The sequence below is a fragment of the Triticum aestivum genome, chromosome 7B (assembly GCF_018294505.1).
Source record: "Triticum aestivum cultivar Chinese Spring chromosome 7B, IWGSC CS RefSeq v2.1, whole genome shotgun sequence".
Lineage (NCBI taxonomy): Eukaryota > Viridiplantae > Streptophyta > Magnoliopsida > Poales > Poaceae > Triticum > Triticum aestivum.
The window spans coordinates 635,605,655-635,677,743 of NC_057813.1; the positions used below are offsets into that span (position 1 = coordinate 635,605,655).

General features: G+C 44.1%; 1 protein-coding gene, 1 long non-coding RNA gene and 1 pseudogene across 2 annotated transcripts; 2 read left to right on the forward strand and 1 right to left on the reverse strand.

Moving 5' to 3' along the window:
• Positions 1-5,663: 5,663 nt before the first annotated feature.
• On the reverse strand, positions 5,664-24,036 carry LOC123156802 (uncharacterized). Its single transcript, XR_006478422.1, has 3 exons — positions 23,867-24,036; positions 22,745-22,839; positions 5,664-5,913 (listed from the first exon to the last, which is right to left on the reverse strand). It is a non-coding gene; the product is annotated as an uncharacterized lncRNA (long non-coding RNA).
• A 1,244-nt stretch (positions 24,037-25,280) lies between these two features.
• LOC123156799 (glycine-rich domain-containing protein 1) lies at positions 25,281-30,664 on the forward strand. The gene is made up of 9 exons (XM_044574986.1): positions 25,281-25,410; positions 25,505-25,688; positions 26,379-26,496; positions 26,695-26,943; positions 27,254-27,709; positions 27,956-28,500; positions 28,965-29,160; positions 29,307-29,462; positions 29,640-30,664. The coding sequence occupies exons 2-9, from the start codon at positions 25,531-25,533 to the stop codon at positions 30,480-30,482; spliced, it is 2,721 nt and encodes a 906-aa protein (XP_044430921.1). The 5' UTR covers positions 25,281-25,410; positions 25,505-25,530; the 3' UTR covers positions 30,483-30,664.
• Positions 30,665-30,859: 195 nt separating this feature from the next.
• Positions 30,860-31,624, forward strand: LOC123156800 (polyubiquitin-like; annotated as a pseudogene).
• The last annotated feature ends 40,465 nt before the right edge of the window (positions 31,625-72,089 follow it).

Consider the following 72,089-nt stretch of genomic DNA (forward strand, 5'->3'; position numbering starts at 1 on the left):
CATCATCTTTGATGACTGTTCAAGTAGCTCCTGATCGATCTTCTATGTGGAATGAAACATCTACATTAACTTTCAGAAAGCCGTGCAACGGTTTGCACCACTTTTTCGGTCCCCTCTTCCTTTCGTTATTCTTTTCAGTTACTTCCGGAATTTTGTGGCAATTGCTCTGATGGATGTTGTTGTTCTACCCACTGGCAGTACTGATACACCCATTGTTAGTTGTCAGCGTTGCCACCACAAGTACCAAGATGACACAACCACAAGCTCAAGTATTTGTAGACCTCCAATACTCTTCTCTGAGTTCTCATCTATAATTTGGTTCAAGTTAACAAAAACCGACCTGTCTCGACATATGGCCTTCCTGTTCGTCTTTGTTAGATCCAACTCTTCCTAAATTTTTCTAACCCTCTTAGAGTGGATACGATAGTGTTGAATATCCTCGGCCCCCTCAAGCAGATTGGACATTGTGCTTGTGTTAAAACATGTCTTTTTGTTAGTATGCCCTTACAGGGAAGGATGTAATACTTTCCAGAGGAAATATTTAACCTTAGTCGACACCTTAGGTTTCCAGATGTCACCCCAAATGGGGTTTGGATTTGCTCGACCTTGAGCATCCTCCGCATGCACACGTTGTCCACACTTATGATCCCATTCCCTATGATAAGCAGATCGAACAAAGAATGTACCGGACTTAGTATAATGCCATGCAACAAAGTGTCATTCCCTAAACATTCAAAGGGATTTGTAATATGTGATGCACATCAACATGGTAGAACGTATCATGGATTAAATCTTCATCCCAATTTCCAGTATGTGGGTCAATAAGGGCGTGTTTTGTTACCTGCACCATGTTTTGCCACTTTGCATGTGGGTCCCAAATGGGCCTGGCTGAGGTAAAACAAGCCAAAAACTAGCATCCACACATACTTTGGTTGCCCACATCTAGGCTTTCTGCATGAGAGAACCAATATTGACCCGCAATTTGGTTGCCTGCGCTGCACTGGGAGCACAAAACTACACGGTGTTTGGTTGCAAACTGCATAAAGTGTTATCACCACTTCTCCCTAGTGGTGACCTTACCACACATGATCTGAACATAGTTTTAGTCCTAGTTAGGAAACAGATCGTAATTCATCCTAGCTACTAACATCAGTACAAATATAATAGTCAAATGGCTCAATAGGGTAAAGTTCATCGATGCCAAACTAGTTGGAAGTCCATCCTTGTCTTCTTTTTATTTTGTTGATGTTGATCCTTGTCTGGCCTCTGTTTTCCCACATTGCCTGTGCCCACCCCATCCTTTTTTCTTCCAGGCTTCGTTGTCAAATGCCTCCACACCATGGCCAGAGCTGACAACATCATCAAGCGTCACCTCTTCCTCCTCCAGCACCAGTTCATCACAACCCCATTACAAGATCCAGTTATGCAGAATGCAACAAGTAAGAACAAGCTTAAACTGGGTGGGGAAAGTGTGGAATGGCTTCTGATCCAGGGTCATAAACCTATTCTTCAGATCTGTGAATGCCCTCTCAATCGTAACTCTAAGGTCGGAGTGTCAGTTCCTGTGGAGTCCTAAGCTAGTTCCTACCAGCAAACTGTTGGGAAACATAGCATGCAATTTCAAAAAAAATCCTATGCTCATGCAAGATCTATCTAGGAGATGCATACCAATGAGGGGGAGAGTGTGTCTACGTACCCTCGTAGACCGTAAGCGGAAGCGTTTCACAACACGGTTGATGTAGTCGAATTTACTTCGCGATCCACGGATCGAGTACCGAACGTAAACACCTCCGAGTTCTGCACACGTTTAGTTTGGTGACGTCCCTCGCCTTCTTGATCCAGCAAGTCATCGAGGTAGTAGATGAGTTCCGTCAGCACAATGGCGTGGTGACGATGATGGTGAAGTGATCCTCGTAGGGGTTCGCCTAAGCACTACGAGAATATGGCCGGAGTGTAAATGGTGGGGGGGGGGGGGGCGCCGCACACGGCTAACAATTGATGTGGTGTGTGCTAGGCGCCCCCTCCTCATATATATAGGTGGGAGGGAGAGGGGAGAGGCCAAGGTGCGCCCCAAGTGGGGCCGAATCCTACTTGGGCTCCTGCCCTAGTTTGGCCCTGCCCCTTCCTTGTATAGGCGCCAAGGAAAGGAAGGGGGAGGTGCCCCCCCATTCCTTTCTCCCTTGAGGAGGGGAAGGAAGGAGGGACTCGCCCTTCCCTTTTTCCTTTCCTTAGGGATGGATGACCTAGTGGAGGGGCGCACCAGCCCCTTGTGGGATGGTCTGTCCCTTCCCTTGGCCCATTAAGCCCATATCTGTTGTCGGGGGTGCCCGGAACCCCTCCCGGCGACCCGATATGTATCCGGTAACTTCCGGAACACTTTCAGTGTCTGAATACTATCATCCTATATATCAAACTTTACCTCTTGACCATTTCGGGACTCCTCGTCATGTCCGTGATCTCATTCGGGACTCCAAACAATATCCAGTCACCAAATCACATAACTCATATAATACTAAATCGTCATCGAACGTTAAGTGTGCGGACCCTACGGGTTCGAGAACTATGTAGACATGACCGAGACACCTATCCAGTCAATAACCAATAGTGGAACCTGTATGCTCATATTGGGTCCCACATATTCTACAAAGATCTTTATCGGTCGAATCGTTATGACAACATACGTTATTTCCTTTATCATAGGTATGTTACTTGCTCGAGATTCGATCGTCGGTATCTTCATACCTAGTTCAATCTCGTTACTGGCAAGTCCCTTTACTCATTCCATAATACATCATCCTACAACTAACTCATTAGTCACTTTGCTTGCAAGGCTTCTTATGATGTGTATTACCGAGAGGGCCTAGAGATACCTCTCCGATACTCAGAGTGACAAATCCTAATCTCGATCAATGCCAACCCAACAAACACCTTCAGAGATACCTGTAGAGCATCTTTATAATCACCCAATTACGTTGTGACGTTTGATAGCACATAAGGCATTCCTACGGTATCCGGGAGTTGCATAATCTCATAGTCGAAGGAATATGTATTTGACATGAAGAAAGCAATAGCAATAAAACTGAATGATCAATATGCTATGCTAACGGATGGGTCTTGTCCATCACATCATTGTCCTAATGTTGTGATCCCGTTCATCAAATGACAACACATGTCTATGGTTAGGAAACTTAACCATCTTTGGTTAACGAGCTAGTCTAGTAGAGGCTTACTAGGGACATGGTGTTTTGTCTATGTATCCACACATGTATCAAGTTTCCGGTTAATACAACTCTAGCATGAATAATAAACATTTATCATGAAATAAGGAAATATAAAATAACAACTTTATTATTGCCTCTAGGGCATATTTCCTTCACAAACTCGTTCAGATGGTACCCGATTTTCCTGAAGGGTGGAAGAGCACCTAGTCGACATGCATAGCCAGCATCTTCTAGGTATAACTTGCCATGATTATATTGGTGCCATTAGGTCAGCTCATGCTATCACTTAGAGTGTTAGCATCATGTCTTGATCCTTTCCAGCCAGCCAACACGATGGTACCTAATTTTTCTGAAGGGTGGAAGAGCACCCGGTCGACATGCATAGCCAGGATCTCCTAGGTAGAACTTGCCATGAGTATATTGATGCCATTAGGTTAACTCATGCTATCACTTAGAGTATTAGCATCATGTCTTGATCCTTTCTAGCCAGCCAACACATATGTGAACTTCAGATCGAAGTCAACAACAACAAGAACATTCTTGCTTTGTGTAGTGCTTTCTACCCTTGTATGTTGCAAATTGTGGCCTTGGCACTCTGGCAGTGATATGTCTATTGCCCCAATGCAATCCTGAAATGGCATTACAAGATGGTGTTATGGCTATAGCAGAACAATACAAGCATATCATGACATGAACTACATTCTGTCAGTGCTCACCTTGAAGTATGGATACCATCTTGGACTAGTGCGAATCTTGTTAGAAGTCCGGTCGGTTGGTGACCTGATCATTTCTCCGCTGAGTTCCCCAACGTCATACATCACTTGCCTGAACTACCTGGAAATGGTCTCCATTGATCTCCTGAACGTGTTGTTCATAGTCCTGAATCTCTGGTTATGACCAAAAACATGGAGGAACATGGTTACTTGCTCTTCCACACTGGTGTGGATGCTATCTTGTAGCAGCCCCTTGCTCTTGAAGGTCTGCATATGCCTGGCAAAAGATGCTCTTTTAATTTCATTCGATGCATCCACATAGCCTCATTGCAGTTGTAGATGTAGTTCAGATTCAATATCCTCTCCTGATCCTGGATTAATATTGGACCATAACGTATGACAGGCTTATCACCATGACGAATAGCTCTCTTGTGAGCCACGCCTGAATCATAGCTATCAGTGTTGCTGCCTAAACTACCAGGTTCGTCTGCTCGTCCATAACCTGGGCGACATCAAGGGTGCGGTGAGCAATGGAGAAATTGATCTTAAACCTTGCCTAAAAACCTAGCAACCGACCTAACATAGGGGGGGGTTCTATGTTGATTACCGGCTTTGGAGATAACGACGAGGAAGGAGGGCCCTTGATTGAGTCGAGGAGGACCAGACAGTGACCAAGAGGAAGGGGATAAGCAGCTCCTCCTGCCGGAGAGTGCTACTGTTGCGTCCGTCGCGCGCCGCTTGCGCATATTTGAGTCGCCGCCGCCGTCGGTGCTAAGAGTAGAGGAAGTGCTTGTCCTAGAGCTAGCGGTGACCGAGTAAATGGGGCGGTGAGGCTAGATTGCGCGCCATCCCGCCTAGACCGATTTCCATCTCTAGCCATCTCCAGTTAATTTCCCCTTGCACTGTCGCAAGCGTGCTGCTTCCCTTTTGCGCCGCACTCAGCCTGGCTTGTTGAAAACTGCCGATTCGAGAGTTTCCAGTGAGCTAGGCTCTGTGCTACCTGAAGGTTCGTGCCGATGCGAGTTAGGCCTTTTGCAACCAAACACATTTTTATTGGCCCAACTCGGCCTGGTTAGAGGTAATGCATGCAACCAAACACGTCCTAAGGTCTTCTACTTTGGATAATATATTTTGCCCGCTCGGAGTGATAATCTTTCTGTTGTTACTTGTTGAAATCATGAATCTCTCCATATATTGAAAGGGCTGTGTTTCTCCACTATTTTATTTATTTTTTATTTACTAATAAAAGAGCAAACATTATCTTTGCTAAACGCATCCCACAAAACATACACAGACCCAATACTACCGCATGATTATCCTCACTAATCTAAATCCAACGGCTAGCCTTCACCTGATATGTTTTCTTGTGTGCACTTACTAATTTATGTTGACTGACCATACTCCACCGCGGAGGAAAACTTCCATGCGAAAGCAAACACAATCCCTACAATCACGTAGGTCTTCCAAACAAATTCGTTACTAATAAAAGATTACTAATAAAAGAGCAAACATTATCTTTGCTAAACGCACCCCACAAAACATACACGGACCCAATACTACCGCATGATTATCCTCACTAATCTAAATCCAACAGCTAGCCTGATATGTTTTCTTGTGTGCACTTACTAATTTATGTTGACTGACCATACTCCACCGCGGAGGAAAACTTCCATGCGAAAGCAAACACAATCCCTACAATCACGTAGGTCTTCCAAACAAATTCAAACACGTATCCTCCATTCCCACAAATAATAATTGACCTTGCAAATCCAAAAACAAGAAACATATCCCACGGATATCCCCTCGCCGCTCAGAAACATCATCGCCTTCGCCTTCCTGGACGGCGACCTCGCCGCACGAAAACACCGCCACCGCCTTCCCTAGCCGCCCTCCACTGGCCATTACATGCGCGGCTGCTCACGCCTCACCTTCTTCGCTGCAAACAGGCCGTCGGTTCCTTGCATCACCTGTGCCATCCTCTGAAAACATCAGGCAAGATTTTAATATTAGACATTTCTTCTTGTTCTTGCAAATTATCTTCTAACTTCCTTGTGCTTTAAGAAAATGAAATCTACAGATTTATGACAACATAACTTGAATCTAATTCTGAGTAATCTTCTTGTTCTTGCAAATTATCTTCTAACTTCCTTGTGCTTTAAGAAAATGAAATCTACAGATTTATGACAACATAACTTGAATCTAATTCTGACTAATATATGCTTCCAGTCAACCCTCTTGACAGATTTTTGACTGGAGTATTCAGTCTACGAAGTCGATGTTATGACTTCTCCAAATCACTCGGGGGCACGCACCCCATTTCAGGATATAAGCAACATCCATTCCTCAGGTAACTATCAGCCAACTGAGCGCTTCTTTTTTTTGGGTTGATGAACACTTCTATAATGAATGTGCTAATTTCCATTGTATATTTAAACGGACCCTAAAGAAATTAAGAGGCAGAGGGACAGAGAATATTATGCACGAAACAGAGAGGACATTCTGAAAAGACGTCGTGAGGCACGTTTAAAGAAGCAGACTGATAAACCTCTGCCGAATGATGAGCAAAATGTGCCACACACACCCCTAGCCATGTCCCATGGTAAGTATGGCCATATACTGCATGCTTATGTATTATTCAGGTAACTTATCATACTCTAAATCATACATGTAGACCCTACGGAGCTGAAGAGGCGACTTGATAGGGAACGGTATTCACAAAATAGAGACGAAATATTAAAGAGACAACGTCAGGCCTACAGAAACAAAAAAATGGCTGACGCTTCCGCTGATATCAGTGTCCATGAAAATGAAACACAAACACCGATGTACATACCCATTGGTAATGACGATCAACCAACTACATACAACCCTATTTCTTGATACTAACTAGCTTTCTCATCTATGTAGACCCTAAAGACATACAGAGGCAAAGGGACAGGGAGCGGTATGCACAAAATAGGGATGAAATATTAAAACGACAACGCCTATCACGTGAGCAGAGAAAGGCTACTACGACCCTACTCACCAACGATAGCACCGTGTTACACACACCAGCTACAGGACAATCCGGTGTCACCCAGCTACAACAAATATCGTCTGCAGGTTCTGTGCTACCATAACATATTGATTGCATGGTGTTATCTTATCGAATATAACAAAAAAAGTTTTACTGATGTTATCTACAATTTTCTTGCAGTATTATCAAATATACCAAATTCATCTCTATCACCTGAACATGCCCCCTACGACAAGGAGAATACTTTAACATACGACGAGGAGTCCGATTGGTTGCACCGGAATGATGCATATCAGATACAACAAATTGGTGGACGCATTAGAGCTGTTGCTATGCCTCTTGGTCATAACATGCAATCAATCGCCACCGTCGTAAGAGATATTGCACAAGGTATGCTTTAATGGCTTTGGTTTGTACTCTTCTAAACAATAATAAACTATAATCAGCTTCTGAATGATAGTTACTGTCAATTGAACACAATGCAGGGCCTCTCACACAACTTTCAGGGGTTCAGGCACCCCAACTTAGCAGAATATGTAACCCAGATTTCTCAATTCAAGGTGTGGTTTAGTTCGTCCATTTAGTTATGGTGGAAGTGTGTCCACAGTGTTTATTTGATCGCAATTCCTGCTTCTCTTTCGTTTATTCAGGTATAGAGCCTTTTAATGGCTCCAGTCAACCAATGAAGACGCCAACTAATGATAAGAGACGCCCTGCGGAACCGTCTCCGGATGATACTCAAAGCACTCAACATCTACAAAGTAATTTTGATGACCCTAGACTACTATAGTACCTGATTTTGTATGCTCTACTTATCTTGTGGTTTTCCATAGTGGGCAACGACCAGATAGAAGATCCATATGGAATATTTGAGCCTGTTGTTCAACAACCCAATTTTGAAGGTACATTATATATTTTGTCGTTCACATATCAGGTTCTTCGTTGACAATTTTGTGGCATTTATGTTTGACCAATATATTGCCTACTAGACTGTTTGGCGCCATTGCAAAATGGAGAAGCTGTATACCATGAGCCTGATGAGGAAGCTAGAATATTTATGGCCGAAGGTATGTCCATTGTCTATTTCCGAATTTACCATGAGCCTCATAGGTCTTCATTCATAATTTAATACATATTGTTCTTCAATGCTAGGTCTTGCTTATGAATCATACCAACTTGGACGCCCACCAATTGCACCAGTATCAAATACCGATGAATTCATTTACCGAAACCTACCTACAAAGCACCATGTCCTAAGAAAGGTTCCCGACTGTCGCCACTGTGGGGCATTGCGGTTTCCATTTGAGGGCCCAGCATTTTGTTGCAGAAAAGGAAAAGTCGATATTATTACTCCAGACGTTCCAGAAGAGCTGAAACGGTTGTTTACAAGTCAAGATGATGAGGATGCTAAATATTTCAGAGAGCATATACGGTATTTCAACTCGCACTTCTCATTCACAACTCTAGGAGTCACTCTTGATCGTCGAGTAAGCATAGCGGCAGGAACTGGAGTATATACATTTTGTGCATGTGGTGGCTTATACCACGCTCTTGATGGTCTGGTGCCGGCTGATAATGGACCTCGGCATTTGCAGCTTTATATTTATTATACAGATCAAGACTTGGTTCACAGGGCTATGAGGTCTCCAGATCTTAATATAGACCTCATACGAAAGATTCTGCGAATACTTGAGCGTAACCCTTATGCACAAGTTTTAAAGAGCCTTGGGTCTGTTCCAAATCTAGATGAGTATAGGATCTCACTAAACACGGATATCAACTTGGATCAACGAAGGTACAATGACCCAACGACCTCTCAGGTGGCAGCGATATGGGTTGAAGGGAGCGACCCAAAGAATTGCTTTGACAGAAGTGTTGTCGTACATGGAAAAAAGGAGACCGGCCCCTATATATTAGAGCATACTATGGGTGCTACGACCCATTGTCATATCCACTATTCTTCCCACGTGGGGAGACTGGTTGGAATCGTAGGATGCCATATGTTGGCCCCCTCGATGACACCACACAATGTTCGTCGGGTAACCCTGCACCCCAAGTAAACCAAACCTCTGATTTATATACAGGTATGAGGTTCATTATTCATTTATATACTTGCTATTATGAATGAAGACTTATGTTCTCATTTTTCTATTATATGAAAACTTGATTACAAAAGGTGAACAAGTTGGGAATTTTGAACCACATGAAGACCATGCCACGGATTTACCTGCAGGTATCGGACATCATTGCTTATTCTTCAATTCTTATGTGGTCAAGTATTATGGGTGCAAACAACGTATTAAATTTGAAATATTGTGAATCTTGTAGATGACACGACCCAATATTCAGCGCATAATACTGCACCACGAGTAAACCAAACCTCTGATTTATCTACAGGTATGATGTGCACTATTAATTTATATACTTGCTATTTACGAATGAAGACTTATGTTCTCATTTTTCTATCACATGAAAACTTCATTACAGAAAGTGAACAAGTTGGGAATTTTGAACCACATGAAGACCATGCCACGGATTTACCTGCGGGTATCGGTCATCATTGCTTAATCTTCAATTCTTATATAGTCAACTATTATGCCTGCAAACAACATATTGAATTTGAAATGGTGTGAATCTTGTAGATGACAATGAATATAACCCAGATGAGGATTTTGGTGACAATGAGGTGAATGCAACAAAATCTAGGAAATTTGTTAGTGCGAGGGAGTACTACTGCTTCAAACTGCAGGTCAGGAAGAAGCTTTTTAACATCATCTTGTTCGGGGCGCGCCTTTTCCAACAGTGGGCTGTTGACATGTATATCAAGATGGAGACTATGAGGCTTGACTGGTACTCAAAGCCGGAAAATCAGAAGGTTATACGCGCTGACCTCTACCAGGTAACATGCTTGTGTATATTCTAATAGATCATAATACAACGACTTTATGGACATTCCATGCTTTTCTATAACCTTGTATACTATTATAGGGTCTTGTTGACACTGTCGTTGTCAGCGAGTCACGCGGTGATCGGGTTGGCAAGAGAATCGTGCTCCCACGTACATTTCCGGGTGGTGACCGTGACATGCAACGGAGGTTTCTAGATGCGATGGCAATAGTCCAGCGGTGGGGTAAACCGGATTATTTTATCACAATGACTTGCAATCCTTATTGGGAGGAGATAACTGAGAAATTGTTGCCTGGACAACTGCCACAAGACCGTCCAGACCTGGTGGCAAGAGTATACAAAGCTAAACAACGAGATATGATGGACTTACTGACTAAGGGTAAGCATTTCGGAGAAGTTGCGGCTTATGTACATGTCATGGAGTTTCATAAACGAGGTCTCCCGCATGAGCATATACTTCTAATCATGAAAGCAAAAAGCAAGTTAGCGACCTCGGATGACTATGATCGGGTGATATCTGCAGAGATACCTGACAAAGAAAAATACCCCATTCTACATGATCTGGTCATCAAACACATGATGCATGGACCCTGTGGTGAGTTGAAAAAAAGTTGTCCGTGCATGATTGATGGACAGTGCCGATTTCATTACCCGCGAGATTTTTGCAATGCCACACAACAAGGGAAAGACTCATATCCCATCTATAGGAGGAGGGACGATGGGCGTGGAGTTAGGATCAGAGGAGCAAATTTGGACAATAGATGGGTGGTCCCTTACAACCCTTTTCTGCTTATGCGATACAACTGCCACATTAATGTCGAAGCATGCTCAAGCATCAAGGCAGTCAAGTACTTGTTCAAGTACATCTACAAAGGGCATGATCGGACATCCTTTGCATTCGAGCAGGATATCATCAATGATGGTGGAATCATCAATGAAATCCGACAATATAGGGATGCACGCTATGTATCTCCTCCAGAGGCTATTTACAGGATTTTTGGTTTTAAAATGTTTGGTGTTAGTCCATCTGTGTTGCAGCTCCAACTTCATTTGCCAAACATGCATACAGTTGCATTTAAATCTTGTGAAAATCTGGAAGATGTTCTTTCTCGACCATCTTCTTCCAAGTCCATGCTTACCCAGTACTTTGAGATGAACCGAAGGTTTCCGGAGGCACGAAAATGGTTGTACAGAGAGTTTCCAGAACATTATAGATGGATAGCTGGAAACAAGGAGTGGCAGAATAGAAGAAATAAGAGATCACAGATTGGAAGGCTTGTGTATGCACACCCCGCTGAAGGAGAGAGGTACTACTTGCGTGTCCTACTAAGTCATGTCCGAGGTGCCACTTCATTTGATGATTTAAAAACAGTAAATGGCAAGGCATGCAGTTCCTTCAGGGAGGCATGTGAGCACTTAGGCCTCATTGAGCACGACAGGACTCTTGATGATTGCATGACGGAGGCAGCCACATTTCAGATGCCTTGTGCCCTAAGACGGTTGTTTGCGACTATACTGGTATTTTGCGAGGCAACAGAAATCCGAGAAATGTGGGACAAGCATCTAGCATCAATGTCTGAGGATTACCGTCGTAACCAATCCAATGAGGCAACACTTGAACAGATGGTGCTAAGAGATATCAGGGATATGTTGCAATCCATGGGAAAGGATATTACAAGCTATGGACTTCCAGATCTGGTTGAGACCAATGGTTCTTATGATGGTGAGCACAGAGAGGTAACAAAGGAGAGGCAAGTCACCGTGGACAAAGAACATCTAGATCTATTTAGCAGTTTGAACAGTGAGCAGCTGGCTGGTTTCAATGACATAATGGATCATGTGATGAACCAAAAAAGTTAGGTGTTCTTTGTTGATGGTCCAGGAGGCACTGGGAAGACGTACTTATACAAGGCATTGCTTGCAAAGGTGCGTTCCATGGGCCAAATAGCAATTGCAACTGCTACATCAGGTATAGCAGCATCGATAATGCCTGGAGGACGGACTGCACACTCTAGGTTCAAAATTCCAATAAAGCTCACTGACAACAGCATGTGTAGTTTCACAAAGCAAAGCGGTACAGCGGAGTTGCTTAAAACAGGCGTCCTTAATAATTTGGGACGAAGTCGCTATGACAAAACGTCAAGCTGTTGAGACGCTTGATAGATCTTTGTAGGATATAATGGAATGTCCATTGCCGTTTGGGGGAAAGGTTGTCGTCTTTGGTGGGGATTTCAGGCAGGTCCTTCCCGTTGTGGCACGTGGGACAAGAGCACAGATCATAGATGCTACACTTCTGAGATCATATCTGTGGGAGAAGACCCGCAAGATACGTCTCACGCACAATATGCGTGCACAGGCTGATCCTTGGTTCTCCAAATACCTCCTAAGGATCGGCAATGGAACAGAAGAGACAATTGGCGACGACTATGTGCGTCTCCCTGACGACATTGTGATCGGCTATACTAAGGATGAAAAAGCTATTAACACACTCATTGAAGATGTCTTCCCATCGCTGCATGCCAATGCTAGATCGAGAGAGTACATGAGCGCACGTGCAATTCTTTCGACCAAGAATGATCATGTGAATGACCTGAATGATAAGATGATCTCCAGGTTTCCAGGCGAAGAAAATTTATACCATAGCTTCGACTCAATCGAGGATGACTTGCAGAATAATTACACAATTGATTTTTTGAACTCGATCACACCAAATGGCTTGCCACCGCATGTTTTGAGATTAAAGGTCAACTGCCCAGTCATTCTGCTTCGGAACCTCGACCCTCATAATGGCCTATGCAATGGAACACGACTTATGATCAGAGCCTTCCAGGATAATGCAATCGACGCGGAGATTGTTGCAGGTCAGCATGCTGGAAAGAGGGTGTTCATACCTAGGATCCCTATGTCGCCCTCGGAGGACATCTCACTTCCCTTCAAACTTAAGAGAAAACAGTTCCCCATCCGCCTAAGTTTTGCGATGACAATTAATAAGGCACAGGGTTAGACCATCCCAAACGTTGGTATTTACCTCCCTGAGCCTGTATTCTCACATGGTCAGCTATATGTTGCATTGTCAAGGGGAGTGTCAAGAGAGACGACACGGATTTTGGCCAAGCCAAACAAGGAGGTTGATAAATCCGGGAAAAGCACCAAGAACATTGTCTACAGAGATGTTTTAGAGAGATGAGGCAGGTGTGTCATTCCATTACTTCTTTGCAGCTACTATGTTGTTGCATCTATAACTATTTTTGGCACTAACATTATTTGTTTTTCATTCGCAGGTTTAGCCTACCATGATACGGTTACATGTATATTTTATGGATACATGCACATGATATTTTATTGTACCACACAACACACTTTTGGAAGACAAATTTAGTTTCAGGGGCGAATTGGGGTGCCGCTGAGTAGCAACAAACTGCAAGTCCAGAAACATTACAGTGCTTGGGGGCGCTTCTAATTTTGGTTACAACAGCGAGGCCCAGATTGAGTGCCTGATGGAAGGCTTACTCTTGTGAGATATCCATTTTGTATTAACAGAATTACTACATGCATTTTGCAATTACTTCCATTGTGTATGCCTCATTTTGTAATATACAATGGTACAATTTCTCAGTGCAGAAAAGCGAGTAAACATATGTATGTTCCACAAGATCTCTTTATGCTGTTTTGAGTGCAGAACATTACTGCATTTAAATATGTCAAAGGCTGTGAAACTCGCCTTCGTGGAAATCTACCAAAGGTAATTTGTCCCAAGAACCCATTTGTAGGAAATACTTTTTACTTGGAACTGGGAAGAAGCTACATTCCAGACACCCATTTGTCCCAGGCATGAAGTTGTGGACACCAACCAAACTGGCCCTTTATACATGCATGATTTGATGTGGTATGATTGAGACGTGAACCTTGACCACAAATTCTAATGCTAAAATGTTATAAATTGTTTTTTCAGTCTTCTACATACTAATATCATTTACATAAGTTTAGTCTCAAATTTCCAATAGTCATGTAGATACAGATATATAAGTTTAAAAGTTTGAGTACGCACACACCCAACTGATAATATCTCTTGACCGGAGCAAGAAGCACGTGCAGGTAGCAATTAATATGTAATAATTAGTGCTAAGGAGTGACAACATGCTGAAACTGTTGGAAATATGCCCTAGAGGCAATAATAAATTGATTATTATTATATTTCCTTGTTCATGATAATCGTTTATTATCCATGCTAGAATTGTATTGATAGGAAACTCAGATACATGTGTGGATACATAGACAACACCATGTCCCTAGTAAGCCTCTAGTTGACTAGCTCGTTAATCAATAGATGGTTACGGTTTCCTGACCATGGACATTGGATGTCGTTGATAACGGGATCACATCATTAGGAGAATGATGTGATGGACAAGACCCAATCCTAAGCCTAGCACAAGATCATGTAGTTCGTATGCTAAAGCTTTTCTAATGTCAAGTATCATTTCCTTAGACCATGAGATTGTGCAACTCCCGGATACCGTAGGAGTGCTTTGGGTGTGCCAAACGTCACAACGTAACTGGGTGGCTATAAAGGTACACTACGGGTATCTCCGAAAGTGTCTGTTGGGTTGGCACGAATCGAGACTGGGATTTGTCACTCCGTGTGACGGAGAGGTATCTCTGGGCCCACTCGGTAGGACATCATCATAATGTGCACAATGTGATCAAGGAGTTGATCACGGGATGATGTGTTACGGAACGAGTAAAGAGACTTGCCGGTAACGAGATTGAACAAGGTATCGGTATACCGACGATCGAATCTCGGGCAAGTACCATACCGCTAGACAAAGGGAATTGTATACGGGATCGATTGAGTCCTTGACATCGTGGTTCATCCGATGAGATCATCGTGGAACATGTGGGAGCCAACATGGGTATCCAGATCCCACTGTTGGTTATTGACCGGAGAACATCTCGGTCATGACTACATGTCTCCCGAACCCGTAGGGTCTACACACTTAAGGTTCGATGACGCTAGGGTTATAAAGGAAGTTTGTATGTGGTTACCGAATGTTGTTCGGAGTCCCGGATGAGATCCCGGACGTCACGAGGAGTTCCGGAATGGTCCGGAGGTAAAGATTTATATATAGGAAGTCCTGTTTCGGCCATCGGGACAAGTTTCGGGGTCATCGGTATTGTACCGGGACCACCGGAAGGGTCCCGGGGGCCCACCGGGTGGGGCCACCTGCCCCGGGGGGCCACATGGGCTGTAGGGGGTGCGCCTTGGCCTACATGGGCCAAGGGCACCAGCCCCTAGAGGCCCATGCGCCAAGATAAAGGAAAAAGGGGAGAGTCCTAAAGGGGGAAGGCACCTCCAAGGTGCCTTGGGGAGGATGGACTCCTCCCCATCCTTAGCCGCACCCCTTCCTTGGAGGAGGGGGCAAGGCTGCGCCTCCCCCCTCTCCCCTGCCCCTATATATAGTGGGGAAAAGGAGGAGCAATCACACCTAAGGCCTTTGGTTGCCTCCCTCTCCCTCCCGTGACACATCTCCTCTCCCGTAGGTGCTCGGCGAAGCCCTGCAGGATTGCCACGCTCCTCCATCACCACCACGCCGTTGTGCTGCTGCTGGATGGAGTCTTCCTCAACCTCTCCCTCTCTCCTTGCTGGAACAAGGCGTGGGAGACATCGTCGAGCTGTACGTGTGTTGAACGCGGAGGTGCTGTCCGTTCGGCACTAGGATCATCGGTGATCTGAATCACGACGAGTACGACTCCATCAACCCCGTTCACTTGAACGCTTCCGCTTAGCGATCTACAAGGGTATGTAGATGCACTCTCTTTCTACTCGTTGCTGGTCTCTCCATAGATAGATCTTGGTGATACGTAGGAAAATTTTTGAATTTCTGCTACGTTCCCCAACAGTGGCATCATGAGCTAGGTCTATTGCGTAGATTCTTTGCACGAGTAGAACACAAAGTAGTTGTGGGCGTCGATATTGTTCAATATGCTTGCCGTTACTAGTCTTATCTTGATTCGGCGGCATCGTGGGATGAAGCGGCCCGGACCAACCTTACACGTACGCTTACGTGAGACCGGTTCCACCGACAAACATGCACTAGTTGCATAAGGTGGCTGGCGGGTGTCTGTCTCTCCCACTTTAGTCGGATCGGATTCGATGAAAAGGGTCCTTATGAAGGGTAAATAGCAATTGGCATATCACGTTGTGGTTCATGCGTAGGTAAGAAACGTTCTTGCTAGAAACCCATAGCAGCCACGTAAAACATGCAAACAACAATTAGAGGACGTCTAAGTTGTTTTTGCAGGGTATGCTATGTGATGTGATATGGCCAAAAAGGATGTGATGAATGATATATGTGATGTATGAGATTGATCATGTTCTTGTAATAGGAATCACGACTTGCATGTCGATGAGTATGACAACCGGCAGGAGCCATAGGAGTTGTCTTTATTTATTTGTGACCTGCGTGTCAACTTAAACGTCATGTAATTACTTTACTTTATTGCTAACCGTTAGCCATAGTAGTAGAAGTAATAGTTGGCGAGGCAACTTCATGAAGACACGATGATGGAGATCATGATGATGGAGATCATGGTGTCATGCCGGTGACGATGATGATCATGGAGCCCCGAAGATGGAGATCAAAAGGAGCAAAGTGATGATGGCCATATCATGTCACTATTTGATTGCATGTGATGTTTATCATGTTTATGCATCTTATTTGCTTAGAACGACGGTAGTAAATAAGATGATCCCTTACAACAATTTCAAGAAGTGTTCTCCCCTAACTGTGCACCGTTGCGACAGTTCGCTGTTTCAAAACATCACGTGATGATCGGGTGTTTTATTCAGACGTTCAAATACAACGGGTGTTGACGAGCCTAGCATGTACAGACATGGCCTCGGAACACACGCAAAACACTTAGGGTTAACTTGACGAGCCTAGCATGTACAGACATGGCCTCGGAACACGGAGACCGAAAGGTCGAACATGAGTCGTATAGAAGATACGATCAACATGAAGATGTTCACCGATGATGACTAGTCTGTCTCACGTGATGATCGGACACGGCCTAGTTTGACTCGGATCATGTAATCACTTAGATGACTAGAGGGATGTCTATCTGAGTGGGAGTTCATAAGATGAACTTAATTATCCTGAACATAGTCAAAAGGTTTTTGCAAATTATGTCGTAGCTCACGCTATAGTTCTACTGTTTAGATATGTTCCTAGAGAAAATTAGTTGAAAGTTGATAGTAGCAATTATGCGGACTAGATCCGTAAACTGAGGATTGTCCTCATTGCTTCATAGAAGGCTTATGTCCTTAATGCACCGCTCAGTGTGCTGAACCTCGAACGTTGTCTGTGGTTGTTGCGAACATCTGACATACACGTTTTGATAACTACGTGATAGTTCAGTTAAATGGTTTAGAGTTGAGGCACCAAAGACATTTTTTGAAACGTCGTGAAACATATGAGATGTTTTGAGGGCTGAAATTGGGATTTCAGGCTCGTGCCTATGTCAAGAGGTATAAGACCTCCGATGACTTTCTTAACCTGCAAACTAAGGAGAAAAGCTCAATTGTTGAGCTTGTGCTCAGATTGTCTGAGTACAACAATCATTTGAATCGAGTGGGAGTTGATCTTCCAGATAAGACGGTGATGGTTCTCCAAAGTCATTGCCACCAAGCTGTTAGAGCTTCGTGATGAACTATAACATATCAGGGATAGATATGATGATCCTTGAGGTATTCGCGATGTTTGACACCGCGAAAGTAGAAATCAAGAAGGAGCATCAATTGTTGATGGTTGGTGAAACCACTAGTTTCAAGAAGGGCAAGGGCAAGAAGGGATACTTCATGAAACGGCAAATCAGCTGCTGCTCTAGTGAAGAAACCCAAGGTAAAACCCAAACCCGAGACTAAGTGCTTCTGTAATAAGGGGAACAACCACTAGAGCAGAATTACCCTAGATACTTGGTAGATAAGAAGGCTGGCAAGGTCGATAGAAGTATATTGGATATACATTGTGTTAATGTGTACTTTGCTAGTACTCCTAGTAGCACCAGGGTATTAGATACCGGTTCGGTTGCTAAGTGTTAGTAACTCGAAACGAAAGGCTACGGAATAAACGGAGACTAGCTAAAGGTGAGCTAACGATATTGTTGGAAGTTTTTCCAAGCTTGATATGATCAAGCATCGCACGCTCCCTCTACCAAAGAGATTGGTGTTAAACCTAAATAATTGTTATTTGGTGTTTGCGTTGAGCATAGACATGATTGGATTACGTCTATCGCAATACGGTTATTCATTTAAGGAGAATAATGGTTACTCTGTTTATTTGAATAATACCTTCAATGGTCTTACACCTAAAATGAATGGTTTATTAAATCTCGATCGTAGTGATACACATGTTCATGCCAAAAGATAGTAATGATAGTACCACCTACTTGTGGCACTGCCACGTAAGTCATATCAGTATAAAACGCATGAAGAAGCTCCATATTGATGGATCTTTGGGCTCACTCGTTTTTGAAAAGTTTGAGACATGCGAACCATGTCTATTGGTGTATATGCATGAAGAAACTCCATGCAAATGGACCGTTTTGACTCACTTGATTTTGAATCACTTGAGATATGCAAATCATACCACATGGGCAAGATGACTGAAAAGCCTCATTTTCAGTAAGATGGAACAAGATAGCAACTTGTTGGAAGTAACACATTTTGATGTGTCCAAACCAATGAGTGCTGAGGCATGCAGTGAATATCGTTATGATCTTACTTCACAGATGATTCGAGTAGATGTTGAGTATATTTACTTGATGAATCACGAGTCTGAATTATTGAAAGGTTCAAGTAATTTCAGTGTGAAGTTGAAAGATCGTCGTGACAAGAGGATAAAAGATCTATGATATGATCATAGAGATGAATATCTGAATCACGAGTTTGGCACAGAATTAAGACATTGTGGAAATTGTTTCACAACTGATACAGCCTGGAACACCATAGTGGGATGGTGTGTCCGAACATCATAGTTGCACCCTATTGGATATGGTGCGTACCATGATGTCTCTTATCGAATTACCACTATCATTCATGGGTTAGGCATTAGAGACAACCACATTCACTTTAAATAGGGCACCACGTAATTCCGATGAGATGACACCGTATGAATTATGGTTTAGAGAAACCTAAGTTGTCGTTTCTTAAAAGTTTGGGGCTGCGACGCTTATATGAAAATGTTTCAGGTTGATAAGCTCGAACCCAAAGCGGATAAAATGCATCTTCATAGGAAACCCAAAACAGTTGGGTATACCTCCTAATTCAGATCCGAAAGCAATATGGATTGTTTCTAGAATCGGGTCCTTTCTCGAGGAAAAGTTTCTATCGAAAGAATTGAGTGGGAGGATGGTGGAGACTTGATGAGGTTATTGAACCGTCTCTTCAACTAGTGTGTGACAGGGCACAGGAAGTTGTTCCTGTGGCACCTACACCAATTGAAGTGGAAGCTTATGATAGTGATCATGAAGTTTCGGATCAAGTCACTACCGAACCTCGTAGGGTGACAAGGATACGTACTACTTCAGAGTGGTACAGTAATCCTGTCTTGAAGGTCATGTTGCTAGACAACAATGAACCTACAAGCTATGGAGAAGCGATGGTGGGCCTGGATTCTGACAAATGGTTAGAAGCCATAAAATCCGAGATAGGATCCATGTATGAAAACAAAGTGTAGACTTTGGAAGAACTACTTGATGGTCGTAAGGCTGTTAGGTACATATGGATTTTGAAAGGAAGACAGACAATGATGGTAAGTGTCACCATTGAGAAAGCTCGACTTGTCGTTAAGATGTTTTTCGACAAGTTCAAGGAGTTGACTACGATGAGACTTTCTCACTCGTAGCGATGCTAAGAGTCTGTTGGAATTATATTAGCAATTACTGCATTATTTATGAAATCTTGCAGATAGGATGTCAAAACATTGTTTCCTCGACAATTCTTGAGGAAAGGTTGTATGTGATACAACCGGAAGGTTTTGTCTATCCTGAAATATGCTAATAAGTATGCAAAGCTCCAGCAATCCTTCTGAGGACTGGAGTGAGCATCTCGGAGTTGGAATGTATGCTTTGATGATGATCAAAGATTTTGGGTGTATACAAAGTTTATGAGAAACTTGTATTTCCAAAGAAGTGAGTGGGAGCACTATAGAATTTCTGATGAGTATATGTTCTTGACATATTGTTGATCAGAAATGATGTAGAATTTCTGGAAAGCATATAGGGTCATTTTGGAAAGTGTTTTCAATGGAAAACCTGGATTAAGCTACTTGAACATTGAGCATCAAGATCTATAAGGATAGATCAAAACGCTTAATAGTACTTTCAAATGAGCACATGCCTTGACGTGATCTTGAAGGTGTTCAAGATGGATCAGTCAAAGAAGGGGTTCTTGCCTGAGTTGTAAGGTATGAAGTTAAGACTTAAAGCTCGACCATGGCAGAATAGAGAGAAAGGAACGAAGGTCGTCCCCTATGCTTAAGACATAGGCTCTACAGTATGCTATGCTGTGTACCGCACCTGAAGTGTGCTTTACCATGAGTCAGTCAAGGGGTACAAGAGTGATCCAAGAATGGATCACGGGACAGCGGTCAAAGTTATCCTTAGTAACTAGTGGACTAAGGAATTTTCTCGATTATGGAGGTGGTAAAGGGGTTCGTCGTAAAGGGTTACGTCGATGCAAGCTTAACACCTATCCGGATAGCTCTGAGTAGAGATACCGGATACGTATAATGGAGCAACAATTTAGAATAGCTCCAAGTAGAACAGTTATTTGGAATAGCTCCAAATAGAGCGTGGTAGCTGCATCTAGGAGATGACATAGAGATTTGTAAAGCACACACGGATCTGAAAGGTTCAGACCCGTTGACTATAACCTCTCTCACAAGCATAACATGATCAAACCCAGAACTCATCGAGTGTTAATCACATGGTAAATGTGAACTAGATTATTGACTCTAGTAAACTCTTTGGGTGTTAGTCACATGGGGATGTGACCTTGAGTGTTAATCACATATCGATGTGAACTAGATTATTGACTCTAGTGCAAGTGGGAGACTATTGGAAATATGCCCTAGAGGCAATAATAAATTGATTATTATTATATTTCCTTGTTCATGATAATCGTTTATTATCCATGCTAGAATTGTATTGATAGGAAACTCAGATACATGTGTGGGTACATAGACAACACCATGTCCCTAGTAAGCCTCTAGTTGACTAGCTCGTCAATCAATAGATGGTTACGGTTTCCTGACCATGGACATTGGATGTCGTTGATAACGGGATCACATCATTAGGAGAATGATGTGATGGACAAGACCCAATCCTAAGCCTAGCACAAGATCATGTAGTTCGTATGCTAAAGCTTTTCTAATGTCAAGTATCATTTCCTTAGACCATGAGATTGTGCAACTCCCGGATACCGTAGGAGTGCTTTGGGTGTGCCAAACGTCACAACGTAACTGGGTGGCTATAAAGGTACACTACGGGTATCTCTGAAAGTGTCTGTTGGGTTGGCACGAATCGAGATTGGGATTTTGTCACTCCGTGTAAACGGAGAGGTATCTCTGGGCCCACTCGGTAGGACATCATCATAATATGCACAATGTGACCAAGGGGTTGATCACGGGATGATGTGTTACGGAACGAGTAAAGAGACTTGCCGGTAACGAGATTGAACAAGGTATCGGTATACCGACGATCGAATCTCGGGCAAGTACCATACCGCTAGACAAAGGGAATTGTATACGGGATCGATTGAGTCCTTGACATCGTGGTTCATCCGATGAGATCATCGTGGAACATGTGGGAGCCAACATGGGTATCCAGATCTCGCTATTGGTTATTGACCGGAGAACATCTCGGTCATGACTACATGTCTCCCGAACCCGTAGGGTCTACACACTTAAGGTTCGATGACGCTAGGGTTATAAAGGAAGTTTGTATGTGGTTACCGAATGTTGTTCGGAGTCCCGGATGAGATCCCGGACGTCACGAGGAGTTCCGGAATGGTCCGGAGGTAAAGATTTATATATAGGAAGTCCTGTTTCGGCCATCGGGACAAGTTTCGGGGTCATCGGTATTGTACCGGGACCACCGGAAGGGTCCCGGGGGCCCACCGGGTGGGGCCACCTGCCCCGGGGGGCCACATGGGCTGTAGGGGGTGCGCCTTGGCCTACATGGGCCAAGGGCACCAGCCCCTAGAGGCCCATGCGCCAAGATAAAGGAAAAAGGGGAGAGTCCTAAAGGGGGAAGGCACCTCCAAGGTGCCTTGGGGAGGATGGACTCCTCCCCATCCTTAGCCGCACCCCTTCCTTGGAGGAGGGGGCAAGGCTGCGCCTCCCCCCTCTCCCCTGCCCCTATATATAGTGGGGAAAAGGAGGAGCAATCACACCTAAGGCCTTTGGTTGCCTCCCTCTCCCTCCCGTGACACATCTCCTCTCCCGTAGGTGCTCGGCGAAGCCCTGCAGGATTGCCACGCTCCTCCATCACCACCACGCCGTTGTGCTGCTGCTGGATGGAGTCTTCCTCTCCCTCTCCCTCTCTCCTTGCTGGATCAAGGCGTGGGAGACATCGTCGAGCTGTACGTGTGTTGAACGCGGAGGTGCTGTCCGTTCGGCACTAGGATCATCAGTGATCTGAATCACGACGAGTACGACTCCATCAACCCCGTTCACTTGAACGCTTCCGCTTAGCGATCTACAAGGGTATGTAGATGCACTCTCTTTCTACTCGTTGCTGGTCTCTCCATAGATAGATCTTGGTGATACGTAGGAAATTTTTTGAATTTATGCTACGTTCCCCAACAGAAACAAAACCTGAAAGCTAACCTTTTTCATCTCACCAAGTGCAAATGCTTTATTTTTGCCTTGAAGAAATCTACAACTGCTTCAACTCCAACAGTCTGACCTTCCCAAGCTACATCCTGCAAACAAACAACATTCGTAAGAATGGCTTGGCAGAAGTTAGCAACATGTCATCATTACCTCCTGATGTTTATTTGGCATGAACATACATAACCCAGTTTCCTTTCTTGCATGTATGACTAGAACTGAAGTGTGAGAAGAAAAACACAGGAATTGCCCACTCCAAATAACAGACACACATAAGCTATCCCGCACGCTCAAACTGATCGACATCTATTTGTCCTTCTAAACAACCAGAAAGAATGAATCTTCATGTGAAAGACAAATAACATAAAAATAATAATGAATTGGTTATATTAACCGGAGAGACTAAAAAGAACCACAAAGTGCCAAAAGAGTTCACATATATTCAGGACAAGCTTACTCCAAGATTAGACAGTAGGAAAACAGGATCACCCCAAATTATATTTTTTCTCTCCAATTCGGAAATGACTCTCATGTTCAAACCTAGACTACTGAGCTACATAAGTATTGTACTGGAATGGATAGCAATTAGGATTTAGCAAGCAGATACAGCCATTTTCAATCTAAAGAAACTTTTAAGTGTGTGGTCTCTCATTACAGGATGAATTGTACACTCAAAATTCTAAACTGCACCTAATAAAAAATCATCATTTAATTTAACATATCATATAATAGATGACCGCCTGTTATTTCTGCTCAGCATACTTATCAGAACGCAACTATCTAAGTCATCATTTTTTCGGCTCACAAATTCGCAAGATCATCAGAACAGTAAATGTGTTACTGAAACACACACACACACACAATAAAACTGACATGAGACACCAAGATAAACTTGATCTCCAGATGCAGAAACTCTACCGTGAAGTAATATCATTCTGTCATACAATCCCTTTCTTGCAAGTCATGCCCCAAGTTACCATTTCTTACAGTAGCCTCTTAAGAGAAAGGATCCTGACTTTCTATCAATAAAAGCACCACTGTGTGTGTTCACCATCCAGCAGTGATATACCGTTTGTTAAACTCGAGTTCACAGTTGCGAATGCCTGCATCCAGAAGTACCTGGGGCAACCGACCACGTAGGCGAGCTAGGAGCGCCTTCTCGGAGCAGGTGTGGGAGCGAAGCACGAGGTCGACTATCACGGTGGGCACGTAGACTAACTGGAACTCGGCCCGCTCCGAGATGCCCGCTGCCGCATCGTTTCCAGGATGCTCCTCTAGCTCACATCTTGATCTGCGCTGGAAGATGTGGACGGCGGCGACAGAGTCGATCTAGGGAAGAACGGCGGGGTTAGCGGCAAGCCGGCAAGGTAAGGTCGTGGTGGGGAGAGAAGGCGGCGGGCCGAGGCCATGGTGGGGAGAGGAGGCGGCGGCCGACGGGGCGAGGCCGTGGTGGGTAGATGAGGCAGTGGGGAGAGCAGGCGGGGCCACCATGGAATGGGGAGCGGTGGGGGAGGGAGTGAAGGTATGAGGAGAACAGGGAGGGAGCGTCTGGCGTGTCTTCCTTTTTTCTTTCTTGATTGATGGCCCACTCATTTTGGTCAAGTATTTTAGTACTATAGGTTATGGCAAAAAAAAGTATTAAGTACGGGGTTCCTTTGTCAAGAAAAAGTATAGGGGTTCCTCTCGAAAAAAATATATGCTTTGTCCAATTCAAATTTTTACTTATGGATAGCCTTTTTGGTCATTTGGTTTATATTAGGGTCGGATGTTCTTCAATTCTTTTTTCTTATCGGGTGTGTTCGTATGGTTGTCTGGTTGTGATCTTTTTCACGGAATAAGGGTTTAACAAAATATTCAGTCATGATATTTGTAAAAAATGATTGTTCTTATTGAATATATTTGAATTATGTAATCATGCAAGTCATTTTGTGGTCTATGGATGTTATAATTATCGGTTAATAGGCTCATATGACATATTTTAAAAAAAACTACTCCCTCCATCCCAATATTAGTGACTCAACTTTGTACTAATTTCAGTACAAACTTGAGTCACATATTTTTGGACGGATGGAGTATTATTTTAGTGGACTCATAATTGAATGGTGATAATATAAGAAATCGAGACTTTGGGAGATGGCGAAAATTACACAGACGTCATGATTGCATGATTCTGAATAGATCCCCCTAAAAACCTCAAAACATCACATATATCATCTAAAGTTTAGCTCAGGCATTTCTCCTTTGACCGTCTGTCAATTCAACAAACCGCGACTTGATACATGAACTTTGCTTGTGCATCAGCATGCTCGACGATGTCCCTTTACTGGAGTAAGCCATATTTTTTAAATGGCTTGATAAAAAAGACTCGTTAAAGGAGAAATAAGACTCAAATTAGATGTTCTTATAGACTAGGATACGTGCGTTGCACGTGCATGCTTACTAGTGTTCACAAGGTAAAAAAGTGCATAGTGAGCTTTAGAAGGAAAAAGAAAAATCCGCAGCCTCCTGAACTACCCGCTCGGCTCGGGTGCCGGCTGAGCCGTGTTGTAATCGAGCCGGTCTCCTTTCCCTTACCCACCCGCATCAACTCGGCCCCCCTGATTCCAACCGGAAAAATCCAAGCGATCGATCTTCAGCTCCCGCGAACCTCCCTCGCCGTCAAGGTATGCGCACGCCACCGATTCCCTCTTCCCCCAAGCTATCAATCCGTTCTTCTTGCGGGGTTCCCGATGTTTAACCCAATTACCTGAACTGCAGGTCGTTCGGAGGAAGGGGGAGAGAAGATGGACGCGGAACAGGAGTCGCGGTGGGCGGCGGCGCAGGGGATCGGCATCGGCGAGGACCTCGTCCCAGCCGCGCTGCAGCACCTGGAGTTCATCGCCGCGGTTGACCGCCGCCGGTGGCTCTACGAGGGCCCGCTGCTCCACAGGGCCATACACAGGTATTGTCATCTTATTGGCTTTTCAACAACACAACTTACACAAGAGACCTTTGAGTCTGAAAATTAGTTTATTTTCTGTGGTGTTTCATTATTTTTCTGCCGGGGTATTGTTGATGAACAGTCTCTACTCTAGGGTGTGTTGGGAATAAAATTTGTCAGTAATCATTGCCATATTTCGACAAACTCTTGGTGAATTTCAGGATAACTCTTGCCAATCACTATTTGGAACGTTTTCCATGTCTCCTGACAAACACCTGCTGGAGGAAAATTAGACAAAACTACTAGTTTAGTTTACCTTAATATAGGTTGGTGGAAGAGTTGAACTGAGAATGTTTAGTTTTTTTTTTCCCGAAACAGTTGCCTCGTCCATTAATTAAGCAGAAGAGAGTTGCCCAGTTAATTAGTGGAAAATGGGGCGAAAACCAGGAATCTTTAGGTTTTCAGTTTTAAGGAATGGCATCGCCAGTAATTTTTCTGAAACCATCATCTGGTCTGTGCTTTCAGTTACAATTTGTTGCTACAGTTCTGGCCTTATCCGGAAATTTTGGCATGAAAATCTGGCTGCTTATTTACGTTCAAAGTCCCCATGCTGAAATCACTGATACTATGTAAAAGAATCAGTGATACTAAATTAATTTATGTTCTGTGTCGTATATAGACTTTAAAATATTGACTTTGTTGTGGTGCTAGGTACAAAGCTTGCTGGCTTCCCCTTCTTGCCAAGCACACTGAGGCCGTTGTTGCAGATGAGCCGTTGGTTGTCCCACTTGATTGTGAATGGATATGGCACTGCCATCGGCTTAACCCGGTATGCATATTAAGTTATTAACTGACAGATGCTCGTGTCTCGTTCAAAATCTGTGAACACCACATTAGAGAACTAGTATTTGGCTATTTGCACCTCTTGGCATAAAAGAAAATACTAGTGAACATGGTTGGAAATGTCTAAATCAAAATCATCTTGTATTGTTTCTGGCTTTGCTGTGCTAACAACAATATCTCTCAGACTCAATACATAAAGGACTGCAAGAGATTATATGGCAGAATACTGGGCACTAACAATGTCAAGTCCTCCATTCAAGCAAAGTCCAGGGATCAGGCTGAGAAAGTTTGGACCGAGTTATATCCTGGGGAGCCTTTTGAGTTGGAGTACTCAAGTCCTGACGATTTTGTTTACGTGGGTGATGGAACTGCAGGAGGCATTTCCTATGATTTGATCTCAGCTGTTAGGAGACAGTCTTCTTTCGTCTACGAGGTAGTTACATTACTAACCTTTGCTCTGATATACTACATATAAGACAAGTCAATCTGGTAAATTACCCATGATTGAACGACTGATATCTAAAAGTTAGCTATTCTAAATTTCACAAGCAGATTGATACCTGATTTTATTGGGCTAGCAAATGTTGGTGATAGTTCAGAAGTAGGGTAACTGTTGATCCATACATGTGGAAGAAAGCAATAGAAAAGCAGTGCTACTGCCTTTTCGTAAAAGAAAAAAAATTGAAGAACAATAAATAAAAAAATATGTACAGAAAGTCAGTGAGCTCCTTTGTTTCTGGCAGGTTGGAACACCAAACATGCATGATCATCGTTTTCTTGAAGAAGCTCTAGCTCGATACAAAGGTTTTTTGTATTTGATCAAGGTGAATCAGGAGAAAGGAATGAAACTCTTTCGTGTGCCAACCTATGATGTGGATCTAATGTGGCACACCCACCAACTGAATTCTGTCACCTACTACAGTGACATGCTGAATCTCCTTGGAAGAGTTCTGGAGCATGATGATACAGATGATGACCGAGCTGAAGGAAAGAAGCTCGACACCGGATTTTCAGGGACCACCGAGCAGTTCGAGAATACCTTTGGTCTGAGATACTGGAAGGTTGGTGCTATGTACCGTGGAAGCTTGCCATCTCCCGTGACATCCATTCCGCAGATATTTAGTAGTGAGGATGATACTGCTTTTGGTGTCGATAAAGCAGAGAAGCATCTTACTATTCTTGAAACAACAGTTGTCGAGGTATGATGCTCTTTTTACATCTTATTGTTGTCCATGAAGCAATAGTCACAGAAGTACAATAATTTCGATTTCAAAGATTTTTCTGATCTTATAAAATAACCTAAAATGTGGTATCTTGTACTATTAATATTATTATTGATTTGGAAGCACGCCTAATATTTGTTATCTAAAAACACGATCGAGCGCTTCTTTTGCCAAGAGACATTTACTGAATTTATGAACTCAAAATATTTTCATCCTTTGCAGTTATATTTACAGATTGTGGACATCAAGAATTTACCATCTGCAATTCCAGAGAAAAGTGTGTACGTGTGGTTCACCAAGACTCAACCAGATGTATTTATCAGTGATGGCGGCAGGTTAGATATTTCAACGAAAACAGGGAAGAGTATCGGAGCTGGTTTCCAATGTGAACCTACTGGCGAACTCATTCTTACAGCAATGGTTGATCAGGCGTATTTTGGGGCCTCGTCATTGAAGAAATCAGAACCATTGGGGAAGGTTTCAATCTCTCTTCAAGAGCTTACACAGCATGATTCGAGGCTTTCCTTTGAGAGGTGGTTTGAACTGAGAAGTCGTGGTGCATATGCTGGTTCCGCTCCTGTCAGTCTTCGTGTTGCTGCATCTTGTACTGTCCCAAGGCAGGCTCCACAGGTTCTTAGCATGGTCAATGTGAAGCCTTTCTCTCTGAAGGCCTGTCTATTGCCACATTCCATCAAGGATCAAAATATGAGCTCCTGGACTCGCTTCGTGTATGACTCTGGTACTGAACTCATTCGTCTTCAGATAAGGTATTTTTTTTACTGTGGTATCAATCATACATGTGCCAGAGCCATGAGTTGGTTGCGAGATCTTATGGGTTTCACCTCTAGCCTACCCCAACTTGCTTGGGACTAAAGGCTTTGTTGTTGTTGGTATCAATCATACATGTCAGTGAAGAAATGTACATTGACTCTAGAAACGCATTTGTATGCTGATTTGTAAGTCCTGCATGATACTTACTGACAATTTTTTCTAGAAACAAATTAACATTGATTGCTAATAGCATATGGTGTTATTGCATCTTCATTTCAAACTACAAATTCATATTTTCTTCAGGAATTGATATTCAACTTATATAGAAGTATTTGTACATTACCTTCAAAACAGATCCAAATTTATTCAAGTGGACACTGGAAAGTTTTATTTGCCTATGTTTAAGAAAGAAATATCAATTTCTTCTGCTCTAATGAGAATTTCCTCCTCTTTACTTCAGGGAGCACAAGGCCAAGAGTGGCATGGCTCTCATTCGAGAATTGGTTGGAGTAACAAAGTCATCAAAGCAACCATTTCAGCTTGCAGAATTCACAAAAAACCAATGGTCTTTTAACAACTCCAACTTATATATCACTCATGACCTGAAACCAAGCAAGGATGGCTGCATACACGAGCTCAAATACGGCAACAAACTGGTAAGGACAACTGCAGTCTACAGCTCATTTCATACAGGCAGTCTGTTCGCTCAAAAGATAGTCATTACATCAAGTTATATGTAAATAAATAAAACGTTTATGCATTTAACATACTCACAGTTCTGGTACTTCTTTGAACAAAACAGATCAAACTATACAGGGGAAGGAGACTAGCATATGAACTCAAATGCTGCAGTCAGCATGCTGAAGATACTACAGCAGTTACTGCTGTGAAGTTCTCAGCTGAACACCCCTATGGCAAAGCAGTCGCACTACTTGACACAGAATCAGAATTTATCACGGTACAATGCTCAGCTCTGATGTCATATCCTTCTAAGTACTCCCCTCTGTCCCATAATAATATAAGATGTACTCATATGTCGATTGTAATAACATCTTATATTATGGGACAGAGGGAGCAGTAAAGATTAATTTCCTTGCATCTCAGATATACTCATGGTGTTCTTACTTAAATTTAGGTTGATGAGGATTGGTTTCTGCTTCCCTGGGTCACAATATCATTCTTGTTCCTGAATTCCATTGGCAAAGATGGTGTGAAGCTCATCGAAGGTGCCATGGTACATAAGGGTGGAACCGTTGAGGCTGATACTACAGTGACCTCTGAAATGGTAAAAGGTGGAGCAGCAGGTGCCACTGCTGCGCAGTGTGGCCCTTGTGGCACGGCTGGTGGCAGTAACATGGTCATGGCAAGTGACAAGGCTGATCATGCTAGCTGTGGCGGGTCAGTCACTTCAAGCAGCAAGGTGGCTGATTCTAAGTGCGGTGGTTGTGGCTCAGACAATGGTGGTGGAAGCGGTGTCTCTGTGGTCACCATCTACAAGAAAGGTCATGCGAGCTGTGGCGTCGTTGCAGGTGGCGAGAATGGCCATATTGAGTCTGCTGGGTGTGGATCGGGATGCAGCAGTTCCTGCGGTGGCAGCATGGTTATTGAAAGCTCCCAGGAGGGGAACACCAAGTCAGGTGGCTGCGGTTCAGGTTGTGGTGGTGGAGGCTGTGGCGGCATGGTCATGGAAAGCTCCAAGACTGGCTTCGTCAAGTCAGGCGGTTGCGGTTCGGGCTGTGGTGGTGGTTGTGGTTCGGGCTGTGGCGGTGGTTACAGCAGCATGGTCATGGAAAGCTCCAAGACCGGCTTCGCCAAGTCAGGCGGTTGTGGTTCAGGCTGTGGTGGTGGTTGTGGTTCGGGCTGTGGCGGTGGTTGCGGCAGCATGGTAATGGAAAGCTCCAAGACTGGATTCGCCAAGTCAGGCGGATGCGGTTCTGGCTGTGGCGGTGGTTGCGGCAGCATGGTCATTTCACAGTAGTTATTGCCTTCCAGTTCCATGTCCTTTGACCTACTCATAGAGCTGTGGCCTGTGCTTGTAAATAATATTGAGGTTGGGTGTTGATTAGTTCAGTTGGTGGCGTGGGAAGGTCTGGGTTGTTCCAGTCCGGTAACTGGGAAGTGCCTATAATAATAATTCTATAAAAGAAAAAATTGACAGTACATGGTTTCTCTGCCCTTGTTATTATGAAGTACAGATCGCATGACTTGTTGATCTGTTCATGTAAACATGGTGAATTGCCTTGTTCTGTTTGCAATTTCCAACTACGCCTATCTGTCGCAAGATTTAGATATCCCTTGTTTTTCTGGTCATATATGCCTTGTTGACTTGCCCTGTTTTCTTTGCAATTTCCAAGTATGCTGATGCAGATCTTTGTGAAGACACCCACCGGCATGACCATCATCCTTGAGGCCGAGTCCTCTGGCACAAGGCAAATATACAGGACAAGGAGGGCATTCCGCCGGACCAGCAGAGGCTCATCTTTGCTGGTAAGCAGCTCGAGGATGGGGGGATGCTTGCTGATTACAATAACCAGAAGTTGTCCACATAGTGCTTAGGCTCAAGGGTGGCATGCAGATCTTGATGAAGACACCGGTAAGACCATCACCCTCAAGGTCGAGTCTTCTGACATGATTGATAATGTCGAAACAAAGAGGAGAGCATCCCCCCAGACCAGCAGCGGTTGATCTTCGCCAGCAAGCAGCTTGACTTGAGGATGGGCGGCATTCGTGCTGATTATAACATCCAGAAGGAGTCCACCCTCCACGTGGTTCTCCATCTGACACGATCGAGAATGTGAAGACCAAAATCCAAGACAAGGAGGGCATCCCAGCATCCCAGCAGCGCCTGATCGTCGCCCGTAAGCAGCTCGAGGATGGCCTCACTCTTGCAGATTACAACATTCAGAACGAGTTCACTCTCCATCTGGTGCTCCCCCTGCGTGGTAGCCAATGAGTTCTTTGGGCCCTGGAAATTTGATTCGTAAGTACGCATGTGTGATGTGTGTTTCCGTATTTGTCGCCCCTGGTAGCCTCTTCCCCTGTCGTTTCTTTGCTTGTCTTACGTCTGGGTGAAGTGTGTTTTTCACTCGGACATCCGTAGTCCTGTGCCGTTTGTGAGAACGTCTGGTGCTGCCGTTCCACAGCTTGGTCTCTGTTATGAATGACTTATTATAACCTCGATCTTCTGCCTATCATAGATGGTAAGATCTTCACGAGTCTCCTGCTTGTTTCCCGACCCAGTCTTGGTTTAAACATCTGCTACCGGCGTGATCACCGTCTGATATTAATAGCTTGTCTTTGTTACTTGTAATTACTTGTAATGCATAGTATATCTTCTCTATTAGTTGTGTCACGCGAACGCGAGTGACATTTTGGGCAGAATGGACGAGCGGTACAGTGAAGAGCGCAGATTTCCATCTGCATACGTATAAGCATGTTCGTGCTGAGAGCCTGAGAGACATAGGAGTGCTTGCGCCTGCAACCGCATGGCATCAGTGTGTGTTTCGCTTGTACTAACAAATACAGAAATAAAAATATCCACAACTAAGAATGAAAACAAATACAAAACTGAAATAATTAACGAAAAATCAATAGAAAACTAGATAAGTAACTGAAACGTAGGCACTGTTGAAAAAACCGTTCATAGAACAAAAATACGTGTGCACGTCCGCTATTCTTCAGCTGAACTTTCGAACAGTCATCAATATCCATTGAGTGCGGGCGGTCCGTCCCGCGAGTGACGGTTGCTCCCTCTCAGGCGACTTGTTCGGCGATCTAGGGTTTCCTGTGCGGCGCGACCCATCCTGCCGCCGGTCCTTGCTCCCCCATTTGTGACGTCTCCCTCCATCGCTCGCGCGGCCGCAACTGTTGTGGCCGCCCACGTTTCCCTCCTCCCACCACCAAAAGCCTTTTGTGCGAGTCTAGGGCGCGTGATGGTACACCACTAGTCACCCTAGATTCCTCAGATTGAATCCGGCTCGGGCTATGGGGATCGGGGGAAGGTCGAGGGTTTGTTGAAGGATCCGCGTCTGTCGGAGAAGGAAAAGAAGGGGATCAAGATCGGATGGGCGGGGTCCGGTAAGGCAGGTGTTGTGGAACCACAAGTGTTGGCCCAGTTGATGTCGGAGAAACAGTGTTTGTGGAGGCCATGGAGGAAACCCTTGGTCGGATATGGTGCCCTATCAAAGGTGTGGATTACAAGGAGGCTGGGGAAAACATCTTCCACTTTACCTTTGGGCAGGAGTCGGGGAAGAGGATGGCACTGGACGGGGGGCTTGGGAATTTGGTAATGATCTGCTAGTTTTGGAGGACTTTGTGCCCAGGAAACGCATTGAGGACTACTATTTTGATACTATCCTGATCTGGGTAGGTGTGCCGTCGAGTCTGATGACTAGAGAAACTGGTGAAACTATTGGGGCTAAAATCAGTGAGGTCCTGGATGTAGACACCCGGGAAAACGGAGAAGCCGTAGGTAGATACCTGCGGGTGAAGGTTAGGATGAAAATCAAAGCTCCCCTTATGAGGGGCTTCACTCTTGAGGAGGAGGTGGAGGAAGACAACCTGATAAAGAGTGGTATGGATACGGATGTGGAGGAGGATCGGAACTGGTGCCCTTTCGAGTATGAGTACCTGCCGAATTTCTGCTATAAGTGTGGGATCCTTTGCCATGTTGACAAGATGTGCAAGGTCCATTTGAAGAGGGGTGAACGTAGGCAGTTTGGTCCGTGGCTTAGGGCCAACATGGACAAGAGGAGGGCTGGGGCGCGGTCGACCACGGGTGGAAGAGGACAGAGTTCAAGAAGCACAGGGTCGTGGAAGGGGAGATCTTTGTCTGGAAGCGATGCACCATCTGGAGGAAGAAGGGTACGAGCTGGGCAGACATGGCACAGGAGGAGGAGCGGGGCCATGAGGTTACTAGTCCACTAAAGAACACGAACAGAGGTGATCGAGGGGGCTCACAAAAGAGACTCACTTTTGAAGACACAGTGATGCAGCCTGGGCGAGGTGGTGTGAACAAAGGGGTTCTTGGCCAAGCAGCTGGGACGGAGGAGGTGCTTGCGAAGGCGAAAGAAGGAATAGGGCAGGTGGATGCACTCCAAAGAAGTGATACAGCGGGGGCGAAGGGGTCGGCTTGTGGCCCGGTGGACGTGCATGCTACTGTGGTTATGCAGGAAAAGGTGGAGGACCCGCTAGCTCACGCTGCAGATCCCAAGAGATGTCCCGCACCAGCCAAACAGGGGGCTACCCAGCCAGTGCCAACAGACCCGGCCAAAGGCACAGCTTACGAGGCCATTCAGAAGCCCATGGAGATCGATGTGAGGAGTAGTGGGGAGAATGTGGAGGGGCTCCAGTCTCACATCCAGAGGAAAAAAAGATGATGTCAAGGAAGGTAGAGGTACTTCCAAAAAGGGTGAAGGGGAGGAAACATATTGATGGAGCTGGAGGGGGAGCGCACGTGTTGGGGGAGAAGAGGGGGATGACGCAGGTGGAGGACGACGAAGACGAAGAGGAAGGGAAGAAGAAGTTGAAGGTGATGGGTGAGGAAGGTAGTGAGAAGCTGTGTGATCGAAGCGCCGGGCTACAGGTACAGCCCGGTAAGCCACAATGAAGGTTATTGCTTGGAACTGCCAGGGTTTGGGAAATGGCCCAGCGGTTCGTGGCCTTCTGGCTCTCCAGAAGGAGGATCCCGACATCTTATTTTTGTCTAAAAATCACCTGGATAAGAGGAGGATGGAGAAGTTTCGTGGAAAGTTGGGGATGCAACATCTGTTAGTGAAGGACAACGTGGGGAAGAGTGGTGGCCTAGCGTTGTTCTGGAAAAGGGGTGTGGATGTGACACTTAGATGGATGGGGTGGATGCATATCGATGTCATAGTGTAGGAGGTTGATGGTTTCAAATCGGGGCTCACAGGCATATATGGTGAACCTCGAATGGAAAAGAAGTTTGATACTTGGAGACTCATGAGGACCCTTAATCATTAGTCTAGCCTCTCCTGGGTTTGTCTTGGTGACTTTAATGAGATTTTGTTCAACCATGAGAAGCAAGGGGGTGTGCCTAGAGGGCACTCTTTGATGCAAATTTTTTGTGATGCTTTAGAAACTTGTAATCTTAATGACCTTGGTTTCGAGGGTGATGTGTTCACTTGGAGAAATAATAATTTTCATGTTGATGGTTACATTCGTGAGCGTCTGGACATGGTTGTTTCTTCCCCAACCTGGTGTGCTCGTTTCCCGCACTATAAAGTGGTAAATGGTGATCCACAACACTCTGACCACAGGCCGGTGATTCTGTGGCTGAATGGCAACAGGGGTTCAGGGGATAGACCGAGTGGCCTGCAGGTCAAAAGATTCGAAGCATGCTGGCTACTTGAGGAGGGATGTGATGACCTAGTGCGGGCAGCATGTGAAAGGGCAGAAGGTCCGTCGGTGGCAAGTAAGTTGGGAGCAGTTAATAGAGCCCTACACATTTGGAGCCGAGATGTACTAGGTGACCTCCAGAAGAGGGCTGGTAAACTCAAGGACGAATGGAAACGGTCCGGCGCCAACCAATTCCCAGGCACAGGTTCGTCGTGAGCTCACAGTCAAATACAAGCTGGAAAAACTAGAGGACCAACTGGATCTTGTGTACTGCCAAAGAGCACATGCGGATTGGTTGTCGAAGGGAGACCGAAACACAAAGTATTTCCAGGCCTTTGCATCAGAGAGGAAGAAGAGGAATACTAACATAAACTAAAGAGGGAGGAGGGTGTGGAGGTGTATGGGGAGGAGAGTTTAAAAGCCCTCGTAGCTAACTATTTCTCTAGCTTGTTTACCACCATGGCAGGTGCGGAGGCGGCGGCGATTCTAAACCACATCACATCCAAAGTCACGCCCCAGATGAATGATTTTCTCTCGGTAGAATTTACGGCTGAGGAAGTTAAAGTAGCCCTGGATAGTGTTGGAGACCTTAAAGCTTCGGGGATGGATGGTTTGCCAGCGCTCTTCTATAAACACTACTGACACCTGATGGGCGAGGATGTTGTACGTGAGGTTTTGCACGTGTTACAAGGCGGCAGTATACCGGAGGGATGGAACGACACACTAGTGGTGTTGATCCTAAAGGTTCAAAACCCAGAGAGATTGAAGGATTTACGCCCGATTAGCCTTTGTAACATAGTGCACAAGTTTGGGTCCAAAGTGCTTGCAAACCGTTTAAAGAGCATCTTGAGCGAGATAATATCGCCCCAAACCAAAGTGCCTTTGTCCCGGGTAGGCTTATTTCAAATAATACAATTTTGGAATATGAGATGACTCACTTTTTGAAGCGAAAGAGAACAGGTTCGTTCATAGCTTTGAAGCTTGACATGAGCAAGGCATATGACAGAGTGGAGTGGTCTTTCATGGAGAAAATCATGCACCAATTAGGTTTCTCACTGGAATTCGTGGCCCTGATATGCAAGTGTATGTGCACGGTTCAGTTCCGCTTAAAGATAAATGACTTGTGTACGGACATGGTGATCCTTGGACGAGGTTTGAGATAGGGGGATCCGGCCTCCACGTACTTATTCATGATCTACGCGGAAGGCCTCTCCGCCCTACTCAACCATGCGGAGACTGCGGGTCTGATCAAGGATATAAAAATTGCCCCGATGGCTCCGGCAGTAACCCACCTCCTGTTCGCCGATGACTCACTGCTGCTTATGGAGGCAACAGAGGAAAGTATGGCTACAGTCAATACGATACTGGAGGTGTATGAAAGAGAATCGGGCCAAACAATCAACAGGGACAAGTTCGCTATTCAGTTCAGTAAGAATACACCGCGCCAGAAGAAACAACTTCTGCTTCATATCCTGGGTCTGCGCAGCGAGGGCCACCAAGGAAAATACCTAGGTTTAACAAGCTATGTGGGCAGATCACGTCAGGCCTGCTTTGAATACATCCGGGACAAGATCTGGGAGCTGCTACAAGGGTACAAAATAAAGTTGTTGTCAACGAAGGGCAAAGAGATCTTAATCAAAACGGTGGCTCAAGCGATCCCCACCTATGCCATTGCCTGCTTCGACTTGACCAAGGGACTCTGTGATGACATCTTCACCATGATATGCCACTTTTGGTGGGCAAACCAAGATGACGAGCAAAAGCACCATGGGGTGGGTTGGGAGAAGATGACCTTACCAAAAGAGCAAGGCGGTCTGGGTTTCAGAGACCTTCATTCTTTCAACATCGCCATGCTGGCCCACCAGGTATGGCGCCTGTTGCAAGCCCCGGACTCCCTGTGCGCCCGTGTTCTTCAAGCTAAATACTACCTGGATGGCAACTTGTTGGCGGTGGTGCCGACCCCAGGCATAAGCTATGTATGGCGCGGCATTTTGCAAGATGTACATGTGGTGAAAGAACAAATGGTTTGGAGAGTGTGGGATGGGCATCATATACGCATCTGGCAGGACCCTTGGCTCCCGGTGGGGGCAGTCAGATTCCCAAGAGCTCCCCAAGGGGCCACCCTGCTAACCAGAGTTGATGAACTTATTGACCCTCTTACTCATACCTGGGATGAACAGTTAGTTGAGCAATCTTTCAATGCGGCCGACGCCGAGGTGGTTCTGAAGATTCCAATTTTCGAGCATCATGAGGATTTTGTTGCATGGAAATTCGACAGTAAGGGTTTATTCTATGTCCGCTCAGCCTAAGGGTCTACACTGAAATGCTCCACAGACAGCGAACCAGACAGTGTGGGGAAAGCTCGTCGTGGGAGGAGGAGGACAGGACTATGTGGCAACAACTGTGGAAGGTGCGTTGCCCGGGGAAGATACATCACTTGCTATGGCGGCTGGCACATAATAGCCACCCTCTCTTAAGAAATGTTGAGTGCATTGGGGATGAGCTGGAGACCATCTGCGTGGTATGTCACCGCCTACAGGAAGATGGAGGCCATCTATTTTTACGGTGCAAGGAAGTGAGGAAGATGTGGCGTGCATGTGGTTTAGAGGAGATCCGGCAAAAATTATTACTGTGCCAGTCACCATGCCAGCTCCTTTACCACATTGCGTTCCTGCCGGAAGACGAGAAGCTACACGCCATCTGCCTCCTTTGGCTATGGTGGAAGAATAGAAACAAGGCAAACCATCAGGTTCAAAGAGGTACGGTTCAGGAGTTCAGTTTCATGCTGGCCAAGCACATTGCAGAATGGCGACAATACTATGCAAAGCAAGAGAGGAGCTCAACAAAGCCAAAACCTAGCTGGTCCAGTCCTGCTATGGACGTTGTCAAGATCAATGTTGATGGATCCTTTGAGCCCAACTCTCAGCGGGCGGGATGGGGCTGTATCGCTCGAGATCACACGGGTGATGTCTATTAGAGTTATTGTACTATACGTATTGGGTATAGAGTAGTACTCTACCCCAATATGTATCCTCCTTGTATACGCCACCACGGGGGCTCTTCCCGTGTATATAAACACGCAACCGGCTACCCCAAAGGGTACATCCGTTCACCCCAAAATCAACATGGTATCAGGCCCCTCCCTTCCCTCCCTCTAACCGCCGCCTCTGGAGCTACTCTCCGTCGCCGCCTGGACTTGGTCGCCGGTCTTCCCTGCCGACCTCACACCAACAACTTAGCCTCTATAGGATCACGCCTACAAACACCACGCCCTTGATCGCTTCGATCGCCTTCAGGAAAATTCCAATCTTCAAAAACCCTCAAACACCCAAACCCTAGCCGATCTTTGCCGTAACACAACATCCATGGCGTCTTCGTCTTCCTCTGCTGGGGCGACCATTGGTTCTCCCCCTGCCACAAAGCTCACGCGGGACAACTTCCTCTCGTGGCAAGCTCAAGTCCTGCCCACCCTCCGTGGAGCTCGCGTCATGCGCTTGCTTGCAGGTGCCGATCTGCCACCGCCTGAGTTCATCGATGGTGAAGATGCTGACAAGGAGAAGATCCAGATTCCCAATCTTGCCTATGATGTCTGGATTATGCGGGATCAACAGGTCGTAAGCTACATCGTCAACTCTCTATCAGAAGATATTCTCTCTCATGTCTATGGTATGGTTCATGCGGCTGAAGTTTGGCATGCTATCCACGAGCTGTTTTCTTCTTAGTCCAAATCACGGGTTTCCAATCTCCGTGGTGCACTCACCAACACAAAGAAACTTGATATGACAGCCCAACAATATATGACCAAGATGAAAGGTTTTGCTTCTGAACTTGCTACTGCGGGAAAGATTATTGATGATGATGAACTCAAGGATTATAATGGTTTTGTTGCTGCTCTCAAAGTTGTTCCCTCCACATCTCTCAATGACATGTTCTCTCAGCTGCTGTCTTATGAAAGCCGTGATGCTATGCTCTCTGTTACTGGTCAAGCTTCTGGGTCGTTTATGTCATCTGTTAATGTTGCTTCTCGTGTTCCGAACCTTGACTCTGCAGGAGGTCCGGCGAAACAGCCATCACCAGCACTATACATGCCCCCTCATCATCCTTCCTACCAGCCGCCCCACCAGTATCCTCCGGTCCCTCAGTATGCGCCTGCTCATGCGCATACTCCTTCGGTCCCTCAGTATGCGCCTGCTCCTCAGTACCCTCCACCGCCTCCATACATGTATCCATACAACCAGCCGGCTCCTTATATGCCTCATTAGTACCCTCCACCAGCTCCATACCCGCAGCAGTTTGCACTAGTGTCGTATATGCACCCCTACATGCCTCCTCCACAGCAGCAACAACGCCCTAAACGTCCTCCCCAACAGCATCCATCCCAGCAGCAGCAGCAGCAGCGCCCACGTCAGGACCGTCGTCCGAAAGGAGGGCACAAGGATCGTCATGCCACCCCATGGCAGGAAGGTATCTTCTGCCAAATTTGCAAAAAGGAAGGTCATTCGGCTGATGAGTGCTGGTGGCGCTATGGTGATGATGATGATCCTGACAAGCCACCAAAGGAGACCAAAGGTGCCTATGGTGTTGATACGAACTGGTACATAGACACAGGCGCAACCAATCATGTTACTGGCCAGCTCAACAAGCTCCATGTTCATGAACCATATCACGGGCATGATCAAGTTAATACTGCTAGTGGACAAGGTATGGATATTGCACATATTGGTCATTCTGTTTTGCACACCCCTGATAGCTCTATCCAACTTCGCAATATTTTACATCTTCCTGATGCATCTATGAATTTACTTTCTGCTCATAAACTTGGTCTAGACAACAATTACTATCTGGAAATTTGCCCTTTTTTCTTCTTGATTAAGGATCAGGCAACAAAGCGCACCGTGTTTAGAGGTCCCTGTCATGGAGGCTTGTATCCACTCGTTCCTGTGTCTTCGGATTCCTCCAAGCATGCTCTTGCTACTATTCAGCCTTCATCCTCTACATGGCATCGTTGTCTAGGCCATCCATCTTTGTTTATTATTCAGAAAATTCTTAGGAAGCATAAACTTTTATATTCCCCAGAAATAAATCCTTACATATGTGATCCATGCCAACAGGCCAAGAGTCATCAGCTACCCTACCCTGTATCCACTAGTGTGTCTACAGTTCCTTTGGAACAAATATTTTCTGATGTATGGGGTCCAGCTCCTCTCTCTGCAAGCAAACATGCATACTATGTAAGCTTCATTGATGATTTTAGCAAGTTTACCTGGATTTATTTACTTAAAAAATGTTCTGAAGTGTATCAAGTTTTTCTTGATTTTCAATAGTATGTTGAGCGCCAATTTGGTCGCAAAATTCTCACCATGCAAACCGACTGGGGTGGTGAATATGAAAAATTGAATAGTTTCTTTCAATGTATAGGCATTGTTCATCATGTGTCATGTCCCCATGCTCATCAACAAAACGGTTCTGCTGAACGCAAACACCGTCACATTGTTGAAGTAGGCCTTGCTCTACTTGCCAACGCTTCTATGCCTCTCAAGTTTTGGGATGATGCCTTCATCACAGCTACCTTTCTTATAAACATGCTTCCTACCAAAGTCCTCAATTTTGACACTCCCACTGAAAAACTTCTCCAAATCACACCCAATTATGAGCCTCTCCGTATTTTTGGTTGTGCTTGTTGGCCCAACCTTCGTCCATATAACAAACATAAACTCTCCTTCCGATCCAAACGGTGTGTTTTCTTGGATATAGTCCTCGTCACAAAGGTGTTAAATGCCTTGATGTGACCACTGGCGTGTCTATATTTCTCGAGATGTTGTCTTTGATGAAAATGTTTTCCCATTTGCTTCTCTTAATCCTAATGCTGGTCGACGTCTCCGTGAAGAAATCCTTCTCCTTCCACAAGATAGCTCATCTTCGGCATGTATGGATAGGGGTGTGCCTACTAATGATCATTATTTGCATCTTGTTCCTGCTGTTAATCCTCCTCAAGTTGTTGTCAACAAAACCCCGGTTGTTTCAGCTGAAGCATCTGGTCAAACTTCTGAGGAAAATGCATCCAAAAGCACATCAAATAACGCTACACAGCAGGAGAATAGGACAACAGGAGTAACAGGAGATATGAGCAATCCCGAGGCTGATTTTGGTCCAGATTCTCCTCTGGAATCTGTGCAGGCAGACTGCAGCGCACGCTCCCAGGAGGATTTCGGCGCGTTGCATGCGCCAGCAGCCAACAGCCCCGTCAGCGTGGGGCCCTCCAGCCAAGCCACCACGGCCAGGTGCGGCTCACCGCGCGCCACCCGCGCGCTGGATGGGTCGGTGGCCGACCAGCCGACAAGGGCGAGACCCAGCCTGCATGCCTCGCCCCGCACGACCGAGCGGGCGGCCAACGAGGGCGACTCGCTCCGTGCGACTGAGCGGGCGGCCAACGAGGGCGACACGTGGCTCGCTTCTACTGGAGCACCGATCGCGAGGGAGATCTCCTCGGATCTGGAGCAATCGGGTGCAGCGAATCCGGCTGGATCTTCTGTGCCTTCCACTCCTGCACCACCCCCTGTTGTTGCCATTCAAACTAGGCTGTAAAAAGGTATTTGAAAACCGAAACTATATACTGACGGTACTGTTAGTATGCTCTTCTAACAGCTATAGGAGAACCCAAGAATCTTTCTGAGGCTCTTACTGATCCAAACTGGAAACATGCTATGCAAGATGAATATGATGCTCTTGTTGCTAACAAAACCTGTCATTTAGTGCCTCCCAGTTCCACTAAAAATATCATTGACTGCAAATGGGTTTATCGCATCAAGAAACATGCTGATGGCACTGTGGACAGGTACAAAGCACGTCTTGTTGCAAAAGGATTCAAACAGAGATATGGTATTGACTACGAAGATACTTTCAGTCCTGTTGTTAAGGCTGCCACTATCAAAATTGTTCTTGCAATATCAGTTTCTCGAGGCTGGAGTTTAAGGCAGCTAGATGTGAAGAACGTGTTTTTACATGGTGTTCTGGAAGAGGAGGTTTACATGAAACAACCACCAGGTTTTCAGTCTTCCGCTAATCCAAATTATATTTGCAGACTTGATAAAGCATTATATGGTCTGAAACAGGCTCCTCGAGCTTGGTACTCTCGCTTGAGTTCCAAGTTACACACATTGGGTTTTCTTCCGTCCAAAGCTGATACTTCATTGTTCCTTTTTGATAAGCCAGGACTCACTATGTTCCTCTTAATTTATGTTGATGACATCATTGTTGCAAGCTCCTTTGATTTGGCTATATCAGCTCTCCTTCATCGCTTAAGTTCGGATTTTGCTCTCAAGGATCTTGGTGATCTTCATTATTTTCTAGGTATCGAGGTTCACAAACAGTCCAATGGGCTGCTTTTAAGTCAGGAAAAATATGCTACAGACTTACTGGCTCGTGTTGGTATGCGCTCTTGCACGCCATGTCCAACACCCCTCTCCACTACAAAAACATTACGCTTGACGGATGGATCTCCTCTTGGATCTGAGGATGTAACACATTACAGAAGCATTGTTGGGGGACTTCAGTATCTGACACTGACTCGCCCTGATCTTTCTTTTTCAGTTAATAAGGTCTGTTAGTTTCCTCATGCTCCTACTACTGCACATTGGACTGCTGTTAAACGTATTTTCAGGTATATTCAGGGCACAAGTAAGGTTGGTCTTACCTTTCAGCGGTCCAGCTCCACCGTTCTCAGTGCCTATTCCGATGCAGATTGGGCAGGTGATCTGGATGATAGACGCTCTACTGGTGGATTTGCTATATTTTTTAGGCCCAATCTTGTTTCTTGGAGTGCCAGAAAGCAGCCTACTGTGTCCAGGTCAAGTACAGAGGTTGAATATAAAGCTCTTGCAAATGCCACTGCTGAACTTATTTGGGTTGAAGCACTAGTTCGTGAACTTGGTGTTTCCCTTCAGGTGAAACCATGCCTATGGTGTGATAATCTTGGTGCTACCTACCTGTCTGCCAATCCAGTTTTTTATGCCTGTATAAAACACATTGAGATAGATTTCTGCTTTGTTCGCGAACGGGTTGCTCGCAAGCAACTTGATGTCAGGTTCATATCAAGCAAGGATCAGATTGCAGATGGTTTTACAAAAACATTATGTGTAAAAAAATTAGATGAGTTTAAACGTAATCTAAACTTCTCCCAGGTCTAGATTAAGGGGGGTATTAGAGTTATTGTACTATACGTATTGGGTATAGAGTAGTACTCTACCCCAATAAGTATCCTCCTTGTATACGCCACCACGGGGGCTCTTCCCATGTATATAAACACGCAACCGGCTACCCCAAAGGGTACAAACGTTCACCCCAAAATCAACAATGTCCTCTTTGCCGCTGCTGGGAACCTTGCTAACATGAGTGAAGCCCTACACGCGGAAGCATATGCTTTGATGCATGCGATTAAGATGGCCGAGGAGCATGGCATGGGGTGTGCCGTCTTTGAGACGTACTGTATTGGGCTCCAGGCAGCAACAACACCGGCGTTAGACCGCTCCCCACTCGGCACTCTATTTCGTGAGATAAAGTTCCTCCTTCAACTAGGTTTCATCGAGCGGCATGTGTCTTCCTGCCCACGCTCTTGTAATGTTCCTGCCCATTAACTTGCGGCTATTGGTAGGCGGGATGGCAATGCTGACCATCATGTATGGTTGGTAAACCTCCCGAGAGTTGTAACCGATGCAGTGACCGCCGACTTAGCTGGTCCACGGTGATTTGGAATCTAAGGTGTTCCAGTTAAAAAAAAGAGTATCCATTGAGCGCGTAGACGCCATGAGCTCTCTAGTCCTGAACGTCATGAGCTCTCTAGTCCTGAAAGAGACGCCATGATCTATTAGGCCTCAAACAGCAAAAGAAGAGATGGGCGACTAATTAAGCCAAGCTACTTTCCTGCTGACATCAAACAAAAAATAATTGATGCTTCGAGAACCAATCATAGCCGATAACCGCTAATTTCAATGTAGAGTTGGGTTTGTTTAATGCCAGTCCTAGAACCAATCATAAACAATAACTGCTAATTTCAACACAGAGTTGGGTTTGTTTAATGCCAGTTCGAGACGCCACTACTAATATCAAACTGGAAGCCGCCCGCTCTCCCCCTCCCCCCGCGTCGCTCTCCCGAGGGCGACCTAGGGTTCCCTCGCGCCACCACCTCCCCCTTCCCCTCCTCCTCGCCGCTGCCGGAGGCGGTCACCGGGGCCCCCGCGCAGCTGCCTGTGAGGGCCGCGGCGAGGCCTCTGGCCGCTCCCTTTCGGTGGTGAAGGTCCGGATCTGAGGCGGCGGCCTCGCTGGTGCAGACGGCGCTCCTCCGGCGACGGGGAGTGCTCGTCGGTGATGTAGGCCGGGTCCCCTCGGCTGCGCGGGCAGCGAGGTCCCGGTGGACGCTGGTCGTGGCACGGGGAGGCCCCGGACTTCCCTCATCAGATCTGAGGCGTTCTGGTCCGCTCGTGATGCATGACATCTGACCGGCCTGGATCTCCGGTGTGCACGCGCCTGCTGATGCTGTGGCGGGTTCGGAGATGGCGACAGTGTGTTTGGCTGGGGGAAACCCTTGGCCGCCGGTGGCGGTCACGGCGTCGATGGCGTCCCGGACGCCATTCCCTCCTTGTTGGCGGCACCGAGGCTCAACCTCTCCTGTCTCCCTCCTTCCCCTGCGCCCAGGTGAAAACCCTAGCCCCGGTGGCTAAGCGGCGGCGGCGCCACAACGTCGTCACCTTCTTGGAGGCACCGACTTGGGCATGGGGATGCTGGGCGTGCATGGCGAGTTTGTCTGGTTCCTAGTGGCGGCCCGTCTGATCTACCGTGTCGCAGCTCCGGGCAGTATGTCACGTGGCTGCGGTGCTCCTCTTCCGGCCGTGTCTCCGATGGGGACCTCACCCTTCGTCACCTTGTACATGTCGTGGTGGAGCGGTACTTCATCTCACTCATTTGGCGGCGGAGATCGGTGGCATGGCGCTGTAGAGGCTCGGCGTCCGATGCGCGGAGATGGACTCGCGCAGGAGGAGGTAGCTGTCTGGCGTCATGGTGACGTCGATGGCGGAGTGGCCTACACAAGGTAGAAGACTCAATATAATCTGAAGACGGACCTATGGAAAATGGTTGCGGCGACACAAGAGTGTGTCTGACCGGATTGTGTCCCAGACCCGGTATGTGGCTCGGCTGGGGCTTCAGGCTTTTGATGTTAGATTTAGGTGAGTGGTTTGGGTAGTGGCCCAGCTAGCATCCCTTCATCCAGCGGCGGAGCTACGTGCACTGCTGCAGGTGCCGTGGCCCCCCAGCCTTAGCAAAAACTAGGAAGAATTATTTTAGGGACTGGTTAGATTAGAAAAATTATAGCCTTTGGCCCCCTCAAACATCCATGTTTTACGTTTGGCCCCCCCTGTGTATCTCGTCTAGCTCCGCCAGTGCCTTCATCATATGGATAAGAGTAGCGGCATATGTTGCCAAGATGGTGAATTCAGGTATATTGTTTATAATACTTTGTAAGGTCCTCGAGAATAATTAATAAAGTAGCCGTATGCATCTCCCAGATGTAGAGGCCGGGGGTCATCCTTCTTTTCTAAGAAAATAAATAAATATCAAACGCATAGTTGGTTTGTCTAGTCTGGCTATGTTCGACTGGAAGAACCATCTTTATGCTATCACCATCGTAGAAGGCTACATATATTGAGTGTCCCTGCCGGCCACAAGGTCTAGACGCCGGGCGCGTCTCCGTGTTGGGCGGCTGGGTGGTCGTCACCTGCTCGTTCGGTGACCCTGCCGCGGACGCCACGCACGTCTTCCTCGGCTTCGCGCTCCTGCTCCTCGGCGTCCTCCTGCTGACGCTCTCGCCAGCGGCGTGCCAGTTTCCTTGGGTTGCACGGGTCGGCGCCGTCGTGGCAAAAGCCGTCCTGAGCTACCTCTTCGCGCCGGAGAACTAGCTGGCTTCCTTCTGCCCGCATCGTTGTCACTCGTCAGTGGCGATCAACAATAAGAGGATAGCTACCGCAAATCCTCCGTGCGTGAGAATACCATGTAGGAGTAGTAGTAGCGTTTTCTTCCAGTCTCCGCTTTGTTCCCGCACGGACTTCGAGTCCGCGCGCATCAGTCGTGTTCGTGTGATATGGTGTCCTTGTGCTGCGAATGCAATCCCATTGTCTCCTCCTGTGCTTGTATTCGGAAGTGACGTTGCCCGTTGTACTTGAGAGCATAAGATGTTCATGCAATCATGATGTTTGGAAGTTCTACTCCGGTTACCCTACGTAGCTGATGGCATTTGCTTTCTACTCCTTTTTTCTTTGGTTGCGATGAGGCATTTTCTTGGGATTTGAATCATTTGCCCCATTTTACATGGGTTTTGATGATTTACCTCATGCTTGTCTCAATGGCCAGTGGCCCCGGCCCCACCTGTCAATCTGGGGGTGAGGGGGCAAATGATCAAACTTAGAAGTAAAGTGGGGCAAACAATCCATAATCTTGGCATTTGCTTTCTACACTAATGCACTTGCTTTGTTTCTGTTCCACAATGACTGCAGTGCTTAAGCAAAAATGGTTTGTATTCCTTCTCTGGTTTTTAGTGCTTCCATGGGATTTTTATAACATAGCGGATTTTTTGCCAGCGGTCCATTTTGGAAAACTATAATATCATGAAATTTTTAAGGGCTAATTCTCTTGCTGACTTATAGAATAAGATGCCCCTGCCGAACTTATTCTAGAAGCCCAACCAAATTTATTTATTTTAAAAGCATACTAATTATGACTTGATTAGTAGAGTTTTAAAAAATATGACTGGGCTTCTAAAATAAGCTGGGTAAAGGGCAGCTTATTCTAGAAGTCTAGAAAAGCCACCAAAAAATTGTCCTAAAAATCTCACCGAAGACCTTACAAGAAATCTGGTCACAAATGAGAACAAACCCGTCGAAGCAATCCCGCAAGAGGCATGTTAAGGACGCACTCATCTACTACTTTACTAGGGTTTGCTTGAGCTGTCAAGGATCAAACATGGTAGAAATGGAATCCCTGTTCCTCCCAACTCCCCTCAACACTAGTAGAAAAATGGTCAAATGTGAAGCACAATAGTGCCAGTTTGAATTACAGCCGGCACTAATGTGTACATTAGTGCCGGTTCGTGGCGGTGATCAATAGCACCGGTTCGTGGCGAACCTTTAATACCGGTTCATGCCACGAACCGGTACTAAAGAGGCTGTGTCAGCCTGCGGTCAGGCTATGGCCCCACCATCACCATTTAGTGCCGGTTCGTACCACGAACCGGTACTAATGAGGTTATGGCAAGCTGTTTTTAGTCCCACCTCGCTCCCCTAACAAGCCTTTTACCACCTTAAATATGTTATTTCTCAAACTATCACAAGCACTTGGTCTTCATTGAACTCTATGTGTAGAATTTGTGGCCGCAATATGAGTCTTCATCGGTTTATAAATCGTTGATGACTCATATTGACAATTCAGATTGTACACACAAAGATCATTGATGATCAAAATATTTTTGATGTTATAAGATCATATTGACAATTTAGACTGTAAAGAAATATAAGATTATGATCTAAATGCTCTTATATTTTTTGCGTTCAGTATGCACCAACTGCTAGGCGGGAGGAGCTGTTTAGTACCGGTTCGTGGCGAACCTTTAGCACCGGTTCGTGCCACGAACTGGTACTAATGAGGTTGTGTCAGGTAAGGCTGGGGCCCCACGAGCACCTTTAGTACCGGTTCATGGATGAACCAGTACTACAGTTTCTTAGTAAGCTGTTTTTTAGTCCCACCTCGCAAAGAGAGAGAGACTAGGAGCGGTTTATAAGCCCTGAGTGCAGAGACGATGAAGAAGAGGCTCAATGCTCACGTTGCTTAGCTTCAAGCCTTCAGGAATATGGTAGACTGCACGGAGCTATGCGCAGTGCAGTTTACACTATTCCGAAAGGCTTGAAGCAAATTAAAGAGCATTGCACCTCTTTTTTATTTTTAATAACTTATTACAACTCCGGACTTCTTCTGTTATGGCAAAAACTAATTGCACGTCGACATTTCTTTTTTTTAAACTTTGGTTATAACTCCAAACTTTGACCATCAAGTTTTGTAGAAAAGAAAAAATAGCAGAAAAAAACTATAGCTGAAAAGAAAAAAACTATATAAAATGACCGTGAAATTGAAAATCACTACAAAATGAACTCTGAAAATGTTGAATTTTGGCAAACTAGATGAAAAACTACTCAGAAATAAATAGAAAAAAATAAATATAACAGAAAAGAAAAAACTATACAAAAAACTACGCAGAAATAAATAGAAGAAAATAAAGCAGAAAAGAAAAAAACTATAAAAAAAATTGGGGCGCTGCCCTGTGGGCCTGCTAGGCCACGGGCGTGCAATTACAGGCTTTAAAGGCCCAGCAGACTCACAGGGCAACGCGCAGAATTTAGGCCCACAAGCCTGCTATATAGAGGAGTTCAAAGAGGTAGCCGCGACTGGTTTATAAACCAGTGCGGATGCCCTTCGCCCGACGAGGTGGGACTAAACTTTGGGGTGGCAGCGCGAGGCCTTTAGTACCGGTTGGTGGCTCCAACCGGTACTAAAGATCACCCTTTAGTACCTGAGATTTGATTATCTAATTAGTTTATTTTTAGTAAGAAAATTGTCGTATCTGAGATTTGATTATCTAATTAAAATATTATTTGTTAATGAGTTTTTCTGTTTATTTAATGTTTTTATATATTTTGAGTTTATATAAATGTTAGATTAATGTCGAATGTTAGATGAATTAGATATAAAAGTTAAATATATAGTAATGTCAATTGTTAGAGATGAATATAGTTAGATATATATTTGAATTGGCTAGATATTAATTAATGTTAGATAGTAATAAGTGTTTAATGTTTCACCTAAGTGGGATAAGTCTGAGAAAAAGAGATGGAGGATTAGAAGTAGTTTATTTTTAGTAAATGCTTAGTTGAACTTGTTGAATTAATATAAAGAACTAGTTTATTTTTAGTAAATGCTTAGTTGAACTAGTTGAATTAATATATAGAACTAGTTTATTTTTAATAAATGCTTAGTTGAACTAATTGAATTAGTATAACTAGTTTATTTTTAGTAAATGCTTAGTTGAACTAATTGAATTAATATAACTAGTTTATTTTTAGTAAATGCTTAGTTGAATTAATAGAATTAATATAACTAGTTTATTTTTAGTAAATGGTTAGTTGAATTAATAGAAGTAGTTGAATTAATTGAATTAGTAAGTATTTAATGTTTCGCCTAATATGAACATAGGAAATGTTGTCTGACGACGAATTTTTTTCGGTATGTGCACATACTGTGAAAACGAGCACGGCCAGTGCGACAGAAATTTCTTTGTTGATGGTAGGCGATTCAGCATCAAGCTGGATAAGACTTTCGAATTCGATACAGTAAGTCACAACGACAAGTCTGTTTTCATAATTAAGCATGACTTATATATGCTTCATTTGCCTGACTTATAATTTTTAATTTTCACTATTCTACTAGCGCATCCCATGCCATGCAGGAATTTTTGTCTTGGATAAGATAAGTTTCAAAGATATGGAAACAATGGAGGTAAAGAGAGCTTACGTGAAAACTGAGCATGATGGTTATACTTTCAACATCAAAGTATATAATGCACACACGTACACCTATTTTGAATGCAAAACTTGGCAAGCACTATGCAAGGCTTATGCATTTGAGCCTGGTATGGTTATCACCTTTGATATTCATCCGGAAAATGATATTGAAGGTAATAGAGACATATGGGTCGATGTGCAGACGCCTCCAGTTCTACCATTATGTGAGTTCTTCTCAAATATATTTTTGTCTTTGATATTGCTTATTTCAAAAATAACTGACAACTAATTTCTATTGACAGCTTATCTCCATTCAACCAAACATGTCCGGCGCTTGGTAGACAGGACCTTCTACTGTCCCGGAGCTGAACTAAACTGCGAGGAGATAAGTCATTATGTTTCATGGCTTGAGGATCTTCATACTGTCAAGACAAATTTTTTTCCTGCACTTGGAAATGTTAGTACTCAAAACATGCGACCAATAGTGATGGTATTGAACTACGGTCACATCTATTTAGGAATGATGATAAGATATTTACTATTTGTCCTCAGTGCATATTTTGCATACATATTTTTTTTGCTAAACTTTCATTGCTAAGTATATTAATTAAGTACTATACGATGTTCTTCAACAGGGACTCCCGATGACAGTTGTGCCTCAAGGGATCGAGACTAAAGGTCAGATGTCAATTGTTAGCTTAAGGCCAAGATATCCTGCATTGCACATGAATGCATTCAGGATTTCTAGAAGCGATGAATGCTTAATAGTGAAAGATTGGAGGAAAATTGTTAATGATCGCAGAGAAGTACTAGGGGGCAGCAATGAGAAGCGCAGCCCACGATTAGGAGACAGGTTCATCGGCATGCTTTAGTATGATCAATCAGGAGAGCTATACATGTTCTATGCTATTTTACCAGAGAGAGAGAGAGAGTAGCTAGCAGGAGTGATTTAGCTAGTTCTTCATGCTGCTCTTAATTAGTACTTGTCCTTTCATGTCCGTGTTCTTCGTTCTGAAGTTAAGTGATTTGCTTTTGTGGTGTTATATATGAACGCTTATAATATCATGACAATCATGTTAAACTCGATGATTGGTTCTACTAGAAATTCTATATATATATATATATATATATATATATATATATATATATATATGCATAACGTTTACAATGTGTAGTATCGTAAAATACCAGCAAACGAAAAAGAATTAAAATGAAAACACAAAATTAAATGAAAAAGAAATCATAAAACTAAAAACCCCCAAACCTTATAGTACCGGTTGGTCTTACCAACCGGTACTAAAGGGCTCCAGGCCCCCGGAGCTGGCTCGTGCCACGTGATTGCCCTTTAGCACCGGTTCATGCTGAACCGGTACTAAAGGGGGTGAGCCTTTAGTGACCACACTTTAGTGCCTGTTACGGAACCGGCACTAAAGGGCCTTACGAACCGGTGCTATTGCCCGGTTCTGCACTAGTGCAAGGCGAATCGGATTACAGCCAAATGCAATCAATAGTCGTTCGGCCGTCCTATCCTCATGGGCCCACTAATGGTGAGCATGAAGTTGCGGCCTACATAACGTTACAAGGCCTAATGGGCCCACTTATGGCCTGCAAGCCAGTTTGGTAGTTGCTAGTTTCTTGTGTGCCTTTCTTACACCTCCAGGTTTTGGCCCACGTCGTCTTGAAGAATTAAAGTGGCTTCTCCCACTTCATCAGCAATAGATGTAGGAGAGACACTGTTGACACCCCCCCAATCTTCAGAAATGGCTAGACCCCAAGCCGGCGCGCGCGGAAACTTTTGGGTTAAGGAGTTTAAATCTTCCCAAGTAGCCGCTTCAAGACCACCAGTGCTCCACTCAATCAAGACTTGCGGAATCGTGCGATGTCCTTCTTGACGAACATGCCTCTGTAATATACGAGCATGCACTTGGAACAAACTATCAGGAGGAGGTGATAATACATGATGTTTAGGAGCAAAACTCATAGAGTTGCGTAACATGAAAAACGAGGTGAATTTTTCTTGAGTCAAGTAATTTGAACCGATAAGCTACATTCCCAACCTTTGCAGTAATACGATAAGGACCATAATATCAGAAAACCAACTTCTGATGTGCTCGATCAACCACCAAATATTGCACATACAATTGTAATTTCAAGAATACCAAATCACCTTCTCTGAATCCTCCCTCGGGTTCTCTTCTTGTCAGCCTATGCTTTCATGTGGTTCTAAGTGCATGAAAGATGTTGGCGAACATATTCAGTTACTACAACTCTTTCAGTTAACCAGTATTGACCATCAGTTATAGCCACCGTGTCAGAAGCAAAAAATACCAATGTAACAGTGGCTATGACCATATAAAATCTCAAGGGCTATAACCATTGTGGAACATTAGTTGTCGAGGATTTTGTTGATGTCGACTTCTTTTGCCACACGAGAAATTGTGGTCTAGCATTTTCTTCTTGCTGATCTTGTTGATCGTCATTTGTTTCAGGATCATCTTCCTCATCGGCTTTGCTGCCTCCAACGACATTCTCTTCAGGTTGAGTTCTTGTTCGACAAAGACAATCAGCAGGATTTTCTTCAACGGGTTTGATTTCTCTGATTTCCATCATCTTTATAACTTCACTTGGTTCAGTTTCATCTAGCACAGGTGGTAATTGCTCCTTTTGAGAGTCATTAGCTTCATCAAACCGCACATCTATAATTACATAACCTTATGGTAGCAGAGGTTAAAGACTTTGTAGGTATGCAAGTTTGGACCATAATCAATCAAAAGCCTTTCATGTGTTTTGGGTGCACATTTAGAGTGTACAACACTATCTCTAATATAGCATGGTGCACCAAAGAATCTAAGGTATGATACATTGGGCTATAAAATGTGGTGAGATCGTATGAAGTTTCCTTGAGGAATTTGTGTAGATAAAGCTGGTTGATAATATGGCACGTGGTGTTGATGGGAGCCACCCAAAATGAATTGGGGTATCATATTCATTGAGAACTGTTCGGGTTTAACGAGAGTCTATTCTTGTGTTCCACCACTTCATTTTGGTGCGGAGTGTATGAGCAGAGAACTCATGAGTGACATCATATTCATCAAGAAATGCTTCAATGTATAAGTTCTTGAATTATGTGCCATTGTCACTTCTCACCGGCTTGATGAGGACACCATAGTCCGTTTGAGCTCTTCATGCAAATTTCTTGAAGCAATCATGTGCTTTGCTTCTGTATACAACAAAATATACCAAGGCAAATCAAGAAAAATCATCAACACTATGATACCATAGTGATTACCACTGAAGCTGGTGTAATGTTGTGGTCTGAATAAGTCTGTGTGAAGAAGTTCAAGAGGTTGTTTTGTGGTCATGATAGTCTTCACATGGGTGCCTGGCTTTCAATTGCTTCCCAGCTTCACAAGCAACACATAGGTGATCCTTCTCGAAGTTTATGTTCTCAATTCCCACAACAAGCCTCTTTCTAACCAACATTTGCAAGTTCCTCATACCTCATGTCCCAACCTTCGGTGCCATAGCCAACACTTAGTTGCTTTTGCAAGCAAGCAAGCAAGTAGTAACTGATGGACGATTGGTGAAATCTACAAGATACAAATCACCTCTTTGAATACCTTCGAAGACAAATGAGTAATCATATGCAGAGATGACTTTGCACCCAAGTTTGGTGAAAAGTACAAGCATGTTCATATCACACAATTTAGAAACAAACGTGAGATTGTAGTCAAGACCTTCGACATCCATTACCTTGTCAATGTGTTTGTCTCCGAAGGTAGCAACTTTACCTAACCCCATTAACTTTCATTTGTGTTGTTTGCAAACGTGATGTTGCTCTTTGTAGAAGGGTAATCTTGGAATCAAGAATCCTGCCTCTGTCTCCAATCATATGATTAGTGCAGCCACTATCCATGAACCACTTTGTTCCTCCGGACACATAGCTCTATAGAAGAATTAGTTATTCTTAACCACCCATATCTTTATGGGTGACTTAGAAGAAATTGCATTATGATGAATATTTGAGGACATTACATGATGAACATGAGAGTTTTTCGTCGAAGTAGAGTTAGAGTAATCAAATGAATAAGAAAAGAGTTTTTTGAAGTTTTCTGAACATGATGGTACGAAGAAATATGCTCATATGCATGTGAGGAAAAAATAGTATTGGAACCCTCTGAGGACTTTGTAGCAAATCCATTCGCAAAATTACGACAATGCAAGGGATTTTTACCTGCAACATGCGAGGAGTTAGTCCTGGAATGGAGCTTACTATCCTATGGTGTCATGACAACATTCACATGAGTGTTATCAGCAAGTTCCTTGGGTACCTAGATCTTCTTCACGGTAGGGCCATTCCTACAGTTACTTCTAATAAAGTGTGTGAATACTTTGCCTCTCTAGATAATTATTGAAGAGTTTATAGTTTGAGTCAAATGACACATCCATTGCAAAGTGAGCACTGCAATCATAACCAGATCAGAGTGAAGGATCAAGAGGTTTCCCTTTAAAAAGCACCCATTGTGTTTTGGGATACTACTTGGGCGTCTAATAGGAACTATTAGGATTGATGTTACTAATAAAGCAAGCCCCTTCTTTTCAAGGGCTCTTATTGATTATTTGCTTCTTGAGTACATCACAAAGGGTTTGGTGCCCTTTAAGACTTTTGAACATTAATTCATGTTCCAAGCAAATTCATCCTGACATTCAACTCATAATGTTTTAGTTTCCTCAAATGGTTCAGGTGAAGAATTAGTAGTTTCATGTTTGATGCACTTTAAGCATGTTGGAAAAATCTTCTTGGGCAAAACTAACTTTTTTGAGCGAGGGAAGTGTCATTTTCCAACCTCAAATCATGAGATGCTTTCAGCTTCTCAAGTTCTTGCTTCCTTTCGAGAAATTTAAAAGTAATCTTTTCATGATCTGATGAAAGGGACTCATCATGATCTGATGAAAGGGTTTGGTGCCCGTTTGTAAAAGTTTGGTTCTTTTCCATTTCCCCTATCAGTAAGTCTTCTTGCTAGTCAAGAGTCTTTTGCTACTTCCTAAGTGATTTTCGTTGTTTAGTGGCAATTGAAGCAAGTTTAGAGTAACTAGGCTTCAAGTCATCTAATTCTTCAGAGAGAAAACCATCATCACTTGAGTCAAAGCAAGTTTTATTTGAGATACCTTTGAGGCCTTTTCCATGAAGTAGTATGAATGATCATAGTCCTCACTATCAGCATCATTATCATCGTTGGTGAAGGAGTGATGTGGGGGTGATACAACGAGGGCAACGTCGAGTCCTTGTCGGATTCAACTTCTAATTTCTCATCAGAGCCAGAGCCTGATGCTTCTCCATGAAAATCCATATCCTTGCCCATGTACACATGCGCCTTGCATGAATTTTGCTTCATTGAAGACTTTGAACATGAGCTCTCGTTCTTCTTGAACTTTTTCTTCTTTTCTATACTATCAACTTTTCTTTTGCTCTTCAATTTGATTTTTTTGCTACGATTTACCATAGAGGACAATAAGAGATGGTGACCACTCTTCTTGCATTTGAAGAATTGGTAGTTTCTAGTATCGCGTGAGGAACTCAACCTTGATGCATTCTTGGAATCTTTCTTCTGAAATCGATTTGGTTTCTTGAAGAGTTTCAACTTCTTCACAACTAAAGTGAGGTCCTTTTCAAATGAATCAAGATCATCATAATCATATTCAAGAACTTCCTTGTCAGATGAACAAGTGACCTTTGCCTTCAATGCCAGACTTTTGTTGTGGTTAGAGCCATACAATTTTTTTTTCAATTTGTAGTTCATGAGTATTTAGCCTCTCAAGGATATGAATGACATCTAGAGTATTTTAGTCTGGGTTATTCCGAATCATTAGGATTAGAGTGTCAAATGAATCGTCGAGAGACCTTAGAAACTTCTTCACAACACCATGATTTTTTGCCATCTTTAGCATTAATACCTTCAACTCATTTGTCATAGGGACCAATCTCGATTAGGTGTGTTGCACATTTTCTGAAGCTCTTCTCTTTAAGTTGTTGAACTTGTTGCAAAGAACATCCATTCTGCTTTCACGCCAAGAGTAAATACCTTCATTTACCTTGGACAGAACATTCCATACTTCCTTTGCCGTCCACAATTCACTGATACGACCGAATTCTTCATTGGTCATGCAACCACAAAGAATATCTTGTGTTTGGGCATCAAGATCGACATTTCTTCGATCCTCGGGGGTACGATAATCTGAACCTTCTAGGATGAACGTTAACCCTCATTTGCCACTCTCCATAGCTCAAGATCAAGACCCCGGAATTTATGACACAACTCTACATGCAGTTGAAGGGGATGACACTGAACTCATAAGACGAAGTCTTCACCCTATTCTCCTTGATCTATAACCAACACTGATTGCACCCAAATACTCAAGGCAGATCTCCGGGACCTTCATATACTTGTTTGTTAGGCACTCCACAAATACTCTTGGATGCTCAAAACAGACTCCTAACCGTCTAATGGACGCACAGTCTACAAGAGTGACATGTTAAGTTAAACTTCAATCAAGTTCTTCAGTGATGCTCAATCACTTGGCAGATTTAAGCTTTGGTTTTCGCTCGTCCAGATTCTCTTAGATTAGTGGGAGGAAAATGGGTTGCTCGGATAATCTCTGTCTAAATTTTGCATGGAACAACCAATAATCAAAGGTTGAGGTAGGGGCTATTTGTAGCCGGTGGAGCAAGCCGAGGGAAGATATGATTGTTGGAGGCGCACTCACAACATCAACACGGCACAGAGGAAACATGCAGATTTCAAAGCAGCTCTTTCTCACGTGGTATGTCTTGCTGCATAAGAATCCCTTTTAGAGAGGCAATTGTGCTAGAGAGTCACGGACAATAATATCTCTTACTCAGAAGCCAAATGCACTCGTGTTTGAATTCTCAATGTCTTCACTCAAAGATTTTAGGTTTGAATTGAACACACACTAGAAGACTTCAATTTAACTTTCCTTTCGACCCCCTTGATAGTACATTTTTGGCGTATTGACTCAAGTAGAAGAAAAGGAAAGGAGTAGACAAAACTCGATGCTTCTGTTTGATATTCTCCAATGAACTTTGTTTGCTTCAAATGGACAATCCATGTTCTTCAATGCTTTCACAACATTTTTAGGGGTCATAATTCATTGTTAAACCAAATACTCTAGGACTATTATCTATATAAACTCATAAACAAATTAGTTCCGTAATTGGTTTGTCCATGGAATCATCTAAAACTCTCGCGGGGAGGGGGGGGGGGGGGGGGACTAGATGCACATACACTAGTTTTTTTGTTTGTTTGTTTTTCTTTCCCGGTTTTTCGTTTCTTTTCCTCTTTAATACTTGGCGAACAATAATTTTAATACACAATGAATAAATCTTTAATATACGATGAACTTTTTGGAATACACACTAAACATTTTTCAATATATGTTGAACTTTTTAATACACAATGAACATTTTTCTAATACATGGTGAACTTCTCTAAAATATACGTTGACCATATTTTCAGTATACGACGAACATTTTTAATACACCCTGATACATTGAACTTTTTTTAAACTCATACTGAACAATTTTTATAAATATTTTTTTATATTTAACAAGGTTTAAAATATTTAGCTTCATAAAAAGACAGGTTTTGTGTGTGAAAACAATCAGCTAAAAATAAAGAGGAAAAGACAAAAAACCGCTCACACCAGAGTGGGCTTGACGCCCACAAGTGTCCAACACGAGGTCTACAAACGCTCTTATATTTCTTTACGGAGGGAGTACTACATTATTAGTACACAATATATATCTTTCAAGTTGAAAAACCAGACATCAATCTAATGAACCGACGGTCCGATCGAAGAAAACATGGACCGACAACCTCACCAGTTCGGTCACTGGTCCGCTTTTAAAAATATAATTTTATCTTCCTGATGTTATTTTTTTTGGTGATCAAGAAGTAAACGGTTGACTCAACTAAAATGGAAAATGAAGTCAATCTAGATTACTAATGGCAAAATATATGTTGTCGAAGATTACAAAATAGAACTTGCACATTTCAAAAAAAAATGGCAACGACAAACACTAGTTGGAAAATACATAGCGGCAAACACCAAGAAGATTTTTTTTGCACAAAAAACACAAAGAAAAGTTCAAACTGCTAACACAATTTACTAGGTAGTTTTTAATCATTTTCATCTATAATGCATCAACAGCTCGTTCTGGCGGCGGCGGTCGTTCGACGGTTCATGGACCTCGATTTAATTTTTATTATGTTTGAGATGCTTTGTATTTCTCATAATTTCTTTGTATAGGTCTAATGCTTTTTGCAAAAAGAATGTAAAAATGATGAATAAGTCAAGAACATCACACTATTTCAATGAAACAAGTTGCTTAAACAAATTAAGAAGTGGTCTGAAGCATTCGAGCTAGAATTCATTCAGATTTTTTACATTATAAAATTCTTATATTACTGTGAACCAATCTCTGTTTGGATATTTAGGAGGACAGTGGTATCTTCTGTCCATCAGGGTTCAAGACCTAGACTTTCATTGGTGCTCGCATTTTTCTAAATTTATTGTAGACCTTTCAGTGATATGCGTCCAGTAGGAGAGACGTTCGCGTCGACTACGAAAGCATCTGTGGTGATTTCATCAACCTCAAGATGATGTCACAACTCAGTCTTTCCGAGGTGCTCATAAGGGTAGAGGGTGAGTGTACATGCATATATATATATGAGCGTTTGTGTATGTACTATGTACATAAAAAAAATACATGCTAAATGCGAATCAACCTGTGCTTGAGTTGGTTAGGTGGAAGTGGTATCCCCAACCCACCAGGGTTCAAATCCTGGTGCTCGCATTATTTCTGGATTTATTTCAGGATTCCGGCGACGCGCTTTCAGTGGGAGGAGACGTTCCCGTCGATGACGAGGCGCCTACGTGGCTTCGTAAATCTCAAGATGAGTGTATGCGCGTGTATATGAGCGCTTGTGTCTGTACTGATGCTAAAAAAAATTACATGCTAAATTATATAATGTGTCACCTCTGATTATCTTAACATTAACATGTTCCTACCCAACCATGTGTTATGCTTAATGTAAACTACGCGAAAAAAAAGTCTTGTTATCTACATCTCGCAGATGACAGGCGTCTCGGCCACCCCAGCCCCAGGGGACAAACCGCTTACGTCATCCATGAGCCAGGCGGCACATCCGACCGTCCACGGTCTCATCATCGTTCCGATGCACGGCACGTGTCGGTCCTTCCTCCGGTCAACCAGCCGCGCGCCTTCCTGCTAAGTGCCAACTTGCACGCGCGTGACGTACCTTAGGTTCTCTCAGCGGCTCTGCCAGTCGAACGGGCCCCAGTCCGCTCCTCGTCTCGCGTCCCCTGCGACGTCATGTGTCTATATACAGTGGCCGGAACGGCCTGTGTCTGTGTGTATAGTGGCGAACCAATATCCCCATTCCACTAGCTTAATTTTTTTCCTGCTCATATCCCCTGCACCGATACGCATCGGTAGGCGACCCAGCAAGATGCCTCACCCGTTGATTGTCGCAGGCCTTGATCCCCTGCAGCGGCTCTTCCTGGACGCTGGCCGCATCTCCGTACTGGGCGGCTGGCTCGTCGTCACCTACTCCTTCGGCAACCCGGCTGCGGACGCCACACACGTCTTCCTCGGCTTCACTCTGCTGCTCCTGGGCGTCTTTCTGCTAGCCTTCTCGCCCGCGGCCTACCAGTTCCCCTGGGTTTCACTCCCCAGGTTGGCGCCTTCGTGGCAAAAGCCATCCTGAACCACTTCTTCGATCGCGCCGGCGAGGTAGCCTGGTAGCTATCTCTCCAGTGGCGATCTGCAATAAGAGGGTACCTACTAGGAGTACTGCCCTATCTTACGTGAGTGTGAGTGTGAGTGTGATAGGAATGTAACTCTGTTCCCCTCTGGTTTCGCATCCACGAGCGTCATTCGAGTCTGTAGTCTTACCGTTGTTCAGTGTACTTGCTTGGGGAAGTGCTGCACTTTGTACGTTGTCATCGTGAGATATTGTTGATGTTGTTTTTGAAATTTCACTCCGCCTAGATGCAGGCCCGGTCCTGAGATTCCGGGGGCCCGGGGCAAGATAACAAAAAGGGGGCCCTGAAGCTATATAAATATATGTGTTTTTGTTCCAATCTCAAATTTTACACTATAATTTATGCTTCCTTGTTACCTCAACTATTCAAAAATAAGGCACATAAAAGTTGGTCGCTCTTTTCAGTTGATACTTATATTTTTTTTACTCTTTTCAATCGATACTTATATTTTTTTATTAGGTGAATTAGTTAAACTTCTGTGCCAACATAAATTTTTATCATCTTATAATATTTCGCCAGGTTGTTCTTCAACAGTAACTAAAGCTAATTCGTCGAAATCCCTAGCAGCACATTCTTTGTTTCTGGGGAAGCAGTAGAACATTTTTGTAGGACTCAATCAACTCATATGCATGTTCTTTTTTTTTTCTCTCTCTTTCTTTGTCAAATGGATACTTTGGAACTAAATTAATAGCATTCTTGCTAAGTAGCACACACATACGATACAAGAAATGAAGAACACTGCTAATTAAATAAAAAAAATGCCAAGAAAGAGGCATGGAATAAGGTACCTTGATGGCTAGAAAATAGAAATTGCAAGCTTTTACTGCTGCTTACGAGTCACAGACAGAAATCCCAGTTTCCCTTGTCTATTCCCAAACAATACGGGAAATTGGAGTATGTGAGAGACAGATGCACGAGGATTAAAACTTCATGAACTCAAGAATCATACAAGACTATATAAAAAGAAGAGGACGTTGATGGAATCTTGAAAATCGCATTACCTTCCTCCACTAATCGCGTCCGGCAGCCGAAAATCACAATTAGACCATGCGGGTGACATGGCGTTGAACTTTGCATCGGCATGGCCGATTGGTTGCCAATTTTAGAAGAGAAGAAATAGAAAGACGAGAACACCACTCGCGTGAGGCAAGGCCAGAATTAATATTAATCGCTCTGTTACAGTTCTTTCCATTTTTGATTGAGAATTAATTAATCAATCTGTTACATGGGAAAGAATTCTTTCCTAAACAACAAACACGTAAAAATCAGGTGATCTGTTACATGCAAATAATTCTTTATACCTTTTTTAGAATTAGGCGATCTGTCAACACGGGAAAGAATTATTTCCAAAAAATTACAACTCTTTCCTAAATATCACACACATAAGATAACCAAGCCATCGGGGGCCCTTCCTAGTCGGGGGCCCGGGGCGGCCGCCCCCCCTGCCCCCCCCTCAGGGCCGGCCCTGCCTAGATGCACTCGCTTTTTACACAACAGATTATCAGATCGTCTGAGGATGATGCGATAGCTTTGTCCTTGTCCCTCCTCTGTTATGTGGTTTTCTTTTGACGAGTGCTACGCGCCGGTGCGCAGGCCCAAATTTGGGCCGGTCTGCCCGCAGCCGTAGGATTACGCAACCTCCGGCCGTTGATTTCTCATATATCCCCCTTGCATCTCGCGTTGACCAGTAGCTTCTGTCCATGGGGATTCCGCGCGCCGCCGGCCACACTCGTCCTTGGGCTTCCCGCGCTTGCCCTGGCCACCCGACACAGTAGGCCTGCTGACGATGACGGCAACCACGCGGTGCTTCAGACGGCGGCCAGGGCAAGTAACATAACGATGACAAAGGGAACAACGTATGTTATAATGCGGTTTGACCGATAAAGATCTTCGTAGAATATGTAGGAACCAATATGAGCATCGAGGTTCCACTATTGGTTATTGATCGGAGATGTGTCTCGATCATGTCTACATAGTTCTCAAACCCGTAGGGTCCGCACGCTTAACGTTCAATGACGATTTGTATTATGAGTTATGTGTTTTGGTGACCGGAGTTCGTTCGGAGTCCCGGATGAGATCACGGACATGATGAGGAGTCTCGAAATGGTCGAGAGGTAAAGATTAATATATTGGAAGGTAGTATTCGGACATCGAAATGCTTTCGAGTGTTTCGGGTATTTTACCGGAGTACCGAGGGGTTACCGGAACCCCCCGGGGAAGTATTGGGCCTACATGAGCCTTAGTGGAGAGAGAGGAGGGCGGCAAGGGGTGGCCGCCCCCCCATGGCAGTCTAAATTGGACTATGGGAGGGGGAGGCGCCCCCCTTTCCCTCTCCCTCTCCCTCTCCTTCCTTTTCCCTCCGGTGGAAGAAAGGAAAAGGGGGCCGAATCCTACTAGGAGTGGACTCCTAGTAGGACCCCCCCCATGGCGTGCCCCTCCTGGCCACCGGCCTCCTCCTTCCCTCCTTTATATACGGGGCCGGGGGGCACCCCAAAGGCACATCAATTGTTCTCTTAGCCGTGTGCGGTGCCCCCCTCCACAGTTTACACCTCCGGTCATAGCGTCGTAGTGCTTAGGCAAAGCCCTGCGTGGATCACATCACCATCACTGTCATCACGCTGTCGTGCTGACGAAACTCTCCCTCGACCCTCTGCTGGATCAAGAGTTCGAGGGATGTCATCGAGCTGAACGTGTGCTGAACTTGGAGGTGTCGTACGTTCGGTACTAGATCGGTTGGATCGTGAAGACATTCGACTACATCAACTGCGTTAACCTAACGCTTCCGCTTTCGGTCTATGAGGGTACGTGGACACACTCTCCCCCTCTCGTTGCTATGCATCTCCTAGATAGATCTTGCGTGAGTGTAGGAAATTTTTAAAATTGCATGCTACGTTTCCCAACAATGGCATCCGAGCCAGGTCTATGCATAGATGATATGCACGAGTAGAACACAAAGAGTTCTGGGTGATAATAGTCATACTGCTTACCACCAACGTCTTACTTTGATTCAGCGGTATTGTTAGATGAAGCGGCCCGAACCAACATTACATGACCATGTTCATGAGACCGTTTCTACCGACGTGCTTTGCACACAGGTGGCTGGTGGTTGTCTGTTTCTCCAACTTTAGTTGAATCGAGTTTGACTACGGCCGGTCCTTGTTGAAGGTTAAAACAGCACACCTGACGAAAAATCGTTGTGGTTTTTGTTGGAAATATGCCCTAGAGGCAATAATAAATGATTATTATTATATTTCCTTGTTCATGATAATTGTCTATTATTCATGCTATAATTGTGTTATCCGGAAATCATAATACATGTGTGAATACATAGACCATAACATCTCCCTAGTGAGCCTCTAGTTGACTAGCTCGTTGATCAATAGATAGTCATGGTTTCCTGACTATGGACATTGGATGCCATTGATAACGGGATCACATCATTAGGAGAATGATGTGATGGACAAGACCCAATCCTAAGCATAGCACAAGATCGTGTAGTTCGTTTGCTAGAGCTTTTCCAATGTCAAGTATCATTTCCTTAGACCATGAGATCGTGTAACTCCCGGATGCAGTGGGAGTGCTTTGGGTGTACCAAACGTCACAGCGTAACTGGGTGACTATAAAGGTATACTACAGGTGTCCCCAAAAGTATATGTTGTGTTGACATGGATCGAGACCGGGATTTGTCACTCCATATGACGGAGAGGTATCTCTAGGCCCACTCGGTAATGCATCATCATAATGAGCTCAATGTGACCAAGTGTTTGGTCACGGGATCATGCATTACGGTACGAGTAAAGTGACTTGCCGGTAATGAGATTGAACGAGGTATTGGGATACCGACGGTCGAATCTCGGGCAAGTAACGTACCGATTGACAAAGGGAATTGTATACGGGATTACTTGAATCCTCGACATCGTGGTTCATCCGATGAGATCATCGAGGAGCATGTGGGAGCCAACATGGCTATCCAGATCCCGTTGTTGGTTATTGACCGGAGAGTCGTCTCGGTCATGTCTGTGTGTCTCCTGAACCCGTAGGGTCTACACACTTAAGGTTCGGTGACGCTAGGGTTGTCGAGATATTAGTATGTGGTAACCCAAAAGTTGTTCGGAGTCCCGGATGAGATCCCGGACGTCACGAGGAGTTCCGGAATGGTCCGGAATGGTCCGGAGGTGAAGAATTGTATATAGGAAGTCCAGTTTCGGCCACCGGGAGAGTTTCAGGGGTCACCGGTATTGTATCGGGACCACCGGAAGGGTCCCAGGGGTCCACCGAGTGGGGCCACCTATCCCGAGGGCCCCATGGGCTGAAGCGGGAGGGGAACCAGCCCCTGGTGGGCTGGTGTGCCCCCCTTGGGCCTCCCCCTGCGCCTAGGGTTGGAAACCCTAGGGGTGGGGGTGCCCCACTTGGCTTGGGGGGCAAGTCCCCCCCCTTGGCCGCCGCCCCCCTTGAGATTCAATCTCTAGGGGGCCGGCGCCCCCCAGGGCCCCTATATAAAAAGGGGAGGAGGGAGGGCTGTGCACCCCTGCTCCTGGTGCCTCCATCTCCCCTCGTAACACCTCTCCCTCTCGCTGAGCTTGGCGAAGCCCTGCCGAGATCGCCGCTACTTCCACCACCACGCCGTCGTGCTGCTGGATCTCCATCAACCTCTTCCTCCCCCTTGCTGGATCAAGAAGGAGGAGACGTCTTCCCCAACCATACGTGTGTTGAATGCGGAGGTGCCGTCCGTTCGGCGCTAGGATCTTCGGTGACTTGGATCACGACGAGTACGACTCCCTCAACCCCGTTCGCTTGAACGCTTCCGCGCGTGATCTACAAGGGTATGTAGATGCATTCCTCTCTCTCGTTGCTAGATGACTCCATAGATTGGTCTTGGTGAAGCGTAGAATTTTTTTATTTTCTGCAACGTTCCCCAACAGTGGCATCTGAGCTAGGTCTATGCGTAGTTTCTATGCACGAGTAGAACACAATCTTGTTGTGGGCGTAGATGTTGTCAATTTTCTTGCCACTACTAGTCTTATCTTGTTGCGGCGGCATCATGGGATGAAGCGGCCCGGACCGACCTTACACATACGCTTACGTGAGACAGGTTCCACCGACTGACATGCACTAGTTGCATAAGGTGGCTAGCGGGTGTCTGTCTCTCCCACTTTAGTCGGATCGGATTCGATGAAAAGGGTCCTTATGAAGGGTAAATAGAAATTGGCATATCACGTTGTGGTTTTACGTAGGTAAGAAATGTTCTTTCTAGAACCCTATTGCAGCCATGTAAAAACTTGCAACAACAATTAGAGGACGCCTAACTTGTTTTTGCAGCATATGCCTTGTGATGTGATATGGCCAAAAGGTTGTGATGAATGATATATATGTGACATATGAGATTGATCATGTTCTTGTAATAGGAATCACGACTTGCATGTCGATGAGTATGACAACCGTCAGGAGCCATAGGAGTTGTCTTAATTATTGTATGACTTGCGTGTCAATGAATAAACGCCATGTAATTACTTTACTTCATTGCTAAACCGTTAGCCATAGTAGTAGAAGTAATAGTTGGCGAACAACTTCATGGAGACACGATGATGGAGATCATGATGATGGAGATCATGGTGTCATGCCGGTGACGAAGATGATCATGGCACCCCGAAGATGGAGATCAAAGGAGCAATATGATATTGGCCATATCATGTCACTATTTGATTGCATGTGATGTTTATCATGTTTTTGCTCTTATTTGCTTAGAACAACAGTAGTAAATAAGATGATCCCTCACAATAATTTCAAGAAAGTGTTCCCCCTAACTGTGCGTCGTTGCGAAAGTTCATTGTTTTGAAGCACCACATGATGATCGGGTGTGATAGATTCCAACATCCACATACAACGGGTGTAAGACAGATTTACACATGCAAAACACTTAGGTTGACTTGACGAGCCTGATACGTCCATTTTGCATCATGATTTTATATCAATATTTATTGCATTATGGGCTGCTATTTCACGTTATGTCACAATACTTATGGCTCTTCTCTCTTATTTTACAAGGTTTACATGAAGAGGGAGAATGCCGGCAGCTGGAATTCTGGGCTGGAAAAGGAGAAAATATTGGAGACCTATTCTGCGCAACTCCAAAAGTCCTAAAACTCCATGGAATATCTTAAAATAAATAAAGAAAAATCATCGCCAAAGATGAAGGCCAGGGGGCCCACACCCTGCTCACGAGGGTGCCCCCTCGGGGCGCGCCCCCTACCTCGTGGCCCCCCTGGTGGCTCTTTGACGCCCATCTTCTCCTATATGAAGTCTTTCGATGAGAAAAAAAATAAAAGGCAACCTTTCGGGATGAGACTCCGCCGCCACAAGGCGGAACCTTGGCAGAACCAATCTAGGGCTCTGGCAGAGCTGTTCTGCCGGGGACACTTCCCTCCGGGAGGGGGAAATCATCACCATCGTCATCACCAACGCTCCTCTCATCGGGAGAGGGCAATCTCCATCAACATCTTCACCAGCACCATCTCATCTCCAAACCCTAGTTCATCTCTTGTATCCAATTCTTGTCTCCAAGTCAGGGATTGGTGCTAGTAGGTTGCTAGTAGTGTTGATTACTCCTTGTAGTTGATGCTAGTTGGTTTATTTGGTGGAAGATCATATGTTCAGATCCTTTATGCATATTATTACCCCTCTGATTATGAACATGAATATGCTTTGTGAGTAGTTACATTTGTTCCTGAGGACAAGGGAGAAGTCTTGCTATTAGTAGTCATGTGAATTTGGTATTCATTCGATATTTTGATAAGATGTATGTTGTCTAGCCTCTAGTGGTGTTATGTGAACGTCGACTATAACACTTCACCATTATTTGGGCCTAGAGGAAGGCATTGGGAAGTAATAAGTAGATGATGGGTTGCTAGAGTGACAAAAGCTTAAACCCTAGTTTATGCGTTGCTTCGTAAGGGGCTGATTTGGATCCATATGTTTCATGCTATGGTTAGGTTTACCTTAATACTTTTGTTGTAGTTGCGGATGCTTGCAATAGAGGTTAATCATAAGTGGGATGCTTGTTCAAGTAAGAACAGCACCCAAGCACCGGTCCACCCACATATCAAATTATCAAAGTACCAAACGCGAATCATATGAACGTGGTGAAAACTAGCTTGACGATATTCCCATGTGTCCTCGGGAGCGCTTTTCCTATTATAAGAGTTTGTCCAGGCTTGTCCTTTGCTACAAAAAGGATTGGGCCACCTTGCTGCACTTTATTTACTTTTGTTACTTGTTGCTCGTTACAATTTATCTTATCACAAAACTATCTGTTACCACGTATTTCACTACTTGCAGAGAATACCTTGCTGAAAACCGCTTATCATTTCCTTCTGCTCCTCGTTGGGTTCGACACTCTTACTTACCGAAAGGACTATGATAGATCCCCTATACTTGTGGGTCATCAAGACTCTTTTCTGGCGCTGTTACCGGAGAGTGTAGCGCCTTTGGTAGGTGGAATTTGGTATGGAAAAATTTATTCAGTGTGCTGAAATTTTCTGTCACTTGTTACTATGGAAAGTAATTATCTGAGGGGCTTGTTCGGGGTATCTTCACTCCGTCCAGTAGAGCAAAGAGTTGCTCCTCAATCTACTCAACCTACTGAACCTATTGAAAATGAAACTCCTTTTGAAATTCCTTCGGGTATGATGGAAAAACTGCTAGCTAACACTTTTACAGGAGATGGAACAAAGCATCCTGATGAACATCTACGCTATGTGGATGAAGTTTGTGGACTATTTAAGCTTGCAGGTATACTCGATGATGTTGTTAAGAAGAAGGCCTTCCCTTTGTCTTTGAAGGGAGACACATTGACATGGTATAGGCTATGTGATGATATGAGATCATGGAACTATAAAAGATTGAAATTGGAATTTCATCAAAAGTATTACCCTATGCTTCTTGTTCATCATGATTGCAATTATATATATAATTTTTGGCCTTGTGAAGGAGAAAGCATAGCTCAAGCTTGGGGGAGGCTTAAATCAATGTTATATTCATGCCCCAATCATGAGCTCTCAAGAGAAGTAATTATGCAAAGTTTTTATGCTCGGCTTTCTGATAACAATCACACCATGCTCGATACTTCTTGTGTTGGCTCTTTTATGATGAAGACTACTGAATTTAAATGGAATTTATTGGATAGAATTAAATGCAACTCTGAAGATTGGGACCTCGACGAAGGTAAGGAGTCAGGCATGACACCTAAGTTTGATTGTGTTAAATATTTTATGGATACCGATATTTTCCGTAAGCTTAGCACTAAATATGGACTTGACTCTGAGATAGTAGCTTCTTTCTGTCAATCTGTTGCTACTTATGTTGATCTCCCCAAGGAGAAGTGGTTTAAATATCATCCTCCCATAGAAGTAAAAGTAGCTGCACCTATTAAAGTTGAAGAAAAGACTGTCACTTATAATGATCCTATTGTTCCCACTTCTTATGTTGAGAAACCACCTTTCCTTGTTAGAATGAAGGATCATGCTAAAGCTTCAACTGTTGTTCGTAAAAGCAATATTAGAACTTATACACCTCCTGAGAAAGTCAAAGTATAACCCAATATTGCTATTGTTAAAGATCTCTTGTCTGATAATATTGATGGGCATGTTATTCAATTCCGTGGTGAAACTGCTAGAATTGCTAAACCTTGTGCTAGAGATAAACATAGACCTGTGGTAGGCGTGCCTGTTATTTCTGTTAAAATAGGAGATCATTGTTATCATGGCTTATGTGATATGGGTGCTAGTGCTAGTGTTATACCTATTACCTTGTATGAAGAAATTATGCATGATATTGCACCTGCCGAGTTAGAAGATATTGATGTTACAATTAAACTTGCCAATAGAGATACTATATCTGCAATGGGAATTGTTAGATATGTTGAAGTCTTGTGCGGAAAAACCAAATATCCCGCTGATTTTCTTGTTCTTTGTTTTCCACAAGATAGCTTTTGTCCCATTATATTTGGTAGACCCTTCCTGAATACTGTTAATGCTAAGATAGATTGCAAAAAGAATGTTGTTACTGTTGTCTTGGATGATATGGTTCATGAGTTTAATTTCTCTAAATTTAGTAAACAACATCGTGAGGAAGAATTGCCTAGTAAGGATGAAATTATTGGTCTTGCTTCTATTGCCGTACCTCCTAGTGATCCTTTAGAACACTATTTGCTAGACCATGAAAATGATATGTTCATGAATGAAAGAAGGGAAATAGATGAAGTATTCCTTAAACAGGAACCTATTCTGCAACACAATTTTCCTGTTGAAATCCTAGGTGATCCTGCTCCACCCAAGGGTGATCCCGTGTTTGAGCTTAAACCGTTGCCTGATAGTCTTAAATATGCTTATCTTGATGAAAAGAAAATATATCCTGTCATTATTAGTGCTAACCTTTCAGAGCATGAAGAAGAAAGATTATTGAAAACTCTGAAGAAGCACCGTGCCGCTATTGGATATACTCTGGATGATCTTAAGGGCATCAGTCCCACTCTAAGTCAACATAAAATAAATTTGGAAGCGGATGCCAAACTAGTTCGTGATCCTCAACGACGTTTGAATCCTAAAATGAAAGAAGTGGTAAGAAAAGAAATACTCAAGCTTCTGGAGGCAGGTATAATTTATCCCGTTGCTGATAGTCAGTGGGTAAGTCCTGTCCATTGTGTCGCTTAGAAGGGAGGTATTACTGTTGTCCCTAATGATAAAGATGAATTGATTCCACAAAGAATTATCACAGGTTATAGGATGGTAATTGATTTCTGCAAATTAAATAAGGCTACTAAGAAAGATCATTACCCCTTACCTTTCATTGATCAAATGCTAGAAAGATTATGCAAACATACACATTATTGCTTTCTAGATGGTTATTCTGGTTTCGCTCAAATACCTGTGTCGGCTAAAGATCAATCAAAGACTACTTTTACATGCCCTTTTGGTACTTTTGCTTATAGACATATGCCTTTTGGTTTATGTAATGCACCTGCTACCTTTCAAAGATGCATGATGGCTATATTCTCTGACTTTTGCGAAAAGATTTGTGAGGTTTTCATGGACGACTTTTCCGTCTATGGTTCCTCTTTTGATGATTGCTTGAGCAATCTTGCTCGAGTTTTGCAGAGATGTGAAGAAACTAATCTTGTCTTGAATTGGGAAAAGTGCCACTTTATGGTTAATGAAGGTATTGTCTTGGGGCACAAAGTTTATGAAAGAGGTATTGGAGTTGATAAAGCCAAGGTTGATGATATTGAAAAGATGCCATGTCCCAAGGACATCAAAGGTATAAGAAGCTTCCTTGGTCACACCGGATTTTATAGGAGGTTCATTAAGGACTTCTCAAAAATTTCTCGGCCTCTGACTAATTTATTACAAAAAGATGTACCATTTGTCTTTGATGATGATTGTGTAGAAGCATTTGAAATACTTAAGAAAGCATTAGTCTCTGCACCTGTTGTTCAGCCACCTGATTGGAATTTACCCTTTGAAATTATGTGTGATGCTAGTGATTATGCTGTAGGTGCTGTTCTAGGGCAAAGAGTTGATAAGAAATTAAATGTTATCCATTATGCTAGTAAAACTCTAGATAATGCTCAAAAAAGTATGCTACTACCGAAAAGGAACTTTTAGCAGTTGTATTTGCTTGCGATAAATTCAGACCCTATATTGTTGATTCTAAAGTAACTATTCACACTGATCATGCTGCTATTAAATATCTTAAGGAAAAGAAAGATGTGAAACCTAGACTTATTAGATGGGTTCTCTTGCTGCAAGAATTTGATTTGCATATTGTTGATAGAAAAGGAGCTGAGAACCCCGTTGCAGACAACTTATCTAGGTTAGAGAATGTTCTTGATGACCCACTACCTATTAATGATAGCTTTCCTGATGAACAATTAAATGTCATAAGCACTTCTCATAGCACTCCATGGTATGCTGATTATGCTAATTATATTGTTGCTAAATTTATACCACCTAGCTTCACATACCAACAAAAGAAAAAAATTTCTATGATTTGCGACATTACTTTTGGGATGACCCACATCTTTATAAAGAAGGAGTAGATGGTGTTATTAGACGTTGTGTACCTAAGCATGAATGGGAACAGATCCTACGCAAGTGTCACTCCGAAGCTTATGGAGGACACCACGCTGGAGATATAACTACACATAAGGTATTGCAATCTGGTTTTTATTGGCCTACTCTCTTCAAGGATGCCCGTAAGTTTGTTTTGTCCTGCGATGAATGTCAAAGAATTGGTAATATTAGTAGACGCCAAGAAATGCCTATGAATTATTCACTTGTTATTGAACCATTTGATGTTTGGGGCTTTGATTATATGGGACCTTTTCCTGCCTCTAATGGATATACACATATTTTAGTTGCTGTTGATTACGTTACTAAGTGGGTAGAAGCTATTCCAACTAGTAGCGCTGATCATAACACTTCTATTAAAATGCTTAAGGAAGTTATTTTTCCGAGGTTTGGAGTCCCTAGATATTTAATGACTGATGGTGGTTCACATTTTATTCATGGTGCTTTCCATAAGATGCTTGCTAAATATGACGTTAATCATAGAATTGCATCTCCATATCACCTGCAGTCTAGTGGTCAAGTAGAATTGAGCAATAGAGAGCTCAAATTAATTTTGCAAAAGACTATCAATAGGTCTAGAAAGAATTGGTCCAAGAAACTGAATGACACATTATGGGCCTATACAACTGCATACAAAAATCCTATGGGTATGTCTCCGTATAAGATGGTTTATGGAAAAGCATGTCACTTACCTCTCGAACTAGAACATAAGGCATACTGGGCTATTAAAGAGCTCAACTATGATTTCAAACTTGCCGGTGAGAAGAGGTTATTTGATATTAGCTCACTTGATGAATGGAGAACCCAAGCTTATGAAAATGCCAAGTTGTTTAAACAAAAAGTTAAAAGATGGCATGACAAAAGGATACAAAAGCGTGAGTTTAATGTAGGTGATTATGTATTGCTATACAACTCTCGTTTAAGATTTTTTGCAGGAAAACTTCTCTCTAAACGGGAAGGTCCCTACGTTATCGAGGAGGTCTATCGTTCCGGTGCCATAAAAATCAACAACTTCGAAGGCACAAATCCGAAGGTGGTAAATGGTCAAAGGATCAAACACTATATGTCAGGTAATCGTATAAATGTTGAAACTAATATTATTGAAACCGTAACCCCGGAGGAATACATAAGGGACACTTTCCAGACCGTTCCAGACTCCGAAAAGGAATAGGTATGTGGTACGGTAAGTAAACCGACTCCAAAACAATTTTTAAGGCAATATTTCTCCGTTTTGGAATATTTAGAAAAATAGAAAAATAAGTGGCAGTCCGGGAAGGACACGGGGCCTTCACGAGGGTGGAGGGCGCGCCCTGCCCCCCTGGGCGCGCCCCCTTCCTCGTGAGCACCTCGTGTGCCCTCCGGGCTCCGTTTTCTTGCACGATACGCATTTTGGTCGGTAAAAATTCATTATATATACTCCCGAAGGTTTTGACTCCCATATCATGCAATTATCCTCTGTTTTCATTTTGAGCTGTTCCTGCTGCAGATTTGGAACAAGATGTCGTCCCAAGATTCGGAGGCAGAGAGCTACATGGCTGATTATATTGCAAACCCAAAAGTATATGGGGATGTGGAACATTATGGCTGGACCACGGAGGAAGAAGAAGACTATGATCCAAAGAGGAAGGAGGAAACAACCTC

Bases quoted from the DNA above. Each gene is read 5' to 3' on its own strand.
- LOC123156799 (XM_044574986.1), top strand. From the start codon at position 25,531: ATGGACGCGGAACAGGAGTCGCGGTGGGCGGCGGCGCAGGGGATCGGC. The intron at 25,689-26,378 runs GTATTGTCATCT...TTGTGGTGCTAG, and splicing joins CTCCACAGGGCCATACACAG to GTACAAAGCTTGCTGGCTTC. The intron at 29,463-29,639 runs GTACAATGCTCA...ACTTAAATTTAG, and splicing joins CAGAATCAGAATTTATCACG to GTTGATGAGGATTGGTTTCT.